Source organism: Thermobia domestica, chromosome 9 (assembly GCF_964235325.1).
Source record: "Thermobia domestica chromosome 9, izTheDome1.hap1.1, whole genome shotgun sequence".
Classification (NCBI taxonomy): Eukaryota; Metazoa; Arthropoda; class Insecta; order Zygentoma; family Lepismatidae; genus Thermobia; species Thermobia domestica.
In genome coordinates, this window is record NC_137462.1 from 128042267 (window position 1) to 128114355 (window position 72089).

The window sequence follows — 72089 nt, forward strand, 5'->3', positions numbered from 1 at the left end:
CCGCATGAATTGTTTAGGTATCTAATGGAACCTGCTTTCGCGTGTAAACAATATACAGTAGATTGTGCCTACATACTGAGCGATTAATTCTTTGTAAACAAATACAACAATACGGTATCTGAAGCGGTTAGAACTGAATTGAATGAAAAGGTGAACATGTATCCGAACTGCGCGATGTGTCGTCTAATTATTATTATTATGAACTGGATGGTTTGTTTTTCTCCTTTTACTTGCAAATCGCAAAAGCAAACATGCTTAATCAAATCATGAGCACTAAAAAGAGAGTGCGAAAGTTTGTACTTGCCAAACTCCTCCCCAATCCTGACATTAAGCAACAATATAAGAACATTAAATTTACAATTTTGTTCAGAAAACTCTTGTTTTCATGTCTGACTTAAACAACACGTATGTGAACTTTCAGGAGAAATATATACATTAAATAAATCGAAAATGGATTTTAAAGAAATTTCAAATTTCAGACAACTATGAGGCCAGAAGAATTTTGCCTCATGAACTATCTGTTGTCTTGTCCAATTATCAGTTGCTTCTAGCCATAACTTGTGAGATTTGCGAAGTGTCTCGTCTCAAATTTCGAGACGAATTTAGACAAATCCGTCGAGTCGATACAACATTTTCTAGAGACGAATCGAGACAGTCTTAAATTTTGACTCGATTCGTCTCGTGCATAGTATTCCTAGTGAGGTATAGTTTATCAACATAATTTCTACCCTAGTAGCAAGAAAGCTTTAGGCCAGTTGGCGCGTGTTTTGCTTTTGGCTTTCTACGCTTGCGCTTGAAACGCATGCTTTCATATAATCTGCCTTTTGTTGTACTTGCAAGCAATGCTTTAGGCCCTTCGCAGCATTACTGGCCGTTCATTGGCTGTTGACTTGATTTGACTTGCAATACGCTTGCGTCAAGCTTGAATGGAACACTGAATGCAAGGTTGCCCCCATGTAACTTTGTTATTGGAATCCATTTTGCGGCATGGTTGCACGTTTTCCAATCAAGCTGGATGCAAGCTTGCGCGACTATTAATTCAAGCTTACAGCAAGCGGTTTGCAAGTTGTCTCTGCTAATAAGGTAAGAACATGATTTTTAAAAGCATGGAAATGTAACAAAATAGGAAATTAGTTAACGTATATAATAACTTCATAAATCATTACAGAAGCAAGCGTATTTTAGCAACAAAAACTAAGCCTTGATTTTCCTATCATTACCATATTTACAAACTAACAAATAGTTGTACTGTATTTGTTACTGATCTAGAAATCTCTGCTGAATAATTTAGTTATTTCTTAATTTTATTACTTTTGACTTACGAGTATTTACTGATTTGTCAAAATTATATCTAATCTATACCAGTGGCGTAGATAAGTAGTTTTAAAAAGCTTGGCAAGTTAACCAAGTGAAACGCCAAATTCTTCCATATAATCCATCACTAGCTTTCGTTCTCAACCAATTACAGAAAACGTAGATATGCCTGAATTATGCACCACCCAATTAATAATCCCACTTTGTTTATACTTAAGAACTTTAGACTATAAAATTTCGGAAGATCTATGAAATTCAAATCTCCATAACTAAAATATTTGCGTAAGCAGAGTCGAGAAGGAAACTGTTCCTAAAAGGATCTGTCCTTAACGCTAAGCTAACTCCCTAATGAGTTATGGGATCGATCAGCCACAGAAATTCCACATAAAGCAGTTATCCAAACTTTTATTACTATTATATATATATATATATATATATATATATATATATATATATATATATATATATATATATATATATAGAGAGAGAGAGAGAGAGAGAGAGAGAGAGGAAAGAATTCAAATATGGAATACTTGTAATAATCTATTTACGAAAGTCACAAATATAACAACATCCTCGTTCATATCCAAAACATTCTTCGTGACTCGACACATAAGACACATCACGCATTGCTCTCCAGGACTATCTTGTGAGAATTTTCCACCGCAAAAGAGACATTCTGCATTAGGACTATTGGGATAAATTCATTTTCTGGCTGAGAAAAGTCTAAAGACGAGTCTTCGAAATTGATATCACATTCTTTTGATGAATTGGAAGAGGTCTCTCTCTGTCGTTTTAAGCGTTTGTTACTTCGTTCACGATATCTTGAGGTAGCTGTGGGCTTATTTGTACTTTCTTCCTTGTCCTATGCGTGTATTGTTTATTATCTGGATTTTCTTTTTCTGTTTGCTGTCTGTTGGGTTTCTTTTCTTCTGCTGCTGAAGAGCATTCTTATATGATGAGGATGTCAAAACTCCAGTTGTTTCTGTTTTGATTCTTCTGCTGCCTAACTGCTTTCTAGTGTAACGTGCGGATTTTTATTTGCAAGCCTAAATAGAGTAGATCTGGGAACATAATAATATTTGGCCTCTTTTAGGTATGCTATTTTCTTACTTCTGACCTGGAAGATAGCTGCTTTTGTTTCCGATGACAGTCTTTCTTATTGGATGAAGGCATGTCTGTATAATACAAAATAAAAAGGAAAATAAAAGAAAATCGTGAGAGATACAATTATGGAATACTATTCCATATTTATTACCCCATTGGTATTCCATATATCCTCGCCACCTTGGAATGTCACATGTTGTAGTAATGTACAAAACACTTCAACTCTTTTCTGCTTTATACGAAAAGGATCGTTGACATTTGCCGAAATTCAGAATGCAAAATGACAATAATTGAATTTCATTAATAATAAAATTTACCCCACTGAAAACTTACCTACAGAAAACTCAGAAACCAGAAAAAAACTATCAAGAGCTGTGTCACTCTAGTTCTTTCATCTAACACTTTCTACTCAGGTGCGGCGTAATATCCGTAGCTCTATAACAGTCTGCACCTATCATCCCTACCATATATCCGCTATAGGTCGGTATTCCATGTTAGTAGTACTATTTCATATTTGTATCCTTTATATATATAATTTTATTTATAATTTTAAGATCTCGAGCGAGTGAAAGGTATAGTCTAACATGATTCATTGAAAGTTTTTCAACAATTAAATGGCCGCAACAAAGTCTACCAGGTCCTTCTAAAATCTAAGCTGCCCGCTAAGAATGATAATAATCTGAAAATTTAAAAGAAAAAATAACTCTGGAGTAAGTAGTAAGCAGGAAAGAGAACTGCAGATTAAAGTCTTTTAAGATGATATGTAGGTAGTATCAGACACGCACCCAGAAATTTTTGTTACTAGAGTCCAAAGTAGGAACATCTAATACTACATGATGTAAGGGGTCTTCTGGTTCGTAATTAATCTTCAAAATAACTCAACGCGTTTTATCACTTTCTTAACTGGCGTTTATTATTTGATCATGAGAAGTATATATAATTAACTTTTCTGCACATATAACAAAATATATGGACCTTCATACACATACTTCTTTTCTCGTCAAGATGTCTACGTATAAGTACAATTATTTTATATCGTTGCTATAGTAACAACAACTCTTATTTTAGTTACCGTTTACAAAATAATAATCTCGAAATCTCTATATATCTTTCTTTCTCTTTTATAATGTTCACATAATTCGCCTCTGATCCCTTTCTGAAAATAGGCACAGATTGCCAATGATACATATAACGTTATCGTTGTAATGACACTGCGTCAATTTAGTATCGAACTAGTATCATTTTACATCTGACAAAACGGTAAGTAATTTTCAATACTTCAACCTATAATCTTAGGAATAATTATACAACAAAACTAATTTTATGAGAAAAGAAAGCGTACAGATGTAGCATGAGATGAAATTTTTAGACATCAATAATTTCTCTGCTAACGGAAGCATCTATAGCTGACGAGAGGTCCCGATCAGGTGGACCCCTTGTAAGTCCACCCCTGGTGCAGATAAAACACATATATTATCTAAAAATAGATTCGAAGTTTTTTGGCGGGGATCTGGACCCGATGGAGCCCTACCTTGAGTGCGCTCGTGAGTAATATCATTATTAAGTGTCACGGTATAGTAAGTAACCAAGCTTATCACTTACAAATGGTCACGTAAAGCAACATTGAGTGCTACAGTCTGTCAAAATTGAACCCTATATCCGCGAAGATCATGCAGGATCATGAAGCTGCAACAGCACGTGAATTGTAGTTTGATTTTAGAAGCCACTTAAGGAGAATAATGACAATTGAGTGATCAAGTATAATAGGAAAATTAATAAAATAATTACACAGTTCTGCAAATTTGAACATTTTTCCTCTCTGGAAAATTTTTGGGCAATTCCTATAGATTTCGAGCTCCTAATGCAGCATCCGAAAATAAATTCGCTTTGCTCCATCACTCACAAATTTTGAGAGAGAATCGCTTATTTTTCGCCAATATTTGACATTTGAAACATCACATATAATATAATGTTTCTTTTGTAGTGGTTCTATGCGAACTTTCATGTGTACGAGTAGCAACAAGTCTTCTTTGAAGATTTTGGAAGTTTGTAGAGTCTTCTTCAATGTAATCAAGAATAGTGGGATGGGGACTTCCCTTTTTCCGCCTTCACGATTATGGGTTCGCATTTGTGAAACGGAGAATATTGGGTAATCCTTCTCCTTGAGTGCTGTTGTGATGTCTTCAATGCTGGCACCGGTATCAATTGGAAGGTGGTGACTAACTGCTTTGATGGTCTCAGTTTTTTCTTGGTTTAGGTGGCATATTGTAGTTATTGGTGAGAGCAAATGTTTTGCAAGACTCTGTAATCGTCCTGAAACTCGTACTTATTTTTTTGTGTGTATTCTTTCATGAAGAATAAAGTGATTTCTTTGCTGCAAATATTTAGTTGAGTTGAGTTGATTTTGAGTTTAACGTCCCGTTCAGCAGCGAGGCTATATGAGACGTGGACCTACTGATTAACGTGGGATCCGAACCACATGAGCTCCCACCGGAAATCGAACCCGAGCCTCCCACGCCAAAGGCGCGTACGCTTACCGCTTAGCTACGAAGGAGCTCCTGCAAATATTTAGTCTATTAATTGTAATTCATAGCCCAGGATAGGAGGGTAATCATATATGTATATTCAAGTTTTGATTACGTCTAAGGCAGTCTTCATACTATATCTATTTTCTCATCCCTCTCACGTTTAGGTTTGGAATGGAAGCTTTTTCCGTGTCAGCCGTGGCTTTTGAAAGTATCTCATAGGTATTTGGTGTTGGTATAGGCTTTTTGATTTCGATGGCATACTGTAGCTACTTGTAAAAACAAATGTAAGATAAGCCAACATCGTAACATTAAAACTTGGTTCAAATTTGTAAGACATCCTATACGTATATAAATATATAAATGTGTATGTGACTGAAATCAGCAAGAAATACAGAAATTACTCTTACTTATCTTGTCTTTCTGTAGTTTTACAAATCTGCAAATGCTGAAGTTGTTACTACGTAAAATATTATTTTAAACGCAATCGAAACCTTCATTCATTAAGATATGAGACTGAATAAAACGAAATTATTTCCACATTTAAATGCAGAGTTATCTATTGACTACATTCGAATCCCCATACAGACTGGTTGAAAAGAAGATTTTATGAAATGTTTTCTCCTTCAAAATTAGTAAGTGATGGAGCGATTTGGCTGTCGTAGTTGAATTCAGCATCCTCGAAAATATAGCGAACTACCATTTTGGCCTATGTTTAGCAGAAGGGGTCCAGCTAATTTTTCTAAAAACATGTTACGATTTTGGTAATTTCTGTTCCCATTAGGTTAGTTTCGGTTCGGTTAGGTCAGTTTAGGTTAGCTTAGGTTAGTTTATATTATATTATGTTGGTATAAGTGTCCAGCATAATTTTCCAAAAAATGATAGAATTTCACTTATTTCTAGTAATATAAGATTAGTTTAGGTTAGTTCAGGTTAGCATAGGTTAGTTTATGTTAGGTTAGGTTAGATTTGGTTATGTTATGTTGCGTCTAAGTACATGCAGCATCCATTTCTCCTGTAAATTTTGTTTTTTTTACGTGCTTCTGGACCCCTTCTGCTAAACATACTCCACCATTTTTATCACAGGAAGGAATTCCGTGCAGAACATCTCATTTTTCTTTTTTAATATTTTAAAAATATGTATATGTTCAATCTTATTCAACAAAAACTTGGATATCCTCCTCCTTTCAAAGGCCTATTATCATAACCCTAAGAATTTAATTCCTCAACGAAGACATACATTCAGTGGTGTATGTATGTTTCAGTGGGGGTATCCCCTATGCACAACATGGGGAAGCAGGGAGACAATTGCCCACCTGAGTTTGAGAATGAAGTGTATTTTAATCGATTGCCTACTAATGTACCAGGAAGAAACATGAAACTCGTATGTCGGTGGAGGATCTTATCCCTTCCTTCCCCAAGCAAATCTGAAATGACGCTTCAGCAAACACACGTTCAATATTTGTCATCTCATTTCAACTTAACTGATTTCATTGCAGAAGCAAATGGAATTATTCAGTTTTATCTGTGTACGTTTCTACGTGAAAGAAAATGTTGAGACAAGTTGAAGCTGAAGTATTCTGATTGCAGTTTTAATGGAAAGAATTGGAGGCTGGTGAATCTTATGTGATATGATACACACAGAAATTTAGCAGTGAATCTAACCTTTTATTCTATTCATAGAAGAAAAAGGAAGCGTCCTCTTGGTCCATCTAATTTCCCGGGCTACTTATTCCCTTCTTTTGATTTTCTTTAATTCAAACATTTACACCAAACATCCTTTATAACTGAACAATGTAAATATACCTTTGCTATGATAACTAAAGTCTTGTTATGTTGATATTCGTGCAAGTTGGTGTGGAACACCAGTTTTGCTTATGAGCTCCTCTTAGTTTTGGTGTTACTGACGACGGCCGACTTGAATCACAATTAGCAACGGTCGAAAGTATGATTGGAGAAACGAAAGAAAATAACAACTAAGAAACAGAATAGTAGAATGGACGAAAGAAAGAAAAAGAAAAAAAAAGAACGCAGTTCTTACATAGAATGGAATTTGACAAACACAGTATTGTTTCTGAACAAAGAGCATAAGAAAATGGAAAGTCAATGACATTCTTAGAAATGGGAAGAAGCATTATTGTTGTACGTGGAAAGCAAAAAACTAACAAATTTATTTCCGGGTTGGGGTCTTGAGCACGACAGACAACTAAATACGCCACTGCATACATTTGTTTAACTCTATCTATGGATAAGAAGTTCTTTCAAATAGAAAGAAATAAAATCTTCAAGTTTTTCATCCCACGCTGGTAATGATGAGAAATGAAGGAAATGGTGGAATGAAGACAGTTTGAGGAAACGGAAGAACCCCGAGAAAATACACGCACACGGTGTTTGTCCACTACAAAGCTCACTTAACGTGAGCTGGGATTGAACCAAGGACCCCATGCACCAGAGGTGAACGCTTTACCACTGGACTTTTCAAATAGAGTTATATGATCAGATAATGATAAAGCTTTTACTTCTGTTACGTGGGATCCCTGCTTCGATCCCAGTTCTTGCCAAGTGGGTTTTCTGATGAACAAATACAGTATGTGGATGTTTTTCGGAGTTCTGTTTCTTCTCACTTTCTTCATCCATCATTCCGTTTATTCTCATCATCATCGTGTGCGATGTCCGTTAGCCTATATAGCATAACCGTGGGTCATAACGACTTCTTTTACAAGACGGTACATTGCTCCAATTCCACATAATTTATACTATGCATGTTTCTTTTAATTACAAACTCCTATTATCCACCACTAAGCGAAATCTATATATATAAAAGAGAACGCACAAATCCTTTGTTACCTCATCACGCTAATACGGCTGAACCAATTTATTTTATTTTTGGGGGGTTATTAGGATTTGGACCCTAGATGGTTTTTATCATATCACTTTAATTTTTAATTACCAGTGTCTTGAGATAATTGACCATTCAAGTGTCCATAACGTACAAATCCTTTGTTAGTTCATCATAGGTAAAAATAAACGTATTTATATGCAACCCGCATGACCGTGTCACTCGGCGGGTTAACATAAATGACAGGCGATATAATGTTAACATTTACTGCAATCTACTATGGTTTTTATCATATCACTTGAAAGCGACAACTTCCGGGGTGACCGCAGCGAAGCGGGGCGGGTTAACATAAATGACAGGCGATATAATGTTAACATTTAATGCAATCTTCTATGGTTTTTATCATATCACTTGAAAGCGAAAAAGTAAAAATTATCTAAGTAACAAAGTTTATTGCGTTCCGGGGTGACCGCAGCGAAGCGGGGTGAACGCTGCTAGTAATATATATAACATCTTTTTCTCTTCATTTACGGTTATCAAAATAATCTTTAATTTATTTGCATAAGAAAGGAAAGAAAAGTGTTTGCTTTATGTTTCAAGCAGACTTCGCCACTGCTATGCACAGCGTATACAGTGCTTTAAAAAACAGTAGAGCAACTAGCAACACCGGTTAACCTTATAGGACATAGTTCAGGCAAAAACATAATAAAAGTAGCCGATCAACTTACGTAGATGAAAAATATTTTTTCTCTTTGTTTGTTTGTTTGTTTGTTTGTTTGTTTCTTTCTTTCTTTCTTTCTTTCTTTCTTCGTAGGCCTATAATTACTATTAAAGCAATGCTAAATGCTTTTCAAAACTCGATTATGCAACTGCACTTCTTCGATAAAGCGATGTTTTTGCTTGCAACGTATTGCATTTTTTGTTGTACTTGATCTTGAATCAGCTATGTATTTACTTTCGTTAGGTCGCTTTGCATAGACTGAAGTTTAAAACAAAAATGTAAAAAGAATTAGAAAGGAAAATAAAAAGTTAATATGGGTCAGTCTGCTTAAAGTGGGAAACAGGTAAATGACCCGAAGTTCAAGGTGAAGGTTGTAGTGAAGAAGTGGACATAGGTTGTCTACTGCGGGGCACAGGGAAAAGCAACCTTTCCCCTTTCCACAACGACAAAAAAAGGAAAAAGTACCTCAGCTGTGTTTAAACACATTACGTCCAGTACATACATGAAACTTAAAATGACCTTGAATAATGAAGATCTTCCCCTCTGCCTCGCTGTAAATGCGAAAGAATTATATAAAGACAAATTTAAAAAAATATAAGAGAAGCAAAAAAGAGGGGGGATATTCTAAAGCTCAACGAGGCTTGTAAGAAACAGACCATGGGAAGTGTACAATCTAAGGGGTGTGAATGGAGAAGGGAAAGACGAACATGATAGAATGATGTTAGAATGAGAGGTGAATCTCCTTTGGGACTAAAAAGGGGGGGGGGGAACGGAGAGAGAAAAAGAGGAGAAAGAAAAGGATAGCAATGCCAAGGGGCGTGTCGAGATCGGGCGAAAGTTGACGCAAAAGATTTTCTATGTTGGTATAAAATAGGGATATCTTGCGGCGGGTGGTATCATTTCTCCACAGACCGCCGTGTATACAAGACCCATCCAGGACACATCAACATGAGGGCTTTGATGGTGAGTGAAGGATTTTTTTTTCGGTGAATCAAATAATAATTTTTATATAGTGGTTACTTACTTGCGCCTCCTCTCTTTCCGGTCATCTGCGTTGTGTATGTGTGCGTGTAACGTAGGAAAAGAGAGAAGGAATATCAAACAACAAAAAGAGAAGTAAGGAAATTGTACAAACGTTTCTTCCGTTATACGTAGTTCTGTGTTTATATATGTTAGTGTGTCTTCAAGAGACAAGTTTATACGGTTAAACGATTCAGAAATTGTTTTTTTTTTCTATCTAGACGTGCGTATGCGTTTCAAACTCACCAGAAATTTGCAGTGCAGAGAAAAAAAATGATACAAAATCTAGAACACTGAAATGAAATATTAAGTTCAGCCTTATGCCCTTGAGGCTGAAGAAGACGGATAAAATTGATGCAAGTGAATGATTACGAAAGAATCGGTGGAATGAGAGTGTAGGAGGAAATGAGGGACGACGAGAAACCCACGGATATGGTGTTGTCTACCACAAACTCATATTGCCTGGAATAGAACCAGAGATCACTCGCACTAAACGTGCGCACACTACCCCACTGAGCCGCCTGATATTTCCAAAAGAAAATAATAAAAAATATATACTAGTATAGCAGAGTCTGTCCAATTGGCCACCGGATCCTGAAAAGAGAAATGACCAACTTAACTTATTAGTGGCCAATTTATAAAGTCTTCCTGGTTCCAATTAACTTTAAAGAGGAGGCCAAGTTAACGCATAGTTCTGTACTAATGAATCTTAACATTTGATTTAGTTTAATTTCTTGTCTACTAATCTAGGAAAATTTATAGTATAACTTAAGGCACAAAAGAGTAGTAAATTCAACATAATTTAATTACAAAGTAGTAGAACAAAATATAATAAAAAAATAAAGGAATACTTAGGTAAAGAATACAACATATATTGTTGCAAAACTTATTAAAGGGAATTACAAGGTATTATTAATCTGTAACCGGTTCATCAAATAAAGCTATTTTTTAAAGCTGCAGATATGAAAAAAATTGAATGTTAACCTAAACTTTGACAACTTAATAATTTTATTTACAGTGATATATTATTTGTGTAGGATTCTTTTTTATTTTATGGTTCACTAAAGTTTCATATTAATGGGAATAAAATAAGAAATATGATTCTATAATATTCTATATTTTGTCACAGTTAATGCTTGCTGAAAAAATAATTTAAATACATTTTTCTTATGCTAGAAGAAGAAGAAATTTGATTTGTATATAAAGTTACCTCTACTATGTGATTTGCTTTAGGATTGTTCTGTTTATGTACATGTTATTTAAACTTATTTTATAAAACATATTACTAAATTATTATATTCTGACTAAATGTTTATTTTAAATACATTCAAGTTCACCGAGTTTGTGATTTTCAGATGGTCCTTGATGATTTTAATTGGTGTGATTGAAAGTTTTATCGTATATTTTTTGCGAACGTTATCCGATTAAGCTGAGAAAAGTCACCAAACATTATTTGCTTAAGAGTCAAAAAATTAGGTTCCTTGATAAATATTAATAATACGAATAACAGTTATTACATATTAAAACTTTTTTTTTGTGGTATTTCAAATCTACATAAGTGCTAATATGCTACATCATAAGTCGATTTTAATGTGTGAATCTTCAAACATTTATCATTCAAGAGAACAATTATTTCTTTATTCAGTTTATTATTCAAAAGATCAAACGATACTAGCATCAATCAAAACAGCAATTACCACCACGATATTCAAATTTTAAAAAAAATGATGCATTATTAGAATTATATCTTTATCGAAATAATTATTCGGGAGAATATTCATTATAATAATTATTCCTTTTCTCAAGTGTTTAATCGATTAATTGTTCATTGTTAGATAAATTCATACTTTAACAATAATTTGAAAACTACTTTTTATTCAAACAATTGTCAGAAAAATTACTTACTATCAGAATAATTATTTATTATTGTAGCTAACAATTATTTCTTATTTAAATAATTATTCTTGTAATTATTATTAAATCTAACATTTATATTTCTTTATTCAAATCATTCATTCAGTTTAACGTCCTTTAGGCTAAGGGAGACGGATAATTAAGGACGCAAGAATCGGGAAATGAAAATGTGGGAGAAAACGGGAGTATCTCGAAATAACTCATGAACACGATATTGTCCAACACAAACTTACTTGGCCGGGGATAGAACCAAGGGCCCCATGCACCAGAGTTAAGCGTTCTACAACTGAGCCACTGTGCCCCACCCTCTTTATTGAAATGTTTATTTAATGAATCATTTTTGGTGTCCTTCTCGCTGACTAGTGTCTTTTGCTTACGTTAGTTATATAGGGTACAGGGTTAAATTTGTGGTAGGATAGCTTTCAAATTTGAACACATTGCCGTGGTTTCGATTGCGCATTAACTATAGAAACACGCCTCATATAGCAAAAAAATGAAATGAAATCTTTAAATTTTACGTTCCACAGTTATGCCGGTTAGGCTAAAGGAGACGGTGATGATGAGAGATGAGTGAACTGGTGGAATGAAGAAAGTGGGAGGAAACGGGAAAAGTCCGAGAAAACCCACGAGCACGATGTTTGTCCACCACAAAGTCCATACGGCGCGAGCTGGGATCGAACCAGGGACCCCAACACCGGAGGTGAACGCTCTACCACTGAGCCACCGTCTCATATAGCCTCCGTGCCAAAAAAAAATAATGATAAAAAAATTCCAAGCAACCAATCCAACATACTGTTTATCAACAGAATTCCAGAAAGTACGATGTCCTCATCATTTCTTTAATGACTACCATGTGTACCATTAATGAACGAGGTTCCAGGTTCGAGTCCCGGTTGGAGAGCTCTTGAACATGCTACTCTGGTTCAAATCCAACTTTAAATTGTAGGTCTCGTTTTCTGCTGACAAAGGATGTAAATGGAAATCAATCAAACTATGACACAAATATCATCGGTGAACAAAAAGGAAATGCCAAACATGAAAGAATTAGTAGATATTATGTATCAAACTCTGGGCGGCGAAATTGTCTCTCCCTTTTTCTGTAAATGAGGTCTCCAGATGTTTTAATTTCCTGTCACTGTCAATTTTTTTTAAAGAAAACAATTCAATTTATATTAAAGGAAAATTTAATTTTGGTTGGCTTGTTCCTACTAAGAAAGGATAAATTTTGTATCACAAGTATAACTCATTCATAAACTCAGAATCAAAACTGTTGCTTTCAACTAGGAAAGTACATGTTTATCCACTGTTATGAAGAAGGAAATGGAAAGGCAGTACAGTGTTCTTCATTTCTGAAGTAGTGACAATATGTCAAGTCGCCTGCTGCGAAATTAAATATATAACTTCTTGTCCACATACATACATACTTCTGTTATTGTAATGTACAGAAAAACCAAGTGTTATTGCCATGTACAGAAAAACCAATTTTATTCTTTCTCGGTTTTGCTCGAAAGTAAAATGTGATACTCTAGTAAATATCCTATGCCGAAAGTAATACAGCAATAAAAAGTTATAGCACTAAAGATCAATGAATCCAAAATTATATGTTATTTCTATTACGTGATTCCTGTTAATCAGCTGTAATGAATAAAAACATGTAGAAACGCTAATCAAATGTTTGAAAAGAGTCTAGGGAACGATTAGAACCAACCAAGTATTGTATATCTTGCGTTTGATATACATGTAAATTCAATATTGGACTTATTCTACTAGTCAATGTTGATGATATCAGATTAATTTACTGACTTAATCACTTCCTATGTTTTCCTAGCAGTTCTACCAGATAAATACAAGAATTATCATTTTTGACAGGGAAGTATGGATCATATAAAGGTCATACTGTCTTTTTCTTCTTTCTTTGTGAATATCTACATATGCTCGGTTGACTAAAACAGTAGCCTCACAAGAAACCCAGCCTGGAAGAACATTAATTAAAGATTCGTGCGGTTAACCATTTTGCTTGTTGACGTCCGATCATAATTTGTGGTCTATAAGAACACCAAGGCAGATTGTTATGCTACAAATACAATACTTTGCAGTTCATCTTAAGATTTTACAATATTAAAGTTCAAGGTCGCAATCTGACATGCCTACAGAATGGTGACGACATACAATATTCGATGACTGAGATGAGTAAGAAAAGAAAGAAAGAAGGGAAAAATGAAGATGATGAGGTCTTTCGTTGCATCTACCAATCATTCAACACTACTTGAACCTACCTGAAACAGAGGCGTTATTTGGAAAGTTAAATTGTGCGTTTATTGGGTTTGAAGGGATATCGTGCATCACTAGAATAGTTGCTGCCGCCGAGCAGAACGATGCTGTCGACAATTAGCCCGAGTGCATTTAGCAATTTGACAGAAGCGGCAGGAACTGGTAAACAGAAAGATGTCGCACCTACATCAGATGCATACATACAAATATTTGAAAATTCGTCACAAATTAAGAGAGTTTGGCTGGGAAGTTTTAATACATCAGCGGTATATCCTGAACCTGACACCATATTACTATTAACCCTTTCCCCTCGAATTTGTTTTGACACAGCAAGCTGTACAGCTCGGATTTATTTTGAGATATACCCAGTACTTAAGTCGGCCAATACAAATACTCGTAGCCCCCATTTGTTTGGCATCTGTGGGTTATTAAAGTGGCATGCGAGTAATTAAAGCGTCAAAATTAGTGCGTGGTAGCCCCGACATACGAGCAGAAAGGGAAACCTCGAATGTCGGGGCTCTCGCCGCATTCGAGGGAAAAGGGTTAATTGTTTCGCTCTCTGCAGAACTTCTTGAATGGTGTTAAGTTAGTTAAATAAAGAGATATATAAAAAACATGTATCACCAATTTAAAACAAAGAAACATAAAGCACAGAAATTCTATAATGACATGATTAGGGTTTGCGGGAAAAATGACAAAAGACCATCGAACAAAATGGTATTTTCAATTTTGGCCTTCAAAGGCTCAATAATTTTCTAGACGTGGTATTAGCTCGACCCGTATCTAGTTACCCGCTATTTAGCTTCTAGTTCCTTGATACTATAGGGAATCAGAATGCATTACATCTAAAGAATTTTAACTGACCTATACCTCTGTAACGAACCCATAATTAGTGTCCTTGTATACATGTTGTTTCTAATCCTAATTCTAAACTTATTCCTCTACCTCAGTTTTAAAATTTCAAGTTTACCATAACCCATTTCGAATTATAGAGGAAATGAACTATCCTCCCTACTTCTTTTTTACTGACTTGGTTTCCCACCTAGATAGTTAAGTCAGTGGGCTAGAGTCTGCTTTTCCACAGAACATGCGGGTAAAATCTTGTCAAATGAATGTGTTGAAGCTTTTGTCAAGTCAATAGCAAACGCTAGCATTAGAGAATGAAGGGAATCTATTTCTAGTTCAAAATTTCGTTTATTCTATGTATCTTGGACAGGTATCTTGTCACAGGAGCAAAGTATAGAAGAAGAACAATTATATTCAAAGAAATTGGATGACATTGACATAATTTTGTTTATTTATGAGTCCCGTTTATTATATATCTTTTTAGTACTGAATTTATATGAAACGTAGATCAGAGCTTAGTAAACGATACAATCAACATAATCTCCTACCGGGAATCGAATCTGGGTCTTCCAGAATGAATGTGTCATCAATAACGATATTTGAGCGACACAACGCACTTAATCATTCTAAAAGTTTTATTGTACTACCATAGAGTAGGTATCTTCGATTATTGGGATTATAATTTTGACACTTCTCAACCAAGTTGATTAGTTGGGCCAAGATTGCTTATTTACATAGCGTTGAACATAAAAATAAATGAAATATTTATTTAGATATCATTTGGTTGTTCCCTGTAAAGTTAAAGGATACAGTTGAAAATGAACAAATGATAGAGTGAAAACGTGATAAGAAATTAAAAAATTCCTAATAAAACCCATTTTCACTAAACATGTACGAGCAGAGGACACTTCGCATCAATGAGTCACGTGTTCCTTAGATGTTATTCCGTCGGCAGCCTTAGAGAATAGAATTTAAGAATGAGAATGCTTCTCTCTTATGTGTGAATTACGATATTATTTTTTTCACGAGAGATGAAGTAAGGTTGGGAAGGATGTGATTAAGAATCAACATACCTTACAGTATACACAGCTAATGTCGCCCACTAGGCAAAAGTTGAGGTTGCCTCGACGCAAGGAAGTGCAATGAAAGTGTTGTCTTGTCTCGGTAAATGTACCTGCTTCTAATGGAAGAACTCTGTCCCATCTTGTACCTCGTCAAGAAAATCTTGTCTTGTGTCGTCTCTTGGGTAAGCCTAATTCACACGTACATAGTTTTAAACCTTCGAGAAACAAATTTCATTCACTACTACAAAATATGAATAAATCGAAGAAACAGTATATTGAAATCAGAATCTTTAAATTCTTACAGTTAAATGTTTGATCTACTGTAACATTATTTGCAGAAGTTACAATATATAACTAATAAGATTCCCTATTACGAAAAAATATCATTTATTGATATTTATTTGGCTAATCTTTGTTACGAATATTAGTTCTTGTACAAATAAACATTAAATTTACATAAGTAGTTGTTATGAACCTAATGTTTACTGTAATCTGAAGCATGGTCCCGCGTAGCGTAGTTTAGTGTCTTGCCTTTGGTACGATCGGTCCCGGGTTCGATGTCCGGTGGGGGCACTCAGTCAAACAAAGTTTTAACGTTTTCTCAGGCCAGATATCCTGCGAGAGATTTTCCTCATTTTCAGTACGCAAATGCCGGGGTGGTACCTAATAGATATAGATCCCAGGCCGCTTCCTTTCTTCCTTCCCTTTGTCGGATAGTGTAATCACCGACGGACATTATACCTCATATGTGACGGGCTAACATGGCCATAGATGCCGAAAGCCCAAAAATCTAATTCCTAATTCTAATTTCTGTAATCTGAAGATTTATTTATAACCTTCCATACTTGCTTCTCAAAATAGCTTACTCATATATTACGTTCCAATCTGATACAGTAATACACAAACAGATCAACTTCTACTTGACTTTTTAAAAATGCATTCGATATCTTCACAATATTGTAACACTTTCTACCTATAACAATAATCAATGTCTCACCGTTTACTTTCTTATTCGATAAATTAACGCTTAATAATAAGCTTGTTCCATGTATTTTGTTATAAATTTATTTATTTATTTATAATAGTCCTCTACAGAGCCAAACTCCATTTACAGGAACATATGTATATATCTACACATAACTATATATGAAATACATATATATCTATATATTGAAAGAAATAAAAAATACATGTAAACAAGGAAAAATACAAGTTAAATAATAAAAACAAATTAAAATATTAGTACTATAAACTTAAAAGAAAATAAAAAATATGAAAAAATGAAAGATATGAAAAATAAAAAATAAAAATGAAAAATAAAAAATAAAAATAAAAATGAATTAGAGATTGTTTTTGGAAATCCAAACCCAAAATTTGATGGTTTATAAGTCGGAAATCAAAGGATTGCGCAGATAATATTTTATACGAATACTAAGCTAGTCAAAGTGTAGCACCACGCCAAGTTCGGTGAAAATCGGATAATTTCGTCGATTGTGTATGATAGACCCTATATATATTCTGTTGTTATAATTGATTAAGGAAAGGAAAGGAAAGAAAAGAAAAGAAAAGACAAAATGAAATAAAAGATGAAAATAATATAAAGACATAATAGCAACTGTGCCATTTGACACGTCACATCAGTGCAAAAGTTTTACAATTGCAAGTCTGCATTTAATTTCACAAAAGGAAAATATTGCAATGACCATATAAAAAAAAAGCAAAATACAAAAAAAAAAAAAAAAAACACTTGTAAGAAATAAACAAATAATAATAATAATAAGTATTTTGAGAAAGGAAATGAAAGCGAAATAAAAGTAGTTCAAAATAAAATGCACCGGAGAAAGGAAATGCAAAATTTCTCTTATTTAAAAGAAAATAAAAGAAAGGAGAACTATAGAAAGAAGTGTTCAATTAAAATTAACAAAATAACATATTTTTTTACTTTCTGAAACGGAAATGTCATTTTTTCACTAGATCATCATCATGCTTTAATTCCAGTGAAGAGTGTCCCAAGGATAAGGAGTCGTGAGATTAAGGAGAGAGAGAGAAAGAAAAGTTTTTTTTTTTTCTATTGACAATAGTGTTGTGGTACGTATTATGATGGAAACTTTTGTCATATCAGTCGTGCATAACATTTGTTAAGCACTATTGCCAAAAGGACTCTTCTTCTACATCCAGAACATAAGAAAAAGAAGATGAAGCAGCACGTTCAGTGTACTGTCATGTTCAGATGTTAATTTACTTTGTTTCTTTGCCCTTTACAAAAAAAAAAAAAAAGAAAGAAAGAAAAGAAAAAAGAAAAGAAAATAAAGAAAAAAATAAAAGAAAAACCAAGATCTCTACGCCAGTGGCGAATCTATAGGGTAAAGATTAGGGGAGATAGTCAGAACTCGGACTAGGATGCGTATATTATGAGTTTACTATAAAGTTTCAAAAATATATAAATAATAACTTTTATTTTTGTCACTCAAAAAATTGGGGAGCCTAGGTTCCCCGGCCCCAGGCTAGATCCACCACTGATCTAAGAACATCTCTAAAAATGGAGTGTGTGACAATGGATCAGAGAGCGTGTCCAAATACTTCAGTTCCACGTTTAACTTGGGATCCGAATCTACTACGTGGCTACTTGGGAGCTGAAATATCAGTGTTTGAGGTCAAAAACTCTCGTACTGTGATAAGTGAAATCTAAGATTACCATATCAAATTTAGTATTTTTCCAAGTCAGAATATTAATGGACACTCATAGTACAATATATTCTAATGTGAGTAAATAACTTTGAATATTTCTGAGTGTTGATTAGCTGTTCTGGATGTTCTTAAAGTGCCATTTAGTGGCATAATTGAAAATGAAATAAAATTTTTACGTTTTACATCCATGATTATGGCGGCTAGGCTAAAGAAGACGGTGATGATGAGAAATGAATGAAATGGTGGAATGGAGAAAGTGGGAGCAAACAGGAGAATCCCGAGGAAACCCACGCACACGGTGTTTGTCCACCATAAAGCTCACTTGGCACGAGCTGGAATCAAACCAAGCAAGTGGCATAACTGCCAACCTGTAAACTGTATATTTTTGTGTTTCATTTAAATTTATGAATATTTAGTTGTAACCACGGTATCATCTTAAAAAATAAATACATAAGTGTCCTAAATATTGACATGATTAATATTTTCCGAAGTCGTCCATGTATACTCAGATAATGAGACACCAATTAGAGGGAATTTAAATCCTAAAGACAAGGAACATGAAATTGAAACAGTAAACTATATATACAATGTAGATATGTATACAGTCGTAAAGGATGCAATAAGGAATTTTTATTAAGCGCTCTGCATTTTCTTACTTTCTAGATTATGTAGGAGTATCCATAATGGTATAATAGTCGACAGTATGATCAGACAATCTGAATAAAGGTCGGGTCATCTCGAATTCAATTTTCGTTGCTAATCAGTTGATAGTTGTACATAATTTCTTCTTAGTCACAACATTGACGTGGTTAGTTCTGAAATTGAACTTCCTACTGAGCGTGTCAATGCCTAATTTAAGCGTGACAGTACGTGACCAATCTCGTTTTTACATCGTAAACGTTAAGAAGAATTGGTTGAAATTTTCTGAAAAGAAAACATCTCAACCTTACAGTACTTGCAGGACAGTGACGACAACAACTTTAATTTCTTGAGGAGGCAAGTGGAGGGGCAATGGCATCTCTGGTGGAGCAGTTTTTTTTTTTTTTTTTTGTATACCGAAAATATACGTAGTTTTATGTTACTTGATGTGTCTTACAACACAACATGTCCGGATGAGGCAGTTACGGGGCATCCGCCCCTTGCCTCCGTCTAGAGTTTTCACTATTGCAGAGATTCCTGATGGCCATAATCTATTGTATACCTCAAAATTATTTTCTTTTCATTGCAGCAGCGATAAGACAATAAGATTTTGTATACATTTCATTTCGCGATATGCCCTTCAAAATCATTTATTGTCGCTGTAGAAAGGACTTGTTTGCTCAATGTAGATTTGATTTTGAGTCTAGTGTCCCATTCAACAGCGAGGCTATATGAGACGTGGACCTACGGTTTAACGTTGGATCCGAAACACATGAGCTCCCGCCGGGTATCGAACCCGGGTCTCCCACGCCGAAAGCTCATTGTAGACCTAACACACAAACGTCCTCCGGATTATACAGGGTAGCTCAAAAGTAGGTATATACCCCTGCATTGATCAAGTATAATATTCTAGTTTATGTGTTTATTTGCTTCGGCTTTTCCAATCTCAAGATGTAAGTAAAAACACATTAAGAACAAATAATAAAGAAACTAAGTCTACCTGATAGATAAGAATAAGAAATGATATAAAATGCAGTACGGCACTGTATACCTACTTTTGGGCCACCCTGTATTACAATTTATCTCCTTGGAGCTAGTTGGTTGGGATTGTAGTGTCCCTTCCAGCACCGAGTCCATATGAGACTCAACATGGGATCCAAACCACATTAGCCCCCACAGAGAATCAGAACCCAGATCTTCCGAGCAGAAGACGAATATGCTAACCAAATAACCACGAGGAAGCTTCTTTGGGAATGGTGATAATGATTACTTAGCATTAAAAAAAAACAAAGAAAAAAACACACACACACACACTTTAATATGTTAGTCATTTAATGAACCTTAACATAATATGATAATACAATCATGATTCTAAAATATACAGTATATATAATTGTTAAATTATTGCTTGAATAGTGAAAGTTTAAGGACTTTTATGTTGCTATTATTATTATTTTAAAGAACATACATCTTAATGATGGGAAGAAAGCAGATAACTGCTACTATAGAAATTTATAAGAGCAAAGAAGTTTTGAAAAAAAAAATCAAAAGGGAAATTATTATACCTACTGGGTGGACGGAAGAGAAATTTCAACATGAAATGTTAAATGAAAGGGATTGAAGGTTTTTTTTTTTTTTATTATTATTATAAAAAGAAAGGTTATATTAGAAAGCATAAAGATTGCACTTAGTACCCAGATTAACTTACGAAAAACTTACAAAGAACAGGTTTTATTATCATTAGATAGTCTCTCTATATAAAGCCATCAAGAAGGCGAGAGAGAGAGAGTTTATTTCAACGGCAGAAGGTCAAGTTCACCAAGAGCAAGACGTTGGAAATGACCAGTGAAACAGCATCGTTTTTGCCCTACGGCATATTTGCAGCGGACATTAGAGAAAGTGTGCAACATTAGAGAAGGTCAGAGAGAAAGTGGTTATCGTAGAATAAAACTGGTCATGGGCAGTGATTACCTGGACATTTACGTACTACTCTCTTTCCTTTTTTTTTCTTTTTCTGTTCACTTTGTAATTTTCTTTTCGTATTACTCATTGTAAACTTGAATATTCTTTCTTTTTCTCTTTCTCTTATCGTTTTTTTTTTTTTTTTTTAACATTGTCGCATCAGTAGACACACGTGCAACATACGTAATATTTCTATCGTAAAATGATTATAACAACCTTCAATATTTCAACATTGAATCCACAAGTTATGCGAAGGCATGAGGTGCAGGGGCGACCCACGCGAGGGGTCCCACTATGCCCGAAACAGGAGCACACCACGGTATGGGGTCCACTGGGTTTGGACTTAACAAACCTTCCTAACTCAACATACATTTGTACACTTTCCCAATAAAGTATACTTGTTTAACAGGAAAATGATTGATGTAAGATGAAAATTAAATCCTACACTTGATCTTATACTCTTTCTCTTATAAAAACAATCTAGTGCTATAATTTTTTTCTGAAAATAAAGGTGAACATATTTTACAAATTACTTATCGTCTTTTCGGGCGCAAAATAATATTTCTTTCAATATTACATAAGATGTAGTGGACTTGTAGTATTCGACTTCCCACAATCCCGGGTTCGATTCCCGGCGGAAGCTCATGTGGTTCGGATTCCACGTTAATCAGTAGATCTCGTCTCATATAGCCTCGCTGCTGAAAGGGCTGTTAAACTCGACATCAACTTAACTCGACTCCCCTCAAAACTTGGACTCCTCCGAACCAAAATTTTTGGGTGCGCGTCTTTCCCTGCACTTTCTCAATAAAAAATATATTTGTTTAACTGAAGAAATGATTTAATATAATATAAACATTGGATATTACACTTCATCTGTACTCTTTCTTTTCTTATAAAAGCAATATATATAGTTCTATCACTTTTTTATGAGAATATAAATGTAAGTAACTATCAAGTACTTTTCGTCATATAAAATGAAGAATAACAGAGATGCAATACATTGGAGCCCTTCAAACTTCGTAATTTTCCCAATAGAAACTTCTAGGTATGCGCCTCATACAGCTATAGTATATAAATTAAGAGCTTCAGTTTCATATGGGCCATAAATACTTTTCATATACTAATAAACACTAGTAGATTATAGTTATAATTTATTATACATATTAATAAAGCCTAGTCCATTAAAGTATTAATTTATTATACATATTAATAAAGCCTAGTCGATTAAAGTATTAATTTATTATACATATTAATAAAGCCTAGTCGATTAAAGTTATAATTTATTATACGCATTAATAAACTCTAGTCGATTAAAGTTATAATTTATTATACGCATTAATAAACTCTAGTCGATTAAAGTTATAATTTATTATACGTATTAATAACGTTTAGTCGATTAAATTTATAATAATTTATTAGACTACACATATTAATAACACTAGTGGATTAAAGTTATAATTTATTATACAGTACATATTAGTAAAATGGATCACGCACTAGAATAATGATCACCAAACCGTCAGTCGCGAGCTACTGGTAGCTCTCGGGGACATTTTCGGTAGATAGCGTTAACGTTTCGGTTATGTAATCTTGATTCCTCCACTGAGCTGACACCTAATGACAGGGGACACTGACGACAAAAAAAAGTTTGTAGTTGTTTTGGTTGGTAGCTCACAGTAGAATTTAAAAACAATACGGTAGTTCAGAAGCCTGATAAATTTGGCGACCACTGTACTAGAAGTTTCCATTTCGTCCGCTAAATGTTACTGCTTCAAAACATTTGCAGTCATGTAACGGCGCAATGTACAACTTTTAGTGTTTTTTTTTTTTTTTTTTTTGCCAAGAATAGAAAATGGAATATAGATAGCCAGCGTTAAAGTCAACATTACTTGTGAAGATGTTAACGGATTGACTCTATTAATTAACTTGGCCCACATAGTCGCTCTAGTTATTTATTGCAAAAATAAATAAATAGGTCTAATAAATAAATAAATAAATAAATAAATAAATCGCTTTCGTTAGAAGTTATCATGTGGGGTAACAGACGGATGTATGTTATCGTTATCCGTTAAGGTAATAACAGATTGACTCCGTTATCAAACTGTTTAGAGATAACCACTCTAGCTGTCTATTGTAGAAAATAGAATTAAAAAATTTAGATTTTGCTGAAGTGTTATCGTCTGGAGTAACGGACAGACGTACTAATTTTTAAATACATATTATATAAGCATGCTATAAGTCCAGCTTGCATGATCCTAATAATTGAAAACTACATAAGGAAAATAGTCATAAAAACAAGCATCGGAATCTGTTAAAATATAATGAAGAATCATGTCACATCAAAGCTGTTCACCCCTGCATCCTCTTAACACCAAGGCTATACTGAGAAAAAAATGTAGGTGTCGTACTTAAAAAGATATGTTACATGCGTAATTCCTGTAGTTTTTGGACTTAACGTACAGCAGACGTATAACTGAAAACGCATGTTTTATAATACTTTCTGTATAAGTGTTCCATCTATACGTACTTTCCGTATGAAACAATGTAGGCGGCCAGGATCTCACATACAAATGAACGTATATAACATATACCGGTAGTTGACGAAGGTAACATAAGTATATGCATGGGATACACGGAAAACTGTTAGATGTCAGACATCCTGCAACGGCATGATGTAACACCTAAGAGCAGTGCCTATGTAGCATACGGATAACGAATGCTCCGTACTGATTTCTATAGTAAGCAAAAGGATATCGTATATTTGTACAATATACCGCTGTCCGGAGAACGCATTTTTCTCTGTGTACATACTAAGAGCTCAAGCAGTCATAACCATAATAAGTATTCTACTCTCAGAGGAAGATCGCTATTCCCAAATTGAGATTCCATACAATACATCTTCAAATAACTTGACGTAAGAGTTTTACAAATCAAGTTTTAATACCATTCAGTGTCATACGCAGAATTTCATCACGAACTCAATTTTATTTCCTTCACAATAAATTTGATTTTTGAATACTGTATAGGCTATATCACCAATGTATTATTATTCCATATATAGTACCTTGTTTCAGGAGTAGTTAAATCCCGAAACCTCCCTTGAGTACACCACTGATATCATTCATATATTGTAACCTAAATTCATTAATCATTCAACTACTTCTTCCTTTCTTCGTTCACTGTGCCTTTTTCCACAGTCCTCAAAGTACAATTTCTTGTAGCTTTAGTTTTCTGCCTTTTAAAATTAACTACATTACTGATCTTTTTCCTCCTATTCTTCGTAGGATCATTTAATTGATTTTCCTTCGATCTTGTTAATACAATATTCTTTATTCGGTCGAAGACGTATTTTCATACAACATTTATTAGCTTTGGTTCAGTAGCGTTATTTCAGATTTTGCCAGGAGGTGGAAGGTGCTCCATCAACATAAGAATTTCACTTTTTCTTATACTATACAGCTTAGGGTAGGGGGAATTTCCCTCTGCCCTCCCCAAATTACACATCTGCTTTTATTTTCATGTAACGTCTTTATACTGACGCAGATGTTGTACCCAGAAATTTTTGTTGAGAGAAGATTCACTACTACAAACCACCAGGCCCGTAATCAGAGGGGCTCTAGGGGTAGACCCCCCCTAAAATTTTTCCGGGGCCCCCTAAAATTTTCACCGTAGGCTTGCAAATAAAACTATAATATGGTTGGATCGGGCCCACCCTAACTTCAGCCGGCCCCCCACCCAACATTTTTGGAGCTGGCTACGGGCCTGCAAGGCATTACGTCTATATAGTATTGAACGGGTATTATTCTGCACCCGAACAGACGATAAGTAATTGTAAAATACTTCAAACGATATTTTAAGAAAAAAAATAATAGATGTAATTATGTTTTTGCTTGGGAAAAAGTACAGATGAAGAGTAAGATCAAATTATCATGCTACATCAATCATTTTCCTGTTAAACGAGTATAGTTTTATTGACAATGTGTACAAATGTATGTTGAGTAAGAAAAATCTTTTGACGGGGGGCGGACGCGGTGAATCCCCCCACCCTGAGTGCGCTACTGACACTGACTCGACTGACACAATACAATTGGTTTCTGCATTCACTGTTTCATATCAATCCAAGTGCAATCAGCAACATACGTATTAACTATATTACTATAAAAGAATAACTGTAATAACCGGAAAATAATTTGGAGTAATAAAGTTTATTGTGTGTAACAACGTTATTAGTGTTTTTGCCAGGAGGAGCAAAAGTGTCCAATTGACATAAGAGTTTCACGTTTTTAATTAGTTTTATTAGTATAAAATTTATTTAAAAAGTGTTTATTTATCAATCACAAGGAGTATTGTCCCCTGTATTTTCCAAATCGACCCCTGCGTACAATGATTATTTTGTTTTTTTAATTATACATATTTTTCCTGTATTTCAGTGGAAAAAAACATAATATACTTTATATCAAAATTTTGAAATTTAAAATCAAATATTTAGCGTTGTTCCTTGATAGATATTAAGATATCGTTCCTACCTATCTGTTTTAAATTTACTTATTCACAATCTATCTAATTTACCACAGCATTGTGAACGTCATCCAAATAAGGACAGTAATTTTTTACTTTCCTTTTTAGGATTACTAATTTCTTCATTTATAGACCGATGCTGTTTTACCATTTAAAAAATTAATGGAATGTACCACACGGTTTATGCCGTTTTATCTAAATAGTCTGATCATTAGTTAAAGTGAGTTATTATGAAAGAATTCGTGGAATAAAAGTGTGAGCGGGAAACGATATACCGAGAAAACTCAAGTACATGATGCTTTTGCCATTACAAACTCATGCTACTGGTAATTCACTATGCCTACTTTCTGCCACCTGAAAAAGAAACGATTCTAGTGGCCTCAGAAGCACTATATGGTGAGAAGGAAAGTAGGTGGCACCCTTATTCTTAGGGATCGATCAACCCTTTAGTGCTTGCTTCAAATAGTTAAAGGGTTTGAGATGGTTAAGTAATTTTCAAAAAAGTTTTCGAAAAAGTTTTCGAGAAAGATCGGTGTAGAAACAGAATTAAAGATAAAAGTATATTTAAATTGATTTCATATCTACAATAAGTGCAAAGCCTGTGATTGTGAGAAATAATTTTACTATAGGTGCAAAAGATTTTCGTCCCTTATTTGCATCTATTCCTCAAAACTTACTAATCATAAGGATAGTACAAGATTCTATGCATCGTACACGATTGATAATTCGTTCGATTTCACTAAATTTGAAATGATTGTAAAGTTGAGTGAGACCTTTGGTTCCCGAACTATTAATCATTAAATTAGGGATTTTGGACTTAGTTTTTGGACCAAATCCAAATTCCAAAATTTGATTCACATTAACTCAGAAACCAAACACTGTGCACGTCATAATATTTCACATGCCTACTGAGCTAATCGACATCTACCACCACCATTTCAATTTTCGTCAAGGGGAGAGACCTTTGGTTCCTGAGTTATAGACCATCAAATTTTCTGTTCGGACTTAAGAAACTTGTTAAATGTTAAGCACAAGTTAATGCAGTGTGTACTTAAATCAAGATTTGCTAAAAAAAAAAAAAAAAAAAAAGCACTTTTTTTTTGCTGTAAAGGAAAGTTCCCACTTAATATTGTGTTTTGTGTTCATATTAATATAATAAATTTGCATTTACTTTCTTTTAATGTAGTTTGTTTTATTCTGTTACAGCTTGTATTCGCCTGTGCTTCCATGGCTTTTGCAGATCCTCCATTGGATCTGGACAAGGGCAAGAGAGGAGCCACCACATCACCGTACCTGACCCGTGGAGCTGTCAGTGGCTATTCACCAGCTGCACTTGGGGCAGGAACGTCCAGTTACCTCCAACCATCTTCAGGTTACTTGCAATCTGCTCATGGTTTGGGCGGTTATAGTGGATTGAGCTTTGGCCAACAACCAGCAGCTACAACATTGTCCTTAGGTTATGGAGGACTTCAACTTGGACACGGTGCCTCTGCTTTGCAAGCGTACCCTGCCGGTGGCTTAAGTCTTGCTAATCTTGGATACTCTAATTTGGGATACGGCGGTGGCTTGAGTCTTGGACACGGTGGCCTGAGTTTGGGAATCCCACAAACATTTGCAGCTTCACCTGCTTACAGTGCCGCTGCCGCTTCCCCAGCAGCTGCTCATTACGGTGGTGCCGCTGCAGCATCTAACATCTATTCTCAATCTCCTGCAGCTTATTCTGCATCGCCAGCTGCTGCTCAATACTCTGCATCTCCTGCAACCTACTCAGCATATGCAGTGTCTCCGGCCGCTTATGCAGCTTCACCAGCATACACAGCATCCTCTGCATACTCATCACCAGTTACGTCAGCTCAATATGCTCAACCTGTTGCCACAAAGGCTGCAGCTTCCACATACTCCTCTCCTATCACTAGTGCGACATATGCGTCTTCAGCGTCAAAGCCTATCGCATCTACCGGGACATATTCTGGATATGTGAATTATCGCCAAAATTACCACGGCTGAAGTAAGTATATTTAACGTCTCTTCTTCAATTGTTTATTTAAGATATTTTAAAAAGAATTGGCTGAATGCTATTACATTTTAGTATGAGCACACGGACAAACTTAAAATTTTGTTGGTGAATTATATCACAAAACTACATCAATAAATCCCAAGCCAGTAGCATGGTTCTGTAATCCAGCTCTGGGAATGACATATACTGTAAAGGCTAATCTAGCATTACGGTCTGTATACCCGCTAATTGCACAGGATATATGGGCTCTAATCCTTGTTCGGAGCCCTCGTTAATAGTTGGCCCTGTGTTTCATAACCTCAGCGTTGCAAAAAGATAGCGTAGAATACAAACACTGAAACAACATCCATAAATTAAAATAACTTTACGAGTTAATATTTTTATGCATAAAAATCTTTTTCTTTTAAGAAAATCATATAGGGCCTACATTATGCAAATAAGATAGAAAAATCCAATGAAGTTAACTTGGCTAGGCAATTATACAAAATAAAAAAATAAAATGAAATCTTTGAGTTTTACGTCCAATATTTGTGCCGGCTAGGTTAAAGGGGACGGTGATGATGAGAAATGAATGAAATGGTGGAATGAAGAAAATGGGAGGAAACGGCATTTGTCCACCACAAAGTTCACTTGGTAGGAGCAGGGTTTGAACCAGGGACTCCATGCACCAGAGGTGAGCGCTCTATCATTGAGCCACCACGGCCCCTTTATACAAAATAAAAGGAAGTAGTTATCTGTAGATAGTTTCTAAGGCCGCATGTGAACTAGTTACAGACGATAAACTAAAACCACCAATCAGTTTCATTGTTCTAGTATAATTACAACCGGATTTTAAGAGTCATACTTATCGGTATATTCCGAATTATACTTATGGAGCAAATAACATAATTGAATCATCTGACAATAAATTCTGCTAACGACAGTAAAGAGGTTCACGCAATACTTGAGGTGTTCAGTATTCCATGTATGGGATAAGGATATTTACCGTTACTCATAAAGTTGTCAACGGATTGCCTTCATTAAAGAACTCGGCCAACATAATCGCTCTCATAGCTATGTATTGCAAGAAACATAATCCAAAAATTCGGTTTCGATGAGTTATCGTGTGGAACACTGAACGAATGTACTAACAATACAATCTCTTAAAGCCCAATAGTATGATCCTAATAACATTACAATAGACTCACTTGCGTGGTAGTAATAACATTACAATCTAACAAGACCCATTATTATGATCCTAAAAAACATATATGATCATATTTTTGTTTATGTCATTATGGCTAGAAGCAAATGTAATACGATCGTACTTACAAGAAACACATACAATTCTGAAAGATGTTTAACATTACAGTTTAATAATTAACGATATCTCTTTACCCAATACTATGTTACCATATACTTTGTTAGTGTTATAATAAAAGGAAATATAAAATGAAATCTTTGAGTTTTACGTCCCACCGTTATGCCGGTTAGGCTAAAGGAGACGGTGATGATGAGTAATGAATGAAATGGTGAAATGAAGAAAGTGGGAGGAAACTGGAGAACCCCGAGAAAACCCATGCACACGGTATTTGTCCACCACAAAGTTCACTTGGCGGGGGCTGGGATCATAATAAAAGGCTTGATGATGTATGTTTTACTATCAGTTTCATGTTAAGATGATGGTGTGTTTTAAGGTGCTTTTATCCTTGTGGTTTCTCAATCGCCACGTTTCTCAATATACTTTCTACATTGAATCAAATGAGTTTTTGGTGCGATCCGAACTACTGTGGATGAAATGTCCCAGCTAATACAGTGTGAACCGCAGAGGTTTTCAAACTGCGGCGGTTCGAGTTCCACTTCGCCGTGGATAAAAGGACTCATTTAACTCAATGTAGTTTTTTTATTTTTTTTTTATGCGGTGGTTGAGCAAACCACTGCCGCAACCGTGAGTATAAAAGAACCCTTATTACGCCTGTTATTGTTGGTCGAACGTAATACCTAGGTAGCTATGTCTTTTAGCATTATAACAATTCGTTATTTGCCGAATCTTTCTTCAAAAACTCACTTGAAGATTCACCCTCATGCATGTAAAGTTTGTTCAGCTTAGTGAAATCTATAATAATTATCTTCACATTTTGGCAAAAATTTTCCTTTATACACTAATATGTTTATAAAAAATAGAAAGTATAATATCAAAAAATAAATTTCCAATACAAGGATTTTTCTTTTCTTTCTTTTTCTTTTTTTACAAAACAGGACAAAAACTTTAGCTGAATAGTATAATTATGTCGTAGCTTATTCAATAATATAATTATATCGTAAAATCAAGATTTTGTGCTAGTAACTATTGAAGATCTTTTTCTGAATTGGTAACGAAAGATAAAAGATTTTAAGAGAAAAATTTGTTCAGAAACATAAAATATAGTTTTCTTTTAAAAAACGAAATCGAAAAATTCGAAAGAAATATAATTTATAAAAAGGTATGAAAAGTCAATTTTGGTTGAAAGTAGTTAATCTTGTTTGTTTAACAGTATATTATCTTGTTATGATTGGACACAACTTCTGAACCTAAATATGATATTACAAAAGTCATATTGACAGATCATAAACCAATGTTCTTTTGCTTCATGCGTGAACCTATTACTGGATTCGAGGTGTATAACACAGCATCGCAGTATTGGTCTGTTGAGATAGAGAAAGCCGATAGAAAGTTCGATGGGATGGACTAAATTTGAAACCCGTAAGCCTTAGATTAAAGGAATTATATTCATCGGAAAATTGAAACGATACGACATTTTAAATTTAAAACGATCGGAGGGTATATGAAGAAACAGGTTCATTCTAATCTGTAAATGGAAGGATGATAAATGCGGTTAGATGACTGTAGAAGTAAAAAAAAAAAAAAAAAGTTATATGGTTTAGTCGAGCGATCTGATATGTTAGACTGGTGATACGGATACACAATCTATTGTGGATTTCGACTGTACTTTGTCAATTATATTATAACCTAGAATCGAATAAGCATTTGCGGATTGGCCGTGCACATTGTACGTAGTTCTTACCTAGCCGTCACGGCGCAACAAGTCGCAGTGGTATTCCTGCAATCTAACGCATCTATATGGAAATTATTTGCCAAACAGCAGCAAGATCATTCAGAGCAGATTTATTACTGTCGCTTGACAACAAGAGAGATATCAGCAGCAAGATCATTCAGAACAGATTTATTATTATCGCTTGACAACAGGAAATAAATTATTTATCAGATTTTGTAATTGTTATCATTGTTCAATTTCGTGTTCATATTTAAATAACTGAATGAATTCTAGTTTCCTGTTATTATAAAGTTGAAATTGAATGTATATTTAAACTACAGCATTTATACCTTTGCATTCGACGAAGGATTTATTATTATTATTATTATTATTATTATTATTATTATTATTATTATTATTATTATTATTATTATTATTATTATTATTATTATATAGAGAGAGTGTGTGTCGTACACATCAAGGCGAAGTATAGTAATACTGATAAAGACATTCCTACTTGGAAACTCGTATATATGATACTTTACTTAAAGGAATGTTTATGTTACAAAAACTAATTTATCTTAAAATTCTTTATTGTATATCTATTGATGTTTTGCTTATGTATTCTAGATCTGTGATTACGTGTATTTACTGAGTTGTATCTCAAGAGCGAAGGTCGCGGGAAGGAACCTCAGCTCAATGTTCATCAAGCCATCATCCATTGAATGGACAATCTCGTCGTAGCGCCGTCGCCAAGACTGTTGTTGTTACTATTGTTATTATTATTATTGTTGTTGTTAGTGTTGTGTTATTGTGAACACTAATATTGTATTATTGTTGTAATAAATTTATTATTATTATTGTTATTATGATATAAAAGTTTCGTTTTTTTCTTACAATAATACTTATATTTATGAATAATGTAGTAGCCTAGTAAGAAAATCACATGAAATACCTAGTTTAGTTTTCCACAAATAGAGAAGTTTAGACTAAGCAAGAGAAATGATTAATAAAATAGAAGATTGAGACATAATTGGTAGAATGAGAATGTGAAATGAAATGAGAGAACTACCAAGAAAATCCATAAACAAGATGTTCACCACAAGCTTACGTAGCCTAGGTTCGAACCGAGGAACCCTCGCACTCAAGATGAACACTCTGTCATCGATACATCTTTCGCTCAAGTACACCTAGAAAATTTGCTGTTTCTGTATCGTAGATAAACTCAAAATTTCTCGATCGAAGCGAAGATGAATATTGGTAGTTCAGAGTCTGTTTCTTCCAGGGATGCGATATTCTTTCTACCTTCTATGATCATCTAGCATTTCCATCTTATACGCTGTAGGTCTAATTTTTATATACAATATTCTTTAAGAAATACCGAAAGTTTCAGGGGAGTTGAAGGTTGTCGTAGGGGGTTCATTCCTCTGGCCACCTCTATCTACAGGCCTGGCACACACATATCTGAAAAGTCCTGCGTCTTTATTGATAGATGAAATGAAAGAAACGCGAATTAAGGCGGTAGATTATAGTGTACTTTAAAAGAAATGTGGAGGCCCAATTTTCAATCTACGGCATGACTACGTTATTAGAGTAAAGTACAGGTACTTTTAGCTCCCACTCTATCAGTTTTAGCTATTATTCTCTAACGTCCATTCTAAGTGGGGTCTTCTTTATGGAGAAATAAAATTCGGGTTATGTACAGCAAAAGGGGTCCAGAAATGGATGATGCAAGTACTTAGACCTAACATAATGTAACATAAACTAATCTAACCTAACCTAAGTTCACCTAACCTAACCTAATCTAACCTAAGTTAACCTAATGTGAAGAGAAATTGCCGAAATTTTCCTCTTATTGCGATGCCACAAGGAATCAACTATCTTTGTGTTCTCGTATTTAAATGTAGTGTTCAGAAAATGCCACCGAATGAGAGTAGCATTCAGGTCCTTAGTGTTTTGAATGAACTAGACAATACTATACAACTACAGAATCTCTTGGCGTGCCCATAATCACAGTTTTGATAATATCTTATCAATGAGGTCGCACCGGATTCACAAAAGAATTAATTGTACTTAGAGCTTACACATGACAATTGTTCTGCACACTATATAGTGTAAACCTGAACTCATTAATTCAGACGATTTAAGGCACTAATTTCCAACTGGATGCTCTGTGAGGTCACCCCTTTACTTCTCACGTTTTCAGTAAAGCACACATACAGAAAAGGGAAACAATGAAAAGCTGTCGTTGATAAAATGCAGTGGTGACAGGTAAATTATAGCACATATGGTGCAGTCGATGGTTTAACAGACGTTACTAATACGCTATCCACAATTGTTAGACTTGCAAACTACTCGGAAGTCTTATATCTTAGAACGGCTATGCCTATCTGTCTGTCTGTCAATAAATATCAGAGTAAGTACGGTAAAAGATATCGACAAGGCGTATTTTAATTGATTCAGTGTTCGATGAATAGGACCATCTCATTCGTTATCCCTTTATTAAAACCAGAAGGGGTAGAAATTAACCATTTATGATTTTAACGTTGATTGCTATAGGACAAACACGGTATAACAACAAGCATTTTATTTTGTTTTATTTTATTTTATTTTATTTTATATCTTTGATTCGATTCATTGTCTCATTTTCACTTGCATCTCTCTATTAAAATCGGATATGGTAGAAATTTAATACTTCCGGTTTCAGTGTTGATCGTAATAAAGCTGAAATGTAAGTGATGGCGAGAAGCGGTCTTTGTCTTTTAGAATCGAATGAGAGTCCTCCGTTAACCCTCCATTCAAACTGAAAGTGATAGGGCTGTATCTTGTCCCCCATAGCTTTACAACATTTACAGTGGTGGGTGGGAACGGGTGCTTCACACTGTTACTACATCATTTTTACACGACGTAAGTAATATTCATTGGTTTTTCTCCACATATCAAACGCTTCGGTGTAGCACATCATTCATCTCTACATCACGTAAAATCGTTTTTAGGCATTCTTCATTATACAGTTTCAGATAATTAGAAACAGACATCTAGCGCTATCATTGAATGCTACTCACAAAATTGTACAAATCAACATCTCCATAACAGAGTGTGCCGAACGAAAACAAGGAAATTCAGTGTTATTTTATCACAAGTTGTTGTTATTCTGAATTTATAACAAAAGATCTTGCAATACCCTTGATGAAACCATGCAATACTCGAGACTGTCGCAGAACCCAAATTGGAAAGCTCTGAAATAGTGATAACAGATAGTGGTTCAGAAACTTTCGATATAACTTTAAAATTTACAGTAAACTTTATGCCAAATAGATGACAGTGAAAATCGATGAATTTGCAATTCTATATCAAAGACATAATTTTTAATTATGTTTACTTGACAGAAACTCACAACCAAATATATTTAGTTCACTGAAACAGTTTTATCTTTTGTAATGAATCATTAATTCTGTAATTAAATTATTTGAGGGGGAAAGGCAAAGGATTTCATTGAGAAATCTATATGACTCTCTGGACAGGAACCTGAACTTCACATCTGCTCTACTCTCACCACAGTTGAGTCTATCGAAACCTCTCAAATACTCTGATTGGCTTAGCGTATAGAGGTCTGCACGGGCCCAAATTTTTTGCCCGGGCTTGGCCCGGCCAGTGAGTTTACAATGTGAGGCCAGACGACCCGAGTCCGAAATATGTTTTAGCATTTTGGTCCGAGCTCGTGTAATAATGAAATAAGTCCGAAATAATCCCGAATTACAAAAACTTAATATTTAACGCAAAATTGTATTTTTATTTACAGCAACTTGAGGTTTAATTTTGCAGTTATGCTTTAAAAGTTCTCCAGAAAGAACGGCGCAATATATATCCGTTGTACAGTATATTAACAAAGTTAGGCCCGAAAAGGAACGAGAAATATCGTTGTGTATTTAAAAAATTTAAATATACAACCAAAATATACAAAACTTTAAATATACAATTCCAAGCTCGGCCCGGGCCCGAAGTGATAGTATGCTTTGTAGACCCGAGCCTGGCCCACGGGCTCGGCCTGAGCCTATGCAGACCTCTATAAGCGTCCCAGGCTACGGATTATGCAGTTCCTAAGTGTGGTAGCCAATTGTGTAGACCTCGTTTATCTATATGGATCCTTGCTTGATGGATCAGTAGGGTTCACAACCCTATCTCAATTTCTTCTAGAAGCGCTAAAATGCATGCCATACATGTGTTTACCATTTGGGCATCAAAATCCTAATATGTAATTTGTTATCACTGTAAGAATTGTTCACGAGCTAAATAATAGGTTATAATAATTAAGTACACAAATATCAAATTTCTGATATATGTATTTTCCTGTAGAAAGGCCTTATCCCCCCTCGGGGAAAAATTCGGTAAGAAAGCCTGGATACAAAGGCAAGCATAATAGGGAGAAAAATTAGAGAGAGAAAAAGGGTTTGTGATGAAGAGGACATATTATTTTTAATCATTCGTATTAAGATTGCATAAAGAACCGAATTAGGGCTTTCGCCAGGACAGAACACTTTTTATTTATTTATTTGAGGGGAGAAAGGACACACTGACTGCACTTAAATCTATAAGATTCCCGCAAAAAATGCAGCATGGAGAGTTTTAAATTCAAAAATTAAGACGGTATAGGAATGTACGGAGGTCCCGTTTTGGGATTGCGTTCGGAGGATCTAAGTTGTATTTTATTTTAACAACTCGGCTTTCCAACTGCTCGCATAATTAGTATCTTTGAAATGAATTGAACATATCCTAGAAGTTTTAGATTTAAGTTGTCCTCTGTCTTGCACTTTCCAATCCACTCCCGGAGAGCGATAGAGTCTGACGGAAAGTTAAAAAAAAAAAAAAAAAAAATGAATATCTTTCGCCTTCTGAGAACTGTAAGGATTGACCACAATAGTTCAATTAAAAGGCGATTCCCACACAGTTACACAAACATATACTCTCGCAGCGCGTGTGACTGAATACAAAAGCAATCAAAGGTGGGATTGAATACAAAGGTTCCTAATTCTCAATAATACTAAAGATATATATGAATACCGCCTCAATCCGGGACCCAGTGAGAGCCATGCCCTTTCTGTCTATTATCAAAACGTTCGCTCCATTAAAAACAAACTAAGTGACTGTGAAATACACTTACCTGAACTTGTAGAATATGACTGTTTAGTTTTTTTCTGAAACTTGGATGACTGATGATGTGCTTGATTGTGAATTTCCATTCTCCAATAACTTTACGATATACAAACGGGACAAGGGTTCACTTGATGGTAATGTAATGATATGTGTGAACTCTAAATTAAAATAGTAAAGAACATAAAGACTTATACCGTGAGGACTGTGAAATCTTATGAGTTGAAATAAACATTCCAAACGGTTCAAAACAACTCATAGGCTGCTTTTGTCGACCACACAAAAACTCTCCCTTGTGCATACTGGAAGCACTTGACTCTATGATTGACGTCGTAGCAGACTGCAATGCAACACTTCTTGGAAATTTTAATCTCTCCATTGACAGGCTTTCCCCCACATGTAGTGTCCCACATTCTAAAAACTATAATAATGACTCTTGGATTTGGACGATTTTTACATGCTCTGGGCTTAGCACAGCATAATATGCATTCTACTAGAGGCGATAGTAACCTGGACTATATTGTGTCAACCCACAAATCAACGGTTGTGGTCCCTAAGTTAAACTTTTTCCCATCTGATCACGATTCCCTCAGTGTGTTCTTTCCTCACGTTAAACACAAAATATATCAACGACAAAAATCAGTGTCTTCTTTGCCCCAGTGCAAAAAGGCTCCTTGGAGTGAAATACGTCAAGTTCTTCATACTTTTCCATGATGTTTACTTGCCTCAGGCTCAGTTGACAATGCAGCTGACTTATTTACTGACGTCATACAGTCTGTGGTTAAAGATTTTGTGCCTTTCCGTAAAAGACCTTTTTCAAAGTTCCCCTCGTGGTTTGATGAGGAACTAAAGTGCATACTTCGCAACCAAAAAAGTGCATGGAATCTATGGAAGGATTTTCCCAGTGAATATACCTACAAGAACTTCAAGATATTAGAAAACAGTAAATATCTTATGAAAAGAAAGTACGAGGAGTACATTGAACACATTACAATCGATACAAGTAATAACCCTAAGCGTTTCTGGACCCTAATAAACAACCGAAGAAATAGTTCTAGTATACCGACAGAACTGACCTACAAAAATGCATGTGTAAAGGAAAAAGACAGGGCAAAGGTGTTTAATGAATATTTTGCTAGTAGCTTTGCTCCATCCTCTACCATCTTTCCTTCCTTCCTCTACCCTCTTCAATCTATTTGTTCTGAATCTTTGTCTTCTATCAGTACCATTCCGACCGAAGTACTTTCTCTTCTCTTGATATTGCCAGGACCAGGTAGTATTTATACTTGCTTCCTATGCAGTATTGCCAGTTCGCTTTCTCAACCCGTTTCGAATTTACTAAAATGCTGTTTTGCAGAAGGCGTCTTTCCCACCTGTTGGAAGAGAGCTAATATCACTCATGTTCATAAGTCTGGTAAAAATAAAAATGATGTGTCCTCCTATCGACCTAATTCTTTATTATCACCACTCTCACTCGTTTGTGAAAAGATAATCAAAAACAAGATCTTTCAATTTGTTGCTCCATTTATAAACTCCTCACAACACGGCTTTTTGCCAGGAAAATTCTGGGTTACTAATTTATCTGTTCTTCTGTCCGGTGCTGTGGACAGCATCTCAGAAAATTCTCAAATCGACATTTTGTATTTGGACCTGACTAAGGCTTTCGATTCCCTTCCACACCATCTTCTTATATACAAACTCAATTCTAGATTCAATTTACATGGCAAATTGCTTAGTCTTCTGGAAACCTATCTCAGTAATAGGACACAACAAGTTCCAGTTTCAGGTTACTTTTCTGATTTTATTCCCGTAACTTCTGGAGTTCCTCAAGGCAGTGTTCTGTGTCCACTTCTATTCCTATTATACATGGACGATCTGCCTTCATTGTTCACAAACAGCTCTACCAATATTTTTTTATTCGCTGATGATTGCAAACTCTACAGACAAGTTCAGTCCGAGTACGATGCGCTTGCTCTTCAACATGATGCTTCAATTCTTCTCAACTGGTATAACTCTTGGAAACTTAGATTAAGCACCGAAAAATGTGCTTCTCTTACGATTTCTCTGAAAAAGGAACCTATAAAACACATTTACAAAATGGGTCATAAGAACATAAATACTGTCTCCTCTTTCAGAGATCTTGGTGTTATCATTGACAGTAAGCTTACTTTTGCGGATTATATAAGCACAATATCTTGTACTGCTATGAGAAAACTGGGACTCCTTTATAGCTTCACTGACATAAAAATTCCTAAGTCCTTAAGCTTGTTCTATAAGTCATATGTTGCTCTCACTATTGAGTACTGTTCTCCTATCTGGTCTATGGCCTGTCCTACCCATTAAATAAATTCCCTAATTAATTTCTTTTTAGCCATGGTATCCTACCGAGTACCTCACCTCCGAACACTTCCAAAAAATGACGTTTTAAAATCCCTCAATGTCAAAGCTCCACTAGTGAGAAACAAAATTTCTGACCTAATTGCAAAAAAATTGTAAATGGCCACATATCATGTGAACAGTTATTAAGTCAGATCAATTTTCACGTACCCGCTAGAACAACACGGTCTAGTGATCTCTTTTACACTCGAGCGGCAAGAGTTAATACTGTCCAAAGGTCCCTTCTGAACTGAATTGTCAGTACCTATAATCAGTTACCAGAAACTGTAGACGTTTTTTTTTTTTTTTTTGTGAGTATACTTTCAGATCATTTATAAATAAGCTATTTTTGTAATGGCGCTGTTGTGTTTTACCATCTTCATCTGAAATTGTTATTGAATTTTTATGTTATCAAATTGTTAAAATGTTTCAGTGTAAAATAGCCTAGTGCTGTATCTGAAACCTGTTATAAGTAAATAAATAAATAATGTAAACTGTTTCCAATATAGGTGAAAAGCGCGCCTTCAACAGGAGATGTCGTCTGCTCCATACACGTTTTGAGGTCTGATTTATACACTTTTTTAAGCCACAGAGAGGTTCCCCTCATCACACAATTTTTCTTCTTTGTTTAGTCAAGACTGCGGTGCTTTTTCTTATGCATACTTTGAGTTTACTACCTTAAGCCCTTGCTCTTCTACGTTGCCCACACGAATACTTCATTGAATTTTGTCATACAAATAACCACTAATTTCCTATTTTGGTATTAATAGTAAACTTTAACTACTTGCACATAATACTGAATCACATCATCGTAGTTCCGTTTAACTAGCATTCAAGAAACAACCCCACTTTTAAGCGCCTCACTTTTTAGAAACAAGGATCACAATATCCCATATTAAGTGCTGGCGAGATACAAACAACGGATGGAGAAAAGGTAATTGCTCTCGCCAGTTATCTCGAGGAAATCACTTTACTTTCATACACTACTCCGTTATTCACCTGTTCTACAGACAACATTACACCCTTATTTTTCCTATCAGCTTAATTCCACTAATCAACTTACTACTCCAACCACATCAAATGATATTACAGTTGCTTTTCAACATCGTCGTAACACAGCTCCGGGAGTAGATTCTATTACTTATCGCCAAATTCTTAATGCTCCTCTGAAGGTTTCAGTTTTATTTGACCCTCTCTACACTATTATTTTATCTATAGGCCACTTTCCTGTAGAAATTTGCAAAAATTGTCTTTGTAAAACCTCGCAAAGATCTAACTACTGTGCCATTTTACTAATGTGTTTAGCAAGACACTAGAACACCTTTTAGTGATGAACACCTTCATCACTACCTATAAGTAGAGAACAAACTGCCAATCATTCAAACTGGATTCCGTCCATCATATAGCACAACTGACCAGTTATTAGGCTTTCTACTCTTGTCGTCAACCATTTTAATAAACACCTACCTTCCGTTTTGACCCCCTTTGACATTGAACGAGAGTTTGATACTGTTTGACATGAGGGCTTACTTTATAAACTTATAGCATCAACTTCCACATTCGTATGCACAATTAGTTGTCAATTTTCTCCATCAACGAAAGGCTTTAGTTCAGATTAACATGGGAAAATCTCACACGTTTCTACTCAGCGCCGATGTACCACAAGGATCCGTTCTGTCACATCTATTAAATATTTTTAATATTGCCGAACACACTTCTGCAATATGGCATAGCCGGGGTGAGGATATTGGAATACGCTTGATGGGCCTCCAACGTTCACCTCTGGTGCAGGGGTCCCTGGCTTGATCCCAGCTCGCGCCAAGTGTACTTGGTTGTGGACAAACACCGTGTGCGTGGATTTCCTCGGGGTTCTCTCGTTTCCTCCTACTTTCTTCATTCTACCATTTTCATTCATTTCTCATCATCACCGTCTCCTTTAGCCTAGCCGGCATAACCGTGGGACGTAAAACTCCAAAATTTCATTTCATTTTTGATGGGCCTCCGTACATACAACCCGACACTATTGAGACATGGTGAAATTGTTCAGTAGACACACTAATAATTTATGCTTTGGCAAACTCATCAGCAATTTACGCAGTAGTAGCATGTCTATTCCTTTACATAAATTGTCAATGTAGAATTTCTGTCAAGCTGTTGTACTCCTCCTGCGATCTATACATCCACAGTTGCAACTGTTCTTCTGGTAACGGCGGCTTTTTTCTTTTTGGAAATAAAACTTTTTCCTACTGCCATCACACCTATAATCTATCTTACTCTTTGTATTTCCACAAAACGATCTACAGCTTTTCCACAACCAGAATCACTGAGATGGATCAATTGGGCCACTTTCCAACAGACAAATCAGTTTACATTACAGTATTGCACTCACAGCAGCTGCTATATGCATAGAAAATATTTGAAAGGTACACATACTTAACACTTTAATGTAAACACTTAAAAAATGCAACTTATATTTTCGTCGCCATATTTCACGTTTGGAAATGTGAGTCATACACTTCTTTGGGTGTCTGCCACACATAAATACGACCGTGGTTTGAAATATGATGACTCATCCGACCATGTCACACATTTCAATTCATCAGCTGGCCATTATGCGTGTTTGTGGCACCATTAGCATCATGCCAAAGAGTTATGGTACCATATGAGCGGTTTCACCTGTGCAACTCGACTCCACACGTCAATGTTATGTAACTCACGGTGGATTGTGATTACCGACACAGACTGTGGGAGGTGCTGCTTGAGTTACTCCGTCACTTGCACCACTGCACAAGTTGATTTTGGGAGACAATCCGCTATAATATGCCACTAGGATTTTCTTCCGACCACTGTTCCTCTTCACCGATGAAGACCACAATCACCTTAAACACTGTCCTCTGGTTATTTTTGAATACCAAAGCGTATATTAAAATATTTTAGAAATCTATCTTGCAATTCCCTTTAGAATCCGAATGTTCAAAAATAGTGGAGCAGTGACCCTCTTTTTTAAAAATGATTTCCTATGTCGAGTTACATATCCCTAAAAAAAAAAAAAAAAATCGTGCGGTACACTATTTTTGTTATAAATATTTAACATTCTCCTCCCATTACGGTACATATTTCGATGAAAATCACATCATAAAAACCCAGCTCAAGCCTAATGCTAGCTATAGTGTACGTTAAAAATTTAATTTCGAACGATTTTGCCATTTTTCTTGTTAATGAAACAGACAATGTCGCTGTCATTTTTATATCTTGAGAAAAAAAACGTAAAAAAAATGCCTTCACTCTATCACCTTTAAGTAAAATTTCCGTAAACGCTAGTATACGTACAACTTGTTTTTCAATAAAAAAAATTTACATATCAAGTTTCATTTCAGTAACTTAAGGGTCTCATGAGATATTCTACTTTTTGCATATACTCGTATTTGAAAATTCCTTTTTTCCCTGTTTGGATGCATATTTCATTCAAAGTGTCATGATTTTAAAAATCTGGCTCTAAGCTATTGCTAATTATTTTCAAAAAAATTATTTTGAACAATTCACCCGTTTTCCTGTGATTATGGGAAAAACTAATGTCGATTTGATTAGAAAAAGAAGTTCCATACCCGATTAAAAATGGAATTTTCGAAAACTATGAAATAGATATTTTAATTATTTTCTGGTTGTTTTCATAACTGATTACTCACCTCAAACCTTAGAGAATCCTTACGTTTGTCATTTCCTGAATTAATAGTGAAAAATTTTAATGAAATTGCCTCCTTTTGTTACTTACGAGCGGAATTTTTGCGAACGCTGATATATGTGTTTAATTATTTTTAGTTAGCATGCAAATATCGAATTTGACAACTGCAACTTGAGCGAATCTTACATTTGACATTTTCTGAACAAATAGTAGGAAATTTTATCATAATTATAAAGAAACTGCTCCATTTCTCACTTTAGGTACGACTTTTAGATACGGAGTTTTTGAAAAACACTAAAACACACATTCAGTTTTTTTTAATGGTAAGTTTATATACCAAGTGACATCTCTTCCTAAGTTCAACGATTTTAGAGGTACAGTATTCTTAGCTAAAAACTTGAACCCACTCCCTGTGCCCCGTGAGGATATGTACGATTTTTAAAACTCTTTCCTTAACTCTTGCTTTCGTGACAGCGAGCGTTCTGTTCCAATTTCACGTTTCTCTCTAGTCTCAAATTTCGCGCGACCTTGACGATGATGAGTGTGTCAGTCTACTTTTTTTATTTAATAGTTTATATAATATATACAACACTTATTAACCATACGATGGAACAAAATAAAAATAAATAATGTGGTTTAAATTCATACACTGGATTTTATTTTTGTTGTTAGTTGAAAGTCTAATATCCCATTTCAGAAACGAGGCTATATGAGATATGAATGTAGATTCCACTTTAAGATGGAATCGGAACCAGTGCTGTGCCGTGTAAAATCAGCTCCCGGGGCAAGGGTATTCGACGGCGCCCCCTTACATATCAGTGAAGTCCACAGACCAGCCGCGAAGTGCCGCGAGCGTAAGAAAATTTTCAAAAAAAAACCTGCTTTTTCTTGATTTTGAGCGCTTTTTATTACTTTTTCCTTCCATTTTATATATGTTCACATGCATTTTCCTAACATGAGTAACATTATAGGACCTGTTCCTAAAACAGGAAGAGGATTTAAGTATATACCAGTTTGCACTGATTTAAAATATTCCAAGTAATTTGTCTCTTTTTCTTTCCTTCTTTTCTTTCTCCTCCCGAATATTTCACTGCTTACTTCGGCGCCCGGGGGCGTCGCCCACTCGCTCCGCTCACGGCACGGTACCAATCGGAACAACCATAATGTTTTCTATGCTATTTCGTTGGACATCAAACATGATACTCTGTGCATCAAAGACACTAAAGGCTGCACCAACGAGACGGGCTAGATATTGCCTTAGTTTCGTAAGTCAGAGTGTATAGAACTAAAGTTCATTTTTAGAGACAAAATGTATTGGAAATTTGAACGCATACGGCGGTTCGGATTCCACCGTTGGTCCACGTTTCATATAGTCTCAGTGCTAAAAAAAAAAAAAAAAAAAAAAAGTAATTAAACTCCAAGCAAACAATCAATCAGGAAATAAAACCAAGAAATTGTATATACATAGAAGTTACTTTTGGTTACTAAAGAACACAGCTTGTATTATATTTCAGTAGAGACAGAAATACAATAACACTAGATTCTATAACTTTATATCTTTCAAAACAGCAGGTATGCAGAAAAGGTATTCCATCTCTTATTCAATGTCAGAACATTCCATCTCTTATTCAATTTGGTTGCGTGCTAAAACAAGCCAGAAAAGCTTATCAAGCATTTTTCTAAGATACGTATTGCTTTTGTCATGGTCTGTTTTAAGCGTTGGCTTCAAATTCCCTCGGTGATCGTGGCATTGGAGTCTGTACACGCTTCGAATAAGATTCAAGAAAATTTGCATAACATCCATGGTATCAGCGAAAGTACTTAAGATCAATGAATAGTCTGCTAATGGAAAGTGGTTCAAAAAGTAGAGAAGCTACTCTATCAGTGTTGGCATAATGCATATGATGCAAATTTAACATTAGCAAAGGAAAGGTTAAAAGCCCCATTATTATTATTATTATTATTAGTTTTAAACGTATGCTATTACTAAGTGTATAGTATATATATAAACTAAATACTAGTATATATATATATATAAACGAAATATTCCAGATTGATCAATTGAGGCGCCCAGAGCACAAGGGATTCAAGTTCAATTACCAAGGTTGGGAGAAAAACAGACATAATGTTTGTACGTTCCACTTAATTAGTTGGAAAAGTGAACACGGGTTTTCCGATAATAAACATTAGGACACTGAAAGTAGCTTTAGGTAGAGATGTAAAAATGAAATATATCCAAGCTAACCAAAAGTGGATTGAAATCCTTTATGCATTGAGGGCCCCATATGATCGGGGGACCTTATCCGAAAAACATATGACAAAGGTGTTAACATTTTTAAGTTCTAAATATCCAATTTTAAAGGATTTTAAACATTCAACCTATAACAGGGATTTGAAAAATGAAAATGAAAGATACTGCCCACCTGACTAAACCTTCTTGCTCCAATTTCTTAAGTTAAATTATGTTAGGCTGCAGATATTTCTTTTAAAAAAAATTAATAGTGAAATACGAAAAAGTTATAAGATATTTTCCGGAAACTTCGTATGAGCGTATAACGTAACTCGTTATACACAGGTCCTCAGTCATAGTTATAACTAGATTAAATTACTAAATCACATAAAACAGTTTATGATGCGTTTAGCTTTCCTGGTTTTTATAGTGGCACACACTTATCGAAATGAATACACCTTTATGATTATGCGTACATCCCTTTTTGTGATGGTTCCTGAATTATATCGTTTATTTACAAAACATTGCTATGACAACGTAAAGACAAAAGCTCATCACAAAAAATCCTATTAGAATAAATTTTTGATTCTCTTTCCTTTTTCGTATTTTCCTCTTCTTCTTCAAACTGGTTAGTGCATATTTTAATATTATACATTGCCCGGAAATATAAGAAAATATATTTAAAATTACACTGAAGGTACAAGATGTCGAAATATAAGATGTCGTTGCAAGCAATACACACTCAAAAGTAAACTACCGCTCGTAGATTTTTACAGAGAAATTATCTATGTTTTAAATAAGGGTTAAGCCACCTTTGTAATATTACACTTTTTTTTGCTCAGTTTATGTTAATTTATGCTGTAGTTATTAGAATTTGTGCTGTAATAGTTATAGAATAAAATAAAACTACCTCTTGTACGTACTTCCATCAGAAATGATTTATCCACTATTATAGGGTTATGAATGAAATCATACAAGAACAAAATGCCCTGAGTTGTTTAAGAAAAAATCACCTGAAAATAACCACCCAAGAGTAAACTACTTCCGGATTTTAAAGAATAAATGAGTTGTGCCATATTATCATATTACATATTAATGAAACGCGTATTTATTTCTAAAATATGAACAAAATCGCCTAAGTTGTCTTTGGGAAAATCCTCAGAAAACAACTCACTCCAAACAGTAATTTATTTCTTGTAGATCTGTCCAGAATAAATGAGTTAAGCCAAATTCTTAGGTTATTACTGAAATATTTATTTTTAGAGTTTGAACAAAATCGGCTGTCATTTCTGAGAAAATAATTAAAAAAAAAAAAATTCACCCTGAAGAATAAACTGCACTGAGAAAAGAAAAAACGTAGGTTACATGTGTAAATCGTGTAGTTTTTGGACTTAACGTATAACTGAAAAAGCAAAAGTATAACTGAAAAAGTATATTTTAAACTTACTTACCTATAAGAGTTCCGAATAAACGTGCTTTCCTTACGAACGAAAGAACTGTATATAGGCGGTCAGGAACTCACATACAGATGCACGTATGTAACATATAGCTGATGTACGCAATATACGTACAGTATATGTATGTAATACACGGAAGACTGTTATATGTCATACATTCTGCAACGGCGTGATTGTAACATCTAAGCGGGAAAAGTATGTAGAATATGGATGACGTATGCTCCGTACTGATTTCCGTAGTAAACATAAGGATTCCGTATATTTGTACAATATATCGGTGTCCGGATAACGGATTTTTCACAGTGTACCCATTTCTAAACATTTCCCTGATAAATCACATACTATATCATCGAACTGTTAATACATTTTGGTTAAATTAATATAAATAAAATCGTTAGAGTGATTTTCGAGAAAATCGTATTTTTTAAAAAATTTTTTTACCTTTCTGTAAACTACTTTTATTTTTCAGGGTAGGAAGAAAATTCGACTGCCCCCCCTTCCCGGAGAATCTTTTAAAAGATTAAGGTTAAAATGTGGTATTGATATACAGAAAAAAGAAAACGTACGTGGCATATGTAAAAACGTAGATTACATGCGTAAATCCTGAAATCTTTGAACTTAAAGTACAAAGATATGTAACATCCTGTAGCAAACATATAACTGAAAATGTACGTTTTATAACACATTCCGTATAAGTACGAAAGTGCGGAAGTAAGTGCATAAATACATTCCGTAACGGATTTTTCTCAGAGTACGTTAAACAATATGACCTCTATGTGAGTATACATACAACGGGAAGAACGAACGAACGGACATTCAAAAATTATACTTTCAACATGTAGTGGTCACGAAAAATGTAAATAGTTTGAAATCTCGAATTCGATCTTCTCACGACCAACATTCCTCTTTTCTACCGAGCAAAAAGGAGTCCGCATAATATAAGTAAATTTTGATCCTTTGAACTCAAAGAAATATGGTATTCCAATCTTTTTTGGTAAGTAGAGTACGAATGTATTACGCATTTTTATGAATTCAACATACAGCGGTTCACAGAGGAGGGACAAAGATATATTCCCAATAAACATCACTTGCACAAATTCTTAAAACAGCGTTCCTAAAGAATATTATCACATATTTCTTCTGAGCAGCTGAATATACGAGAGAATTCGAATGTGTCTCTCATTTGTATGCATTCAAACATATGTTTGAGGCAGTAAGTTAAAGGAGAAATGTATTCACTGTAGAGAAATGTCGACTTATTTTATTTTTAAGTAAATATCCTCAAGAAACGATATGTTTTCCGGAATGATGAAGCGACTTAGACCAGAGATTCCGAAAATACTCTCTAGGAGTAAATTCGTAAAAATGTATATGAGAAGATCGTATTTTATGAATTTACATGAATTGGTGATGTTTCTATACCGCGAATTTTTTTTTATACCAACATGTAAGACAAGCTATGGAAGAACATCAGAAGAAACAAGAAAGGATTGCATATGTTCTTTATTGATTTGAAATGAAGTGAAATGAAATTTTTGAGTTTTACGTCCCACGATTATGCCGGTTAGGCTAAAGGATGATGATGAGAGATGAATGAAATGGTGGAATGAAGAAAGTGGGAGGAAACGGGAGAACCCCGAGAAAACTTACGCACACGGTGTTTGTCCACCACAAAGTTCACTTGGCGGGAGCAGGGTTTGAACCCGGCTTTAGCCCTATTGATTTGGAAAAGGCCTACGATTGAGTATCTCTTCAGGAAGTATGGAGAGGTTTGAGGAAGACTACATAAGAATAATCCAGAGCTGTGACGAAGTAGTATGGAAGCAACACGCCAAGCCCCTGTTATTGTTGGATTAAACCAGGATTCAGCCTTAAGGGTCTTCATTACAGCGAAATTAAACTACAGCTAATTTTAGTGTTTTTCTGTAATATCTTCAAAACGAATAAAAATATTCGAAGAGGTGCATTTCGCCAACCCCCCACCTTGGAGTTTCGAAACAAAACCTATGCCAATCGTTTGTGCTACGTTTGTGCCGGAATGTACCGCAAAAATTTTCGTTTGTACCACTTCCGGTACGAAGTTATAATAGTTTTAAAGTGGGGGGCTGGGGAAACGGCAGCCCCCCCACCTTTGGAATTTCGAAACGAAACCTATGGCAATCGTTTGTGCTACGTTTGTGCCGGAATGTACCGCAAAAATTTTCGTTTGTACCACTTCCGGTACGAAGTTATAAGGGTTTTAAAGTGAGGGGGCTGGGGAAACGGCAGCCCCCCCACCTAGGAATTTCAAAACAAAACCTATGCCAATCGTTTGTGCTACGTTTGTGCCGGAATGTACCGCAAAAATTTTCGTTTGTACCACTTCCGGTACGAAGTTATAAGGGTTTTAAAGTGGGGGGGGGCTGGGGAAACGGCAGCCCCCCACCTAGGAATTTCAAAACAAAACCTATGCCAATCGTTTGTGCTACGTTTGTGCCGCAATGTACCGCAAAAATTTTCGTTTGTACCACTTCCGGTACGAAATTATAAGGGTTTTAAAGTGAGGGGGGGGGCAGGAGAAACGGCAGCCTCCAAACTTGGAATTTCAAAACAAAACCTATGCCAATCGTTTGTGCTACGTTTGTGCCGGAATGTACCGCAAAAATTTTCGTTTGTACCACTTCCGGTACGAAGTTATAAGGGTTTTAAAGTGGGGGGGGGGGCTGGAGAAACGGCAGCCTCCAAACTTGGAATTTCGAAACAAAACCTACGGTAATCGTTTGTGCTACGTTTGTGCCGGAATGTACCGCAAAATTTTTCGTTTGTGCCACTTCCGGTACGAAGTTATAAGGGTTTTAAAGTGGGGGGCTGGAGAAACGGCAGCCTCCAAACTTGGAATTTCGAAACAAAACCTATGCCAATCGTTTGTGCTACGTTTGTGCCGGAATGTACCGAAAAAAATTTCGTTTGTACCACTTCCGGTACGAAGTTATAAGGGTTTTAAAGTGGGAGGCTGGAGAAACGGCAGCCTCCAAACTTGGAATTTCGAAACAAAAACTATGGCATTCGTTTGTGCTACGTTTGTGCCGGAATGTACCGCAAAAATTTTCGTTTGTACCACTTCCGGTACGAAGTTATAAGGGTTTTTAAGTGGGGGACTGGAGAAACGGCAGCCTCCAAACTTGGAATTTCGAAAGAAAACCTATGGCAATTGTTTGTGCTACGTTTGTGCTGGAATGTACCGCAAAAATTTTCGTTTGTACCACTTCCGGTACGAAGTTATAAGGGTTTTTAAGTGGGGGACTGGAGAAACGGCAGCCTCCAAACTTGGAATTTCGAAAGAAAACCTATGGCAATTGTTTGTGCTACGTTTGTGCTGGAATGTACCGCAAAAATTTTCGTTTGTACCACTTCCGGTACGAAGTTATAAGGGTTTTAAAGTGGGGGACTGGAGAAACGGCAACCCCCTACCTTGGAATTTCGAAACAAAACCTATGCCAATCGTTTGTGCTACGTTTGTGCCGGAATGTACCGCAAAAATTTTCGTTTGTACCACTTCCGGTACGAAGTTATAAGGGTTTTAATGTGGGGGGCTGGAGAAACGGCAGCCTCCAAACTTGGAATTTCGAAACAAAACCTATGGCAATCGTTTGTGCTACGTTTGTGCCGGAATGTACCGCAAAAATTTTCGTTTGTACCACTTTCGGTACGAAGTTATAAGGGTTTTAAATTGGGTGCCTGGAGAAACGGCAGCCTCCAAACTTGGAATTTCGAAACAAAACCTATGGCAATCGTTTGTGCTACGTTTGTGCTGGAATGTACCGCAAAAATTTTCGTTTGTACCACTTCCGGTACGAAGTTATAAGGGTTTTAAAGTGGGGGACTGGAGAAATGGCAACCCCCTACCTTGGAATTTCGAAACAAAACCTATGCCAATCGTTTGTGCTACGTTTGTGCCGGAATGTACCGCAAAAATTTTCGTTTGTACCACTTCCGGTACGAAGTTTTAATAGTTTTAAAGTGGGGGCAAACTTCAGAAATACAAATTCAATACAAATAGAGATAGAAACATTGAGTTAACGGGAATCGTTAGTGCACTTATAAGCACTAAGCACTAACGTTAGTGCTATCGTATTTTGTGATTTATTCAAGATTTTTGGTGGGGGGGCCAACTTCAGAAATATCAAATTGTATACAAATAAAGGTAGAAACATAGTGTTAACAGCAATCATTAGTGCATCATTATTGCACTTAAACGCACTAAGCACTAACGTTAGCGCTACTATATTTTGAGATTTATTCAAAAAATTTGGTGGGGTGGTCAACTTCAGAAATATCAAATTCTATACAAATAGGGATAGAAACATGGGGTTAATGGCAAACGTTAGTGCATCGTTAGTGCACTTAAACGTACTAAGCACTATCGTTGGTGCTACCATATTTTGGAATTCATTCAAGATTTTCGGTGGGATGGACAACTTCAGTAATTTCAAATTCTATACAAATAGAGATAGGAACATAGAGTTAACGGCAATCGTTAGTGCATCGTTAGTGCACTTAAAATACTAAACACTGACGTTAGTGCTACAATATTTTGGGATTTATTCAAGATTTTAGATGGGGGCCAACTTCAGAAATATCAAATTCTATACAAATAGAGGTAGAAACATGCAGTTAAAGACAATCGTTATTGCATCGTTAGTGCACTTAAATGCACTAAGCATTAAGGTTAGCATTACCATATTTTGGGATTTATTCAATATTTCTGGTGGGACCAACTTAAGAAATATCAAATTTCATACAAACATTTAGTGCTTTCTAGAAGCACTAACGATACACTAATGAATGGCATTAATTTTTTGTTAGTGCTTGAAGTTGACGCAAGTTCACCGTGCCCTCCAAAGATATTGTACCTGTAGCACCTACACTAATGAAGTACTAACGTTAGGGGTTGGTGCACTAAGAACCACTAACAATTGCACTAGAAGATATCATTAGTGCTTTTGAATATGGCGGAAATTTGATGCAATTACAAATTCCCAATAAATGTCTTATAGGAGTTTAGTGACATGTAATTGTCCATAACTACACTAATATTGAAGGACAAACGAAACTGTTAGTGTTTTCTAGAAGCACTAACGATGCACTAACGATTGCACTAGAATAGATCATTAGTACTCTTGAATTTGACGGAAATTTGACGCAATGAAAAATTTCCCATAAATTTATTATGTGTTTTGTTACATGTAATTGGCCATAAGTAAACTAATATTGAAGTTCTAACTAAATTGTTAGTGTTTTCCAGAAGCACTACCAATGCACTAACGATCGCTCTAGAAGAGATCATTAGTGATTTTGAATTTGGCGGGAAATTTGATTCAATGAAAAATTTGCCTAAATTTCCTGTGAGTCTCGTGATATGTAATTGGCCATAACTACACTAATAGTGAAGCACTAACGAAATTGTTAGTGCTTTATAGAAGCACTAACGAATTGGACTATTTTTTCCGTTAGTGCTTAAAGTGTCGGTGCGAAATTCACGCTGACTTCTCCATAGGTTTTTTTACTTATAACACCTACACTAACGAAGCACTAACGTTAGGTGTTTGTGCTCTAAGAAGCAATTACGATGCACTAACAATTGCACTAACAGAGGTAATTAGTGCTTTTGAATGAGATGGGAATTTGATACAATGAATAATTCCCCATGTGTTTCTTATGGGAGTTTTGAGACATATATTTGGCCATTTCTACACTAATGGTGAAACACTAACGAAACTACTTGTATCTTCTAGAAGTACTAACAATGCACTAACGTATAAAACTAATTTTTTCGTTAGTGCTTGTAGTGGGGGCTAAGTTCACGATAAATTCGAAAGTTTTCTTTCCTTGTAATATTAGTGCTTCCTAGTGCACCAACACCTAAGTTTCGTGCTTCATTAGTGTAGGTGCTACAAGTAAGAAACCTTTGCGGGCCAGCGTGAACTTGGTTCCCACTTCAAGCAGTAACGAAAAATAAGTCCATTCGTTAATGTATCGTTAGCGCTTCTGCAAAACACTCATAGTTCCGTTAATGCTTAACTATTGATGTAGATATCGCCAATTATATGCCACAAAAATCCCATAAGAGATTCATGTGGAATTTTTCATTGCGTCAAATTTCCGCCAAAATCAAAAGCACTAATGACCTCTTCTACTGAAATCGTTAGTGTTTCTTAGTGCATTAACACCTAACGTTAGTTCTTCATTAATGTAGGTCCTACAAGTAAAAAAACCTTTGGAAGCTTTCATGAACTTGGCGCCCCACTTCAACCAATAACGAAAAAATTAGAGCTGTTTTCGTTAGTGCTTCACTATTAGTGTAGTTATGGCCAGTTACATCTCAGGAAACTCACATAAGAAATTTAAGGGGAGTTTTTCACTGTGTCAAATTTCTGCCAAATTAAAAAGCACTAATGATCATTTCCAGTACAATCCTTAGTGCATCGTTAGTGCTTCTTCGTGCACCAGCCCCTACGTTAGTGCTTAATTAGTGTAGGTGCTACAAGTAAAATATATTTGGTGGTCAGCGTGAATTTGCGCCCTCTTCAAGCACTAACAAAGTAATTAGTGCATTCGTTACTGATTCCTGAAAATACTGACACTTTGTATGGAATTTGATATTTCTGAAGTTGCCCCACACCAAAAATTTTGAATAAATTTCAAAATGTGGTAACACTAACGTTAGTGCTTAGTGTATTTAAGTGCACTAATCACGCTCTAACGATTGCCGTTAACTCCATGTTTCTACCTCTATTTGTATAAAATTTGATATTTTTGAAGTTGGCCCCCCACCAAAGATCTTGAATAAATCCCAAAATATGGTAGCACTAATGTTAGTGCTTATTGCGTTTAAGTGCACTAACAATGCACTAACGATTACCGTCAACCCCATGTTTCTATCTCTATTTGTATAGAATTTGATATTTCTGAAGTTGGCCCCCCCACCGAAAATCTTGAATAATCCCAAAATATGGTAGCACTTACGGTAGTGCTTAGTGTGTTTAAGTGCACTAACGATGCACTAACGATGCGCTAAGTTTAGTGAAAATCTGTCTGCATAAAGATGGGTGGGGGGCTAACTTCATATGAAGTAGGTCCAAACCAAAATCTTCAATATCTCATAAACGCTGATAGCACTAACGTTAGTTCTAAATGCACTAACGTGCACTAACGATGCATTAACGATGTGCAACGTTTGGTGTGATTTGGGAGAAGTGGGGGGCCAACTTCAGGCACGTAATTTTTTTTGCGGTACATTCCGGTAAAAACGTACCACAAACGATTGACATAGTCTTATCTCGAAATTCCAAGATGGGGGGTTCTGGAAACGGCAGCCCCCTAGTTAAAACTGTCATACTTTTGTACTGGAAGTGATACATACAAAAATGTTTGCGATACATTCCGACACAAATGTTGTTAAACGATTTGCATAGGTCTCGTTTCGAAATTCCGAGGGGGCATCAAAACGGCAGCCCCGTAGCTTGAAACTCTCGTATCTTTGTACCGGAAGTGGTACAGAAAAGAGGTTAGGGAAACGTTCCTGTTCAAAAGTAGTGTAAAGAGTGGGTATAGGTTTCATTTCGAAATTACTGGGTGCGGGGCTGCCGTTACCACAGCCCGTCTTGAAAACTCATATAACTTCGTACCGGAAGTGGAACAAACGAAAATTTTTGCGGTACATTCCGGCACAAACGTAGCACACACGATTGGCTAGGGATGCGCACGAGACAAGATTTGAGACTGTCTCGACTCGAAAATGTGCTGTAAAAGTGATGTCTCGACTCGAAAAACATATATTTTTCTATTGGAAGAGCTGTGTCTCGACTCGAATTTTGTCAGGAAAATTCTGTCTCGACTCGACTCGAACGCATCCCTACGATTGGCATAGGTTTTATTTCGAAATTCCAAGGTTGGAGGCTGCCGTTTCTCAAGCCCCCCCCCCCACTTTAAAACCCTTATAACTACGTACCGGAACTGGTACAAACGAAAATGTTTGCGGTACATTCCGGCACAAACGTAGCACACACGATTGGCATAGGTTTTGTTTCGAAATTCCAAGGTTGGAGGCTGCCGTTTCTCCAGCCACCCCACTTTGAAACCCTTATAACTTCGTACCGGAAGTGGTACAAACGAAAATTTTTGCGGTACATTCCGGCACAAACGTAGCACAAACGAATGCCATAGTTTTTGTTTCGAAATTCCAAATTAGAGGCTGCCGTTTCGACAGCCCCCCCATTTTAAAACTTTATAACTTCATACCGGAAATGGTACAAACGAAAATTTTTGCGGTACATTCCGGCACAAACGTAGCAAAACGATTGGCATAGGTTTTGTTTTGAAATTTTTAGGTGGGGGGCTGCCGTTTCTCCAGCCCCCACTTTTAAACCCTTATAACTTCGTACCGGAAGTGGTACAAACGAAAATTTTTGCGGTACATTCCGGCACAAACGTAGCACAAACAATTGGCATAGGTTTTGTTTCGAAATTCCAAGGTAGGAGTTTCCGTTTCTCCAGCCACCCACTTTAAAACCCTTATAACTTCATACCGAAAGTGGTACAAACGAAAATTTTTGCGGTACATTCCGGCACAAACGTAGCACAAACGATTGACATAAATTTTGCTTTGAAATTCCTAGGTGGGGGAGCTGCCGTTTCCCCAGCCCGCCACTTCAAAACCCTTACAAATTCGTACCGGAAGTGGTACAAACAAAAATTTTGAGGTACATTCCGGCACAAACGTAGCACAAATTATTAGCATAGTTTTTGTTTCGAAATTCCAAGGTTGCAGGCTTCTGTTACTGCAGCCTCTCCACTTCAAAACCATTATAACTTCGTACCGGAAGTGGTATAAACGAAAATTTTTGCGGTACATTCCGGCACAAACGTAGCACAAACGATTGGCATAGGTATTGTTTCGAAATTCCAAGTTTGGAGGCTGCCGTTTCTCCAGCCCCCCCACTTTAAAACCCTTATAACTTCGTACCGGAAGTGGTACAAACGAAAATTTTTGCGGTACATTCCGGCACAAACGTAGCACAAACGATTGGCATAGGTTTTGTTTTGAAATTTTTAGGTGGGGGGGCTGCCGTTTCCCTAGCCCCCCACTTTAAAACCCTTATAACTTCGTACCGGAAGTGGTACAAACGAAAATTTTTGCGGTACATTCCGGCAAAAACGTAGCACAAATGATTGCCATAGTTTTTGATTCGAAATTCCAAGTTTGGAGGCTGCCGTTTCTTCAGCCCCCCACTTTAAAACTGTTTTAACATCGTACCGGAAGTGGTACAAACGAAAATGTTTACGGTACATTCCGGCACAAACGTAGCACAAACGATTGGCATAGGTTTTGTTTCGAAATTCCAAGTTTGGAGGCTGCCGTTTCTCCAGCCCCCCCCCACTTTAAAACCCTTATAACTTCGTACCGGAAGTGGTACAAACGAAAATTTTTGCGGTACATTCCGGCACAAACATAGCACAAACGATTCACATAGGTTTCATTTCGAAATTCCAAGGTGGGGGGGCTGCCGTTTCCCTAGCCCCCCACTTTTAAACCCTTATAACTTCGTACCGGAAGTGGTACAAACGAAAATTTTTGCGGTACATTCCGGCACAAACGTAGCACAAACAATTGGCATAGGTTTTGTTTCGAAATTCCAAGGTAAGAGTTTCCGTTTCTAAAGCCACCCACTTTAAAACCCTTATAACTTCGTACCGGAAGTGGTACAAACGAAAATTTTTGCGGTACATTCCGGCACAAACGTAGCACAAACAATTGGCATAGGTTTTGTTTCGAAATTCCAAGGTAGGAGTTTCCGTTTCTCCAGCTACCCACTTTAAAACCCTTATAACTTCGTACCGAAAGTGGTACAAACGAAAATTTTTGCGGTACATTCCGGCACAAACGTAGCACAAACGATTGACATAAATTTTGCTTTGAAATTCCTAGGTGGGGGAGCTGCCGTTTCCCCAGCCCGCCACTTCAAAACCCTTACAAATTCGTACCGGAAATGGTACAAACAAAAATTTTGAGGTACATTCCGGCACAAACGTAGCACAAATAATTAGCATAGTTTTTGTGTCGAAATTCCAAGGTTGCAGGCTTGTGTTACTGCAGCCCCTCCACTTCAAAACCCTTATAACTTCGTACCGGAAGTGGTACAAACGAAAATTTTTGCGGTACATTCCGGCACAAACGTAGCACAAACGATTGGCATAGGATATATTTTGAAATTCCTAGGTGGGGGCTGAAGTTTCCCCAGCCCCCCACTTCAAAACCCTTATAACTTCGTACCGGAAGTGGTACAAACAAAAATTTTTGCGGTACATTCCGGCAGAAACGTAGCACAAACGATTGCCATAGGTTTTGTTTCGAAATTCCAAGTTTGGAGGCTGCCGCTTCTCCATCCCCCCCACTTTAAAACCCTTATAACTTCGTACCGGAAGTGGTACAAACGAAAATTTTTGCGGTACATTCCGGCAAAAACGTAGCACAAATGATTGCCATATTTTTTGATTCGAAATTCCAAGTTTGGAGGCTGCCGTTTCTTCAGCCCCCCACTTTAAAACTGTTTTAACATCGTACCGGAAGTGGTACAAACGAAAATTTTTGCGGTAGATTCCGGCACAACCGTAGCACAAACGATTCACATAGGTTTCATTTCGAAATTCCAAGGTGGGGGGCTGCCGTTTCCCCAGCCCCCCACTTTAAAACCCTTATAACTTCGTACCGGAAGTGGTACAAACGAAAATTTTTGCGGTACATTCCGGCACAAACGTAGCACAAACGATTGGCATAGTTTTTGTTTCTAAATTCGAAGGTTGAAGGCTTCCGTTTCTCCAGCCCACCCACTTTGAAACCCTTATAACTTCGTACCGGAAGTGGTACAAACGAAAATTTTTGCGGTACATTCCGGCACAAACGTAGCACAAACGATTGGCATAGGTATTGTTTCGAAATTCCAAGTTTGGAGGCTGCCGTTTCTCCAGCCCCCCCACTTTAAAACCCTTATAACTTCGTACCGGAAGTGGTACAAACGAAAATTTTTGCGGTACATTCCGGCACAAACGTAGCACAAACGATTGGCATAGGTTTTGTTTTGAAATTCCTAGGTGGGGGCTGCCGTTTCCCCAGCCCCCCACTTTAAAACCCTTATAACTTCGTACCGGAAGTGGTACAAACGAAAATTTTTGCGGTACATTCCGGCATAAACGTAGCACAAACGATTGCCATAGGTTTCGTTTCGAAATTCCAAGGTGGGGGGGCTGCCGTTTCCCCAGCCCCCCACTTTAAAACCCTTATAACTTCGTACCGGAAGTGGTACAAACGAAAATTTTTGCGGTACATTTCGGCACAAACGTAGCACAAACGATTGGCATAGTTTTTGTTTCGAAATTCCAAGGTTGGAGGCTTCCGTTTCTCCAGCCCACCCACTTTAAAACCCTTATAACTTCGTACCGGAAGTGGTACAAACGAAAATTTTTGTGGGACATTCCGGCAGAAACGTAGCACAATCGATTGGCATACCTTTTGTTTCGAATTTCGAAGGTAGGAGTTTCTGTTTCCCCAGCCACCCACTTTAAAACCCTTATAACTTCGTACCGGAAGTGGTACAAACAAAAATTTTTGCGGTACAATCCGGCACAAACGTAGCACAAACGATTGTCATAGGTTTTGTTACGAAATTCCAAGTTTGGAGGCTGCCGCTTCTCCAGCCCCCCACTTTAAAACCCTTATAACTTCGTACCGGAAGTGGTACAAATGAAAATTTTTGCGGTACATTCCGGCAAAAACGTAGCACAAACGATTCCCATAGTTTTTGTTTCGAAATTCCAAGTTTGGAGGCTGCCGTTTCTCCAGCCCCCACTTTAAAACCCTTATAACTTCGTACCGGAAGTGGTACAAACGAAAATGTTTACGGTACATTCCGGCACAAACGTAGCACAAACGATTGGCATAGGTTTAGTTTCGAAATTCCAAGGTTGCAGGCTTCCGTTTCTGCAGTCCCCCCACTTTAAAACCCTTATAACTTCGTACCGGAAGTGGTACAAACGAAAATTTTTGCGGTACATTCCGGCACAAACGTAGCACAAACGATTGGCATAGGTTTTGTTTCGAAATTCAAAGTTTGGAGGCTGCCGTTTCTCCAGCCCCCCCACTTTAAAACCCTTATAACTTCGTACCGGAAGTGGTACAAACGAAAATTTTTGCGGTACATTCCGGCACAAACGTAGCACAAACGATTGGCATAGGTTTTGTTTTGAAATTCCTAGGTGGGGGGCTGCCGTTTCCCCAGCCCCCCACTTTAAAACCCTTATAACTTCGTACCGGAAGTGGTACAAACGAAAATTTTTGCGGTACATTCCGGCACAAACGTAGCACAAACAATTGGCATAGGTTTTGTTTCGAAATTCCAAGGTAGGAGTTTCCGTTTCTCCAGCTACCCACTTTAAAACCCTTATAACTTCGTACCGAAAGTGGTACAAACGAAAATTTTTGCGGTACATTCCGGCACAAACGTAGCACAAACGATTGACATAAATTTTGCTTTGAAATTCCTAGGTGGGGGAGCTGCCGTTTCCCCAGCCCGCCACTTTAAAACCCTTATAACTTCGTACCGGAAGTGGTACAAACAAAAATTTTGAGGTACATTCCGGCACAAACGTAGCACAAATAATTAGCATAGTTTTTGTGTCGAAATTCCAAGGTTGCAGGCTTGTGTTACTGCAGCCCCTCCACTTCAAAACCCTTATAACTTCGTACCGGAAGTGGTACAAACGAAAATTTTTGCGGTACATTCCGGCACAAACGTAGCACAAACGATTGGCATAGGATATATTTTGAAATTCCTAGGTGGGGGCTGAAGTTTCCCCAGCCCCCCACTTCAAAACCCTTATAACTTCGTACCGGAAGTGGTACAAACAAAAATTTTTGCGGTACATTCCGGCAGAAACGTAGCACAAACGATTGCCATAGGTTTTGTTTCGAAATTCCAAGTTTGGAGGCTGCCGCTTCTCCATCCCCCCACTTTAAAACCCTTATAACTTCGTACCGGAAGTGGTACAAACGAAAATTTTTGCGGTACATTCCGGCAAAAACGTAGCACAAATGATTGCCATATTTTTTGATTCGAAATTCCAAGTTTGGAGGCTGCCGTTTCTTCAGCCCCCCACTTTAAAACTGTTTTAACATCGTACCGGAAGTGGTACAAACGAAAATTTTTGCGGTAGATTCCGGCACAAACGTAGCACAAACGATTCACATAGGTTTCATTTCGAAATTCCAAGGTGGGGGGCTGCCGTTTCCCCAGCCCCCCACTTTAAAACCCTTATAACTTCGTACCGGAAGTGGTACAAACGAAAATTTTTGCGGTACATTCCGGCACAAACGTAGCACAAACGATTGGCATAGTTTTTGTTTCTAAATTCGAAGGTTGAAGGCTTCCGTTTCTCCAGCCCACCCACTTTGAAACCCTTATAACTTCGTACCGGAAGTGGTACAAACAAAAATTTTGAGGTACATTCCGGCACAAACGTAGCACAAACGATTGGCATAGGTATTGTTTCGAAATTCCAAGTTTGGAGGCTGCCGTTTCTCCAGCCCCCCCACTTTAAAACCCTTATAACTTCGTACCGGAAGTGGTACAAACGAAAATTTTTGCGGTACATTCCGGCACAAACGTAGCACAAACGATTGGCATAGGTTTTGTTTTGAAATTCCTAGGTGGGGGGCTGCCGTTTCCCCAGCCCCCCACTTTAAAACCCTTATAACTTCGTACCGGAAGTGGTACAAACGAAAATTTTTGCGGTACATTCCGGCATAAACGTAGCACAAACGATTGCCATAGGTTTCGTTTCGAAATTCCAAGGTGGGGGGGCTGCCGTTTCCCCAGCCCCCCCACTTTAAAACCCTTATAACTTCGTACCGGAAGTGGTACAAACGAAAATTTTTGCGGTACATTTCGGCACAAACGTAGCACAAACGTTTGGCATAGTTTTTGTTTCGAAATTCCAAGGTTGGAGGCTTCCGTTTCTCCAGCCCACCCACTTTAAAACCCTTATAACTTCGTACCGGAAGTGGTACAAACGAAAATTTTTGTGGGACATTCCGGCAGAAACGTAGCACAATCGATTGGCATACCTTTTGTTTCGAATTTCGAAGGTAGGAGTTTCTGTTTCCCCAGCCACCCACTTTAAAACCCTTATAACTTCGTACCGGAAGTGGTACAAACAAAAATTTTTGCGGTTCAATCCGGCACAAACGTAGCACAAACGATTGTCATAGGTTTTGTTACGAAATTCCAAGTTTGGAGGCTGCCGCTTCTCCAGCCCCCCACTTTAAAACCCTTATAACTTCGTACCGGAAGTGGTACAAATGAAAATTTTTGCGGTACATTCCGGCACAAACGTAGCACAAACGATTCCCATAGTTTTTGTTTCGAAATTCCAAGTTTGGAGGCTGCCGTTTCTCCAGCCCCCACTTTAAAACCCTTATAACTTCGTACCGGAAGTGGTACAAACGAAAATGTTTACGGTACATTCCGGCACAAACGTAACACAAACGATTGGCATAGGTTTAGTTTCGAAATTCCAAGGTTGCAGGCTTCCGTTTCTGCAGTCCCCCCACTTTAAAACCCTTATAACTTCGTACCGGAAGTGGTACAAACGAAAATTTTTGCGGTACATTCCGGCACAAACGTAGCACAAACGATTGGCATAGGTTTTGTTTCGAAATTCAAAGTTTGGAGGCTGCCGTTTCTCCAGCCCCCCCACTTTAAAACCCTTATAACTTCGTACCGGAAGTGGTACAAACGAAAATTTTTGCGGTACATTCCGGCACAAACGTAGCACAAACGATTGGCATAGGTTTTGTTTTGAAATTCCTAGGTGGGGGGCTGCCGTTTCCCCAGCCCCCCACTTTAAAACCCTTATAACTTCGTACCGGAAGTGGTACAAACGAAAATTTTTTGCGGTACATTCCGGCACAAACGTAGCACAAACGATTGCCATAGGTTTCGTTTCGAAATTGCAAGGTGGGGGGGCTGCCGTTTCTCCAGCCCCCCCACTTTAAAACCCTTATAACTTCGTACCGGAAGTGGTACAAACGAAAATTTTTGCGGTACATTCCGGCACAAACGTAGCACAAACGATTGGCATAGGTTTTTTTTCGAAACTCCAAGGTGGGGGGGCTGGCGAAATGCACCTTATTCGAAGAGAGAGACGTAGTGAAGTAGACTATACTATTTTGCATGTTGTGCATTTACCACAATTCACTTACCTGCTTTTGGTATGCCGCTATTTACAGAACCCGCAAAAAATGCTAAATCTATCTACAGTTGCAAATCGAAAGCAGATAGATGAGTTGTGATAACGGTATCACATGCAAAATAGTATTGTCTAGTTCACTACGTTTCTGGTTTTCGAATATTTTTATTTGTTTTGAAGATATTACAGAAAAACTCTAAAATTAGCGGTACTTTAATTTCGCTGTAGTGAAGACCCTTAAGCCCATACAACTTCAGCATTGTCTTGCATGTTATAATTCAAGATGTGTGGAATAAACGCCCATAGTATATGATGTTTTCCAATGATATTGTATTATGCCATAAAAGCAGGGAAAAAATTGCACGACAAATAGAAAATTGCAGAAAGTTTTTGGAAGTTAGGAACTCAAACATTAGGGGGAAAAGCCGGAATATCTCGAGTTTAACGGAGAAGTAAATGGAAAAGTAAGACTACAAGAAGAAAGATTGAATAAACTGGAGACGAATAAATATTTAAGCTTATCTGTTGCTAAGAATGGTGATATGGACGTGGAACCATACAAAATGTAAGAGAAATGACGAAATTGAAGAAAGTATGTGACCGCAGAATCACCGTAAAGAAAATGATTTACAAAAGAATGGTCAGGCTAGCGATGATGTACGGAGCCGAAACATGGTGAATAAAGGAGCCGAAAAATATGAGTGGGAAAAGACGGAGAGAAAGAAGCAGAAAAGTGTTTTCTTACGAGTTTGTGGTATGGAAAAGCCACACAATTAGTTTTCAGATATGAAAGTCTTCAAAAATTTCATTTCAAGGAAAATGCAATAATGGGTCTACTTTACAAATTGAATGAAATGAAGTTACTCCTAAGTGGCAAACATTAGTGAAAATTGAACCATACATTCAAATTAGTGCTACTGTATGATACAGGAAACAACATACCGAAACATGTGATTAGAACAACAAAAATGGTACTTTAATATAGAGGCAATATCTTATATTGAAAGAACTGTGTCTCAAGAAGCTCCTCCAGACGTTACAAGAGGAGTGAAATAATCGTTAGAATGGCGGCTGATCAGCACGAACAACTATGCATGCTCTGCATCGTGCTTCCATGCTGCCCACAAAGTTGATAATTAGTTGTTGTGGTATGGAGTTTCTTTACTCCAACAGCGCTGTTGACAACTGCTGGATGGTTCTTGGCGCATCTGGACGTGCTGCAAGACGATGTATTCCCCATAGAATCGAAAATGTGATCTTGAGATTCTAACCATGGAAACATGCAGGCCAGTTGATTCTCCGAATATTTTCTCGTTCCAAGAGCTCCACCACTTGTGCTGTTCGATGCAGTCACGTATTATCATCCATAAAGAAAAAGTTGGGATGGAATGCACTTCTGAAAAACCGCACGTGGGGAAGGGGTACAATGCCACAATAATGTTGATCGGTGAGTATATACCGCTTTTAAAAATTGGGAAGTTGGCATGCCCTTGCAATATTATGCCTTCTCTTATAAGAACACTAAACCATCAAAATGATTATATTCAACAATGTTCCTAGGTTCGTTGCGTATTCCCACTTCTCGCTAGATGAATGTACGTCCAGAACCATAACACACTGAATATGCTCTTGTCAGAGAAGAGAACGTGATCCTACTCCTCCTAAGTTCAAATGTTCTTGTCAACACCGCCAATGGTACTATCGATATGCAAGTATCAACGGAATACAACGTAATTGGCGTCACACAAAGAGACCATCTACATGCAGTGAATTTGCCACTGTGGAACGTGAGATCGTGCGACTTGCAGTTCTCTTAGACGTGTTTGCAATTGCACCCTGTGAACGGCACATGAACTGTGTTTTGATTAGATTTGCATATTTAATTTTTGCGTCAATTTATGAATATTTTATCATTTAATTAGGGATTTACATATGTAGTTTATTGGAATTTGCATACGTATCAGCGGGAGCATATAACTTTTATTGGTATTTTTATGTATATATATTGTTTATTTTGAGTATGTAATTGAACCTTGACTAACAACAGGACGGGACATCATATTGGAGTAACGATATTTTAATATTATTTAAGATTTACTTCGAAGAAGATAGAACATTCTAAAATTCAGATACGCTATTTTGCTTGCAGAGAGGCAGAGAAGGCCTCAGAGAAAAAAAAAACTTAAAGAAAGCTTGTGTTTCTAACGGAGCCTTGGTCTACCGCCGCGTGGGAAGAAATAGAGAATCAATGTAGCTATCTCTATTTGGGTAGAATACCTATGAGCTCCACTCTTCGCATATATGCAAAGCTAGTCTCAATTCCTAGTGTAGTTGTAGGTAGGAACATACACTGACACTACAGAGACACTGTGTCCGAAAACACAATGCTTTCAAAGCAATAAAATTTTTAGCGTATCTATGACAGAATTGATGATACAAAGAGGTGTTAGATTTTCAAGACACGCCTACTTCTAGCATGTTAGTCACTGGAAGCGTCCCTTGGTCAACGAACTACCGTCTGAGAGGAGGAAGTTGACAAATTTGAAATTTTGGACGAGTTCATTGTAGTTCTAGTGGTAGTCGTCCACAACCCTGTTTGTAATAGTACAGTGACATCCGCCAGATGTCTCTGTTAAAAGATCATTTCCGTCTGCTCCGCTGGTACATGATTTGCTATAATAGTATGTTTTTTGGTTATGTAAATAAACTTTCTGGGTGTACCCGTAGTATTTAGATATATTTAGATCGATATATAATTTGAATAACATAAAGGGCTTGTACTAATGGCAATTATAGGCCTAGTTGATGGTTGTGAGAAGTATGCAAAAGACTAACACAAACCTCAGTTTTTTTTGTTTTTTTTAAACCTTGACGAGATTCACTACTGTTGCAAGAGAGAAGAGAACTCTCAAATAGTATTATAATACTTATTTTGAGGTGTCAGTCTACGACAGCCTTGTTTAGGGTTCATTTAACATATTAGTATTTGTGTAACATATTTAAATTGTGTAATTAACATGAGTAATCATATGCTAATCAAAATCCTTCAATGCATCAATTTCAGTGGTATGCAATATTCAATGTCACTTGGACAAACAGTTACGGGTGTCGTCACTAGGTGGCTCCACTTGTCAAGCTGAGTACGTGAACCTGTCGAGTGACCAAGTTCAAATAATTTTGTTGTTTATTTAAATATTGCTAATAAGTACAGCACAGTGTTAGTGAGTGTCATAAATTAAATTAAAGCTGTGAGTAAATACATTAAATTAAAGCTTGATAAATAAGCTATCAAACACGTATAGTGGCTGTTTACGATGTAATTGGAGTGAGTTATAAAATGTAGGAAAACATGCAAAACTGTTGAATACCGGAAATAAGTAGGTCATCGGAAGCCTACAGGTGAGTGATGTTCCTTCCCCACCTATTGTGGGTGAAGCGGGCAATAGTGGTTTAGCCCAATACAAAGTTGGAGCAAACAATGAACTTCGAGGTGAATAAAACAGTACGGGACACAACCACAAGGGCAGTCTTTCTTGAATATTCGAATAGTGAACATCGGACACCAAATTCTTAGTTTTGTTTTTAACCGGCAGTTAACTTGAAATCTTAAAATCAACATTAGTTGCGTACAGCCGTGTGATAGAAATGACAGTGTTTTAGTTTAAAAGCATTTACATTGTGCGAGTGTTATATGAAATGAGCACTACAAGCTTAGTTACCGCAAGATAATCTTCGTTTACACTGAACTCATTTTCTGGTGGAATGAGAGTGTAGGAAGTACACTAAACAATTACGAAGGAGCGGTTATCTTAATGTCAGCGAGTTCATATTACATTTAGTGAAACATGTACGAAAGTTACAGGTGTGAAGAGACAATGCTTCATAGTATAGTTTGTGAAGTGCTTCGCGCAAGTATTAACTTTTGCAGGAATACGTCAAGCGCCGTATCCCATGTTTAATGTTGTTTACCGTGAATACTGAAGTTGATTATAGCATTGGTAAAGACAAACTCTATGCCTGATTCTTTAGGCAATGCCCGATGCTAAGTTATCGTACAGTTTAGTTAAATAACGGTTGGTACAAGAGACAGAGCATATAACCTTGTACGAATTAGGCGCGTGTAGTGTAATACAATTCCAGTGCGTCATATAATGGCAGACTAGTGTGAACTTTCATTACATATTCAACGATTCACTAGTACCATCGCACAGAGGTCTACCCGCTGAACCGCCACTGATGCAGCAGAACTCCAATGTTAGAGGGAGTACGACCGGTGAAAGAGCCTAGCAGCACAACAGAGGAAGAAGGAGAATGGTCGCCAACTACGGAAGAATCACTACAGTGAAGTGTGAGCCATGTTGACATGCAGAGACACTGCAAGAGAGAAGAGATCAGCGCAATTACAATAACCGTGCACGAACAATGAAAATGAGATCTCTGACAGTGTGATTTGAAATTTCAAAAGGAAATATTATTATAATTTTTTTTCTTTTCTCTTTCTCAGGTCTCAGTGCGAGACCGCGCGCGCGTGTGCTCTTGTATATTACAATATTCTGTGCATTTGAAATGTTCAAGTGCTGCATTAAAAGGATTACCACCGGAATTTTGGGACACTCTTTTCTTTCTACAGTGTGGCCGTAAGGTATGTGTTACCCTTTTTGTCTATTTGTTTCCTTTTCAGGCCAGATGCTGGGTTTATCAATGAATCGTGAATACGATGTACGTATTTTGGGTATCTTTCACATTCAGGATGGGTGTTAAAACCACGGGTTCCTTGAAAATTAGAGTTTCATGCTACAGAGAACCTTGTTTAACTTTTCCAAATTTTAATTTCTTTTAACTTAAGACTCTACCGACTGATCTAAATTAACTTTGTGAGTGGAGGTTGCATTAATTTAGAGTAATTTTCAGTGTGCATGTGAAGTCTCCTCCCACATTTTCATTCTAGCATATTAATTATTTTGTTAATTTTATTCATCACATGCAATCATCCTTCCTCCCGTTCACAACCCGCTTTGTTACGTCCTTTGCTGTAGTTGACCGTGATTGACTACCGCCTCCGTTTGCACATTACCCGAGTGCTCCTAATGCACATGAAACAATGCTATGGGCAAACAAAACTCTTCAATGCTCGTCACACTTCGTCCTTCTTTTGCAGTTTTTCGAACATTTTTCCAGTGTGAAATGTCTCCGTGCCATGTTGTGGTGAGTAACACCATCATGACGCATCTTGATAGTTCTCTGGTTGACGCACACTGTCTCGACCCTTTCATTCAAATGCTTTGCGTTGAGAAAGCATACTTATTCGACGCTAAGGTCACGCTGACGTCATGCTATGCGACCTCTTGCTCCCTGTGCATGTGTGGGAGACCTTTGGCAACATGCTGCAGAGCTTTCATTCATTTCTATGGATTATGTAATATTTTATATGACTTTATCTATTTCGTCCTTAAGTTTGTACACGAGTGTACATATATTCGCGAATATATCAAAAGTTTGTGTCCAAATGCCAACTACGTAAGAGGCCCCATCGCAGCGGAATTAAAATACCGCTAATTTTACAATAATTAAGTGATATCTTCAAATAGATAAAAGAGAATTGAAAAGTGTAACAAGAGCTCGCTAGATAATATTATTTTACATGAGATACCGTTATCACGACTCACTTATCTGCTTTCCATTTCCAGCCATTTAGAAAATCGGCATTTATTTTCGCGTTTATAAATGGGTGCAAATGGAAAGCTACTAGGTGACTCTTGATATCGGTACCTCATGCAAAATAATATTGTCTAGTGAGCTCTTGTTCCACATTTCGATTATCTTTTATCGATTTGAATATATCACATAATTACTGTAAAATTAGCGGTATTTTAATTTCGTAGTGATTAGGCCTCGTAATGAAAAAAGATACGAAGAAAGTAAAACAGAGGAAAGTTGTTGTAAATAGGTGGTTTTCAATCCTGTTTATCTTTCTCTGTTTCTCTTTGTCTCTATATCTATATCCATACAAATTCAAACCTTCCATAGAAATATTTAGGACGAGTTCATCCATTCATTTTGAGTTTAACGTCCCGTTCAGCAGCGAGGCTATATGAGACGTGGGGCTACTGATTAACGTGGAATCCGAACCACATGAGCTCCCGCCGGGAATCGAACCCGGGTCTCCCTCGCCAAAGGTGCGTACGCTAACCGCTTAGCCACGAAGGAGCTCAATATTTAGGACGAATTCTAGTCTTCCTTCAACTATACAATACATGGCAATAGACTTAATGTTTCACTTTATGGAATGAGAAAGTAGTTAAGTTTTGATTGTTTGAATGTAACATTGTATATAGGAATTAGAATTCAATTTTTTGTAGAAGTGCATACGATTTAGATCCCATGTTCACCTACATCACATACTACTAATATATTGTATTTGCAATTTACTTTTTCGCATTATGTACGCAGGGGTGGTAATGGGTGTTTTTGGATCCTCTTGAAATTTCTTCTTTGTGAATTAAATGTCGCTTCAAGGGTAATTTTACAAATTTTATATATTACTTCCACTCATATTGAATTAGGACCACCCCTGAAAAAAAGTTTTGCGTTTGTGCCTTTATGTACAGTTTCATAAGTGCGCCCCAGCTTGTCTTAAATATTCTTTGATTAAGTTATATCCAATCATGTTGTATTGAACAAATGTTCCGAGAAAGTCAAGCTTCTTGTTTACATTAAGGTTGGTGTAAAGGGACAAGTATTGCCGCTAGATGCCACTACAGTCTTAGTATCTCTTACATGTACTTTTTACCTTTCACGAACATTTACAATTTCTCTTACAAATTTCAACCTAGAGAACTGGCCACCTGGAATCTCTAACCAGGTAAAAAAAAAAATAGGGTATCCGTAGCTGGCGGAGAAAAATAACCAAGTCACTTAGGTATTCCATCCCCATTGGTTTATTTTAGTCGCGATCTCCGTACATACGGTTGGATTACTTGCCTCTTTGAGGCTGAGGAAACAACCGTCGAATTATATTTAATACCTCCACGGAGGTTAACGCACCACATTGATATTATCTGTTGACGACCTTGCAATTTCTATTGGCTAAACGATTTCTTAAGTTACTCTCCTCTTCGGAGGGTAGCTTATACATTTGACATCGCAGCTTCACTCGTCATCTGAGCTCCTATGATGGCTACGTCCAAGCCAGTCATCTCAAAAAAGAAGACTAAAATCCCAACGAAGATAGTCAGCCGATCTCAATACCGGCCTGAGGACTTCCTTGTTCCGCTGGGGCGGCCCTCCACCTCCGGCGCTACTGCCAAGTCACGATCATCCTCGACTAACCGGTCGACGACTGACGTTCCATCCCTTGCTCCACCGCAGGACGACAATGCCATGGACTTTACCCTGTTTACTACACCCAAGCGACGTCGCTCGTCCTTGGAGTCCACACTGAGCCAACAACTTTCATCAGACTTCCCTACTTTACCGATGAGCAACCGATTTGAGCCTCTCTCTACTCTCACAGCTGACGAGTCTCCTGTGATAGAGCCACGACCCAAAAGCACCAAAGAGATTAAACCACCTCCTATTTACATTTACGGCATCAAAAACACTTACAACTTTACCAAAAGCCTTTCCAAGACCCTCAGAGAATCGCCTCAGGTTCGGCATAACAAAGAACGTATCGTGATTCAGGTATCTTCTAGGGACGACTTCACAACTATAAAGAACTACTGCGAACAGACGAAAACTGAATACGCTACTGGCATCACCAAAAGTGACCGGTGATCCGGTCCTTTTCAAAATTTCGCATCGTCATATATCCCGTCCTGCACCCGCTCATATCTCCCGAAGTACGAACTGGGATGTCTATAAGCAGGAATTAAACTCTTTGCTCGACATAGCCGCTCGTCCAAATTCTCCTGCGGAAATTGATCAGGCGGTCGCCCATCTCACACTTGCTCTACGTACGGCTGACTCCCTCAGCACATCAATAATTCCTGACTCGCAGTCCGATCCACAATGTGACTCTCCATTACTTCGTCTTTATATCCATCTCAAACGCTGGGCTCGAAGTACTTGGCAGCGCATCAGACATCCACTCTACAAAACACTATGGAACACCTTAAGCCGCAAAATCAAGACCATCACTAGACGACAAACCGAGCAGTACTGGGAGACACTTTTTCGTGGGGTCACACTTAATGACACTAAAATCTGGCAGTATTCCCGCCTTTTCCAGCGCCGAGAGACTTCTCGTCAAACTCAAATACTGCAAGGTCATACATGGGGTCATACATGACGACCAAGGGCAAGCACACCTATTTGCTGCATCTCTAGAGCGCCAGTTTACACCTAATGCGACTCCTGTCGCTCCTCATATTCGGCAGGACGTTCGGGCCACTATGCGCATGCTCCATTTTCAACCAATACTTCCCCTGCCTGAGGTCGTAACACCAAGAGAAGTTGAGCGTCAAATTTGTCACTTGCCCAACAAAAAAGCGCCTGGAGTTGATCAGATCCGCCCAGAACTACTGAAACATGGGACACGGAAGCTACTCCTCTATCTTGCTGCTTTATTTACAGGCATCCTTCAGGTTTGCTATTTTCCCCGTGCTTGGAAAGAAGCGAAAGTCATTCTTCTCCCTAAACCAGGTAAAAATCCGACTCTCCCAGAAAACTATAGACCAATTAGCCTATTATCTCATGTGAGCAAACTCTTCGAACGAGTGCTTCTCGCCCGACTTCACGAGCACGTCACCACTCTGGATATACTCCCCCACCATCAATTTGGTTTTCGTGCTAACCACAGCACAACAAGCCAATTAGTGAGGGTAGTCGACCACCTGACTACCTCTTTTAATCGACGACAATATGTTGTGGGTGTATACCTTGATATCTCGAAGGCGTTTGATAAAGTGTGGTTACCAGGCCTCATTTATAAACTTCACTTACAAGGCTTCTCTTTACCTTATCTCAAACTCCTCACTTCATACCTCTTTCATCGCTTTTTCCATGTCTCTGTGGGACGGACCAAGTCTGCTCCCAAACCAATTCATGCTGGTGTGCCTCAAGGCGCGGTTCTTTCGCCTCTGCTTTACACCTTATACACCGCAGACTTACCCATTGTGCTACACTGTTTTCCTGCAACATACGCCGATGACACTGCTTTCTTTACGAACAGCAGCAATCTTCGTCTTTGCTACCAATACATGCAGCGCCAACTCAATGTCTTTCAACGTTGGGCTACCATCTGGCGCCTAAAAATCAACGCGGATAAAAGCGTTGCAGTCTGCTATAGCAAAAGACGCAGCAGAGCCATCCATCGTTTATACTATGACAACATTGAAGTTCCGCACCGTCTGCATGCTAAATACTTGGGAGTTATATTAGATAGAGGCCTTACTTTTGGTCTTCATATCAGGGACATTAAACACCGAGCCCTTCGAAAATTGTCTGCCCTCTATACTATTCTGCGTTGCAGTGCCTTAAGTCATGAAACAAGACTCCACGTCTTTAAAATGGTAATTTTGTCCACAATCACCTACGCATGTCCAGCATGGCAACATGCGGCACTCAGTCACTTGCGCACGAGAGTGTGCAAACCAGGGCAGCTCGTATCATAACAGGCCATGACCGATATACGCGCAATCGTCAACTTTTAGAGGACTTAAACATATATCCTATCCGGGACGTGTTACATCAACACCATACTCGTTTTTGGGCCAACCTCCCCCGCCACGTCAACCCCGCTATAGCAGCCATTGGCACAGCGCATACACACCGACGAACTTACAGGACGCCACGGTTGTAGCATAACTCTTTACCCACACTCTCCCCCTCACTGCGACAGCTGCAGCTGAAGGTCACGTGACGTCGTCGTATCTCATATTCTAACTCACCTCCCACAGGTCTAATCATTTTCTTTTCTATAGCTGTCATCGAGTCAGGGACTTTTGTCCGATACTCGACACAAAACCACACTTTCAATATAAGCTAAGCTAAGCTAAGCTAAGCTTTCAACCTAGAGACTTCAAATTTTTAGAGAAGGAACTTCATAATCTATGCAAGGGATCAATCCGTGCCGATTTTTTTTTATTTAGAATTTTCTTTATTGTTGAAACAGTTACATTGTTAAAGGTTTGGATATCTATTTCAACATTCAAGCCATTTCAACAATAAAGAAAATGCTAAATAAAAAATCGGCACGGATTGTTCCCTTGAATAGATTATGAAGTTCCTTCTCTAAAAAAATTGAAGTCTCTAGGTTGAAATTTATAAGAGAAATCGTGAATTTTTGTGAAAGATTAAAAATACATGAGAGAGATACGAAGACTGTAGTGACATCTAGCGGCGAAACTTGTCTCTTTAAACTAACCTTAACCCTTAAAGGATCCTGGCTTTTTGGGCTATTTTTTAGACTTTCAGTCAAGCAGCTACTGTATCGTCACTATTTACCCTAGGATCATGGTTCATACCTCATTCTCTTCAGAATAAAGCTGGCTTTCAAATGGTACCACTTGCATGCTCATACCATGTACCAGAAGCGGGAAAAAAATGTCAAAGTGAAAATTTCGGAGGGAAAAATTTTTTTCTTGAACTTTGGCCCCCCTGGACCCCACCTGTGTGATCGTAGTCATCTAAAAAAATCTGATAAATAGTACTTGGTATACTGAATGTGTGTGCCAAATTTCAAGTTTCTATCTTGAATAGTAAGGGCGGGAGAATTTTTATCAAAAAATCCCACAATGCCCCAAATTACCATAAAACACTATGATCTCAGGGAAAAAATTCCTGAGACATCCCTAATTACCCTAGGACTATAATCCGCCAATCATTCTCTTCAGAATAGAATTGTCTTTCAGGCGGTACCATTCACATGTCTCCATGTATCTAAGGCGGGAAATTCCTGAAAAAAGGGATTTTTGGGGCAAAATTTCCCATTTTTCAACTTTTGCCCCTCTGGACTCCCCCTGTTTTTACGCAGAAATCGAAAAAAAATCTTCTGGTAAATACTACTCGGTGGACTGAATGTTTGTGCAAAATTTCAATCTTCTACGTGAAAAAATAGGCCCGCCAGAAAAAATTTCCCTACCATGCCCCACTTTTACCCTATACAGAAGTATATTTGGATAAAAATTCCCTGAGACGGCCCTAATTATCCTAGAATAATAATTCGACCGTCGTTCTCTTCAGAATGGAACTGCCTTTCAGACGGTATGACTCACGTGGTCCTATCATGTATGTGAGGCGGGGAAATGACGAAAAACGGGATTTTTGGGGTAAAAAATCCCTTTTTTAACCCTTTGCCCCTCTCGTTCCCCCCCTGTTTTAACACTGACATCGGAACAAAAAATCTGGTAAATACTACTCGGTGGACTGAATGTTTGTGCAAAATTTCAATCTTCTACGTAGAAAAATAAGCCCGCCAAAAAATATTGAACATAGGCTTAGAAAATGAGAA

The 72089-nt window shown here is 37.1% G+C and overlaps 1 protein-coding gene across 1 annotated transcript; it reads left to right on the top strand.

Moving 5' to 3' along the window:
* Positions 1–9385: 9385 nt before the first annotated feature.
* LOC145695005 (uncharacterized) lies at positions 9386–31338 on the top strand. Its single transcript, XM_081771831.1, has 3 exons — positions 9386–9469; positions 26635–27436; positions 31090–31338. Exons 1-2 carry the CDS (start codon positions 9455–9457, stop codon positions 27433–27435), a joined length of 816 nt encoding a protein of 271 aa, XP_081627957.1. The 5' UTR covers positions 9386–9454; the 3' UTR covers position 27436; positions 31090–31338.
* Positions 31339–72089: the final 40751 nt, after the last annotated feature.